Source organism: Micromys minutus, assembly GCF_963924665.1.
Source record: "Micromys minutus genome assembly, chromosome: 18".
Lineage (NCBI taxonomy): Eukaryota > Metazoa > Chordata > Mammalia > Rodentia > Muridae > Micromys > Micromys minutus.
Window position 1 is genome coordinate 23860326 of NC_137953.1, and position 72089 is coordinate 23932414.

General features: G+C 36.5%; 1 protein-coding gene and 3 pseudogenes across 4 annotated transcripts; all 4 read right to left on the bottom strand.

Annotated features, from left to right (window-relative positions):
* Positions 1–3942: 3942 nt before the first annotated feature.
* LOC308432707 (N-lysine methyltransferase KMT5A-like) lies at positions 3943–5020 on the bottom strand (annotated as a pseudogene). Its single transcript has one exon. The product of its transcript is annotated as an N-lysine methyltransferase KMT5A-like (transcript).
* Positions 5021–11770: 6750 nt separating this feature from the next.
* On the bottom strand, positions 11771–12670 carry LOC308432708 (vomeronasal type-1 receptor 100-like; the record flags this gene model as incomplete). Its single annotated transcript, XM_080932481.1, has 1 exon — positions 11771–12670. The coding sequence occupies one exon, from the start codon at positions 12668–12670 to the stop codon at positions 11771–11773; it is 900 nt and encodes a 299-aa protein (XP_080788607.1).
* Positions 12671–41524: 28854 nt separating this feature from the next.
* LOC308432567 (vomeronasal type-1 receptor 90-like) lies at positions 41525–55930 on the bottom strand (annotated as a pseudogene). The gene is made up of 2 exons: positions 55680–55930; positions 41525–42181 (listed from the first exon to the last, which is right to left on the bottom strand). The product of its transcript is annotated as a vomeronasal type-1 receptor 90-like (transcript).
* Positions 55931–66492: 10562 nt separating this feature from the next.
* On the bottom strand, positions 66493–67393 carry LOC308432229 (vomeronasal type-1 receptor 100-like; annotated as a pseudogene). Its single transcript has one exon. The product of its transcript is annotated as a vomeronasal type-1 receptor 100-like (transcript).
* Positions 67394–72089: the final 4696 nt, after the last annotated feature.

Consider the following 72089-nt stretch of genomic DNA (forward strand, 5'->3'; position numbering starts at 1 on the left):
CTTCTTTTCATTGATTAAACTCATTGTTGTAAGGATACCAACAGTCCAGTCCAATAGCAAACATCAAACATAAATCAGTAGCCACAGTTCAGTCCAATACCAAAAACTAAACACCAAACACAAATAAGTAGCAGTGGTGGCATCAATTATACCTTCATCAATTGATAATGGTCAATCTTAATGTCTGTATACAGAAGAATGCAACTAGATTCATACTCATCACACCACATAAAACTCAACTCCAAATGGAAACAAGACCTCAAGATAAGACAAGATACCCTGAACCTGACAGATGGGAAGGGTGGGAATAGTTTTAAAGTCATTTACATCGGAAAAATTCTTTCAGAACAGAACACTGATTTCACAGGACCTATGTGCAACAATTAATAAATGGGACCCTTCAAACTAAAAATCTTCTGTGTGACAAAATACACTGTCATCCAGACTAATTAGATAACTACAGAATGGGAATAGATTTTTTACTAGCTACACATCTGGTAGAGGGACTTCAGGGTTTCTAAGGTGTTGAAAAAGCATGATGAACAAAACTAAAGTTGGGGAGTAAAGGGTTTATTCAGATTACACTTTTACATTGTTGTTTATCACCAACAAAGTCAGGACAGGAACTCCCATGGACCAGGTTACTGTAGGCAGGAGGTGATGCAGAGGAAAGAAAGGGATGATGCTAACTAATCTGCTTCTCCTTGCTCAGCTTACTTTCTTACAGAACTCAGGATCACTATCCCAGGGATGACACTACCCACAATGGTCTGGGCCATCTGTCCTTAATCACTAATCATAAAAATGCCTTACTTACTATGATGGATTTCCTACAGGCATTTCCTCATATGATGCTTCTTCTCTCCGATGACACTAGATTTGTCAAATTGACAGAAACCAGACAATACAGGCCTAACATCCAAAACATCCAAAGAACAAAACCCCTTAATGTCAAGAAAACAAAGCAAAACAAAACACCAGTTTAATAGTGGATATAGATATAAACTGAGAATTCTCAAAAGAAGAAAGTCAAATGGTTGAGAAACATTTTTTAAAACCCATCTACATCCCAAGTCCTTGGGTCCTTGGTGTGCTGCAGATTTAAACTATTTTTGATTTAACCTCCTACCAGCATAATGGTTAAAATTAATAATAACAATGACAGTTCATACAGGCAAGCATGTGGAGTAAGGAGAACACTCATGCCATGCTCTTGGCTGCACAAATTTATACATTCATAATGGAAATCGGAAATTTGAAATCAGGAAATCCGTAAGTTGAGACTCGACTTACCTAAGCACATAGCATAATCTCAACCGGAAATATACCCAGAGGATACTTCTTCCTACTACTGAGACACTGCTTATTCATAACATTCAGAAACTGGAAACAATCTAGATATTAATCAACAGATGAATGAGTAAGAAATGCGGTTCATTTACACAATAGCTTATTACTCAGCCATTAAAAGAAATGACTTTTGCAGGTAAGAAGATAAAACTAGAAAACCTCATTCTGCTTCATGGATTCTGAGATTGTATCACAGACTCAGAATGACAAATGTGATATATGTTTGCTTATATATGAATTTTAGTTATTAAGTTATTTGTAAGCAAGCTATAATCTACATAATCATATTGGTTAGGAATAGCGTAAAGGAATGTGTGGAAGAGTGGATCTCCCTAGGGAAAGAATATAGAATACACAGATATGAATGGATGAGGGGACTGAAATGAGAGTATTAACCTGGAAGGAGGAAGTAGTGTAGTAGCAGAAATTATTTTAATTAAACAACTTTATTTTAAAAAACAAAGACAAATGTACAGATTTTAAAAGCATCTTTGCATAAAACTATATGAATATATTTTTTGTCAGCACTTGATTTTTTTCTCTTTTTTATTAGTCCGTATTTACATTTGAGATGTTATCCCTTTATCCCGCCCTGCTCCCATCCACCTCCCCCTTCAATTGCCTTCAAAAAGGTACATTCCCTTCTAATCACCCTCTATACCTCATTGCCTTGGCATTCCCCTACACTGGGAAAACATGCCCTTCCTGGAACTCCTCTCACATTGATGCCAGACACTGCTGTCTTCAGCTACATATGCAACTGGATCAATAGGTCTCTCAATGTGTGCACAAAGGTTGGTGTTTTAGTCCATGGGAGTTTTGGAGAGTTTGGTTGGTTGATAATGTTGTTCTTTCCATGAGGTTTCAACCCCTTTCAGATTCTTAGGTCCTTTCCTTAGCAACCTCATTGCGGTTCCCGAGCTCAGTCTGACGGTTATTTGCAAGCATGCTCCATTGTATCTTTTTTTTTTTTTTTTTTTTTTTTGTCTTGCCTGGCAATAAATACTTTAATTTTTTTGCTTTATTTTTAAGATGACAAATAAGTTTCAAGTTTATTTCCTTTTTTGTTTGCTATTTAAATACAAAGCTAAGCCACAAACTGGTACAACCAAGACATTTTATCTCACAGTTACACCCTCCTGTCGGATCCTCCTCCAAGTCTGACCACTGACTGGGCTAGCAAAGGGTGCAGGGAAGACTTTCTTAGGTAGCACCATCATAGGCTGGGAGATGGGGGTGTTGGGGACAAGGGTAGGCTCATATACCTGGCTCCTGAACCCCAGCCCCCCCGGACTGAAGGTGAATAGTAAGTCCTCCCCAGTGAGGGAGAAGGAAGCCACCTACTCTTGCTGTCACAGGTCAGAACTGAAGTATCAGCCTGGTTCCCTGGCTGCTAAGCCTTGCTGGCTGCCAGGTACCCTAGTGTCAAACACATCTGGTGCCTGATGCTAACAGGGGTCCTAGGCTGACAGCATCTTCATGGGATACCATGGGTTCTGCCTTGACAGCAGGTAGAGAACTTCCCACGCAGCAGAATGGGGGTTGGGGAGGGGGTGTGGGCTTAGTAATTTCTGGTCCCACTACAAAACCTTACTTTTGATTAGAATAGAGTACCATCTCAAATCTCCTCTACACAAACCAACCAGCCAAGCCAAAAAGAAAAATAAACCCCAGAAGAAAAGAAAAACGCATTCATTTCACTCCCTTTAAAACCTATATACATGTTAAGTTGTTTTCTGTGTTTTCTTTTTCATTTTTTTTCATTTTTAAATTTTTTTGTTTTGTTTTTTTATTATTATTTTTTAAAATAAATTCAGTGTTCACATTTCTATAAAGAATTAATGAAGTTTCAGGAGACCTGCCCTTCTGGGGCAGGAGAGCAGTGCTTTTCCCGGCCTGCCTCTAGTATGACTGCCCAACCTGATGCTTCGAGGTGCCTGGAAAAGCCTTAAGCCTATGGAAGAGGTCTGTTCCTGGCCGGGCTTCCGAGCCCCGGGCTCAGTAAGCTTTGGAGAAAGCAGAGGGGAAGACTAGCTTACTGTGAAACTTTTGCTAAAAAATATTCATACACGTCAATGTGTACACCTGTCAAGACGCTGAGGAGAACAAGAGCTTGGAGACATCCCGTCCAGGCTGTGCGTGGGGGTGGTGGCACCCTCACACCGGCCTGTCCTTGGATGTGGGGTGCGGGGGAGTCCTGGCTTTCATCTTGGGCAGAGCCCGGCTTCCTAGTTCATGTTCAACTCCATTCTCAAAAACCTGTGCTGAGTCTTACACTGCGCGGGAAGCACAAATGTTCAGCTTGTATGCAAAAAGGTACAAAAACAACTAGAATATAAAACTTTTGGTAATATAAGGCCATCTGTTCAAGTCCACCTTGGAAACCTGTAACAGATATTTAAATACTACATGAAAAGGCATCTTTAATATACTTTTTAAAAACGTTTGAAATAATTAGCTAAGAGAGAGTGAGTGTGTGAGTGTGTGTGTGTATGTGTGCGCGCGAGTGTGTGTAAAAAAATTCATTTCCCTTTGAGGGCACTTTGTCCTTTGAAGGAGGCAGGGTGGCAGGGAGGCAGGGAGGCCACATGGTTAGTGCTTCAGCCAAGGGTAGGCTTCGATGGAGGTCTTGCTTCGGTCACCGTAGTCATACAGGAGCTCCTCCCCAGCTGCAATGTCTCAGGAAGCTATGAGGATGAGGTGAGGCCTGCCATCGATGTCATGCGGTTTGGTCTGGCAGTTCCCACACTTACTGTGATTGATCAGTCTCCCCAGTCGGTTTGTTTCTTGAGTGGCATCTACGCAGTAGGTTTTGCTCAGATATTGAAAATAGTACATGTAGCAGCCCGTGGAGGGGTCCTGTGCGTACAGAGCCTCCCGCTTCTTGGCATCGGTGATTTCAATGAGGTCCCCATGGTATTCTACCACAAAGTCTCCCCGGGAAAACTGCTTGGTAGCAATCACACCCCGGCCTTTGCCATCAATTAGATCAATCTTCATGCCCTCTTCCTTCCCACTCTCAGTTAGCTCATCTATTTTCTTCCTTTCTTCAGACTGCAGCTCAGCTTTGCTCTTCCTGGAGCTCCTTCGCACAGGGTAGAAATCTGTGAGTTTTCCCTTGAGACTTTTTCCGAGGGGCCTGCTTGCCCTTGAGGGCCTTTTTCAGGGCTTGCTTAGCAACTGCTACATTGGTAGAATCACATGATGGGGGTGGAGTTTTTGGAGGTTCTGCTGCTTCAGATTTTTGGTTTGGAAAAGGCGCCAGGGGACCTCTCCTGGTATCTTTGCTCTTCTGTTCGTCTGACTTCACAGCGCTTCGGATAAGATTCCCTGCGTTTCTTTTCTCTTCTCGCTTCCTGTAGATTCCAGCTAATGGTTTCCCCGGGCATTTGACATCATGATGTGCAACCGAGTTCTCTTCCTGAAGTGGAGAGCGCATTCCAGAGCATTTGTTCGGACTCATGTAGGCATAGATCTTTAACTGCCCAGCAAACACGTTCTCCTGCAGCCCGGCTAGGCCCATGGCGGCGCGGCCGGCGCCCTCGCCCTCGCCGCGGCCCGGCCACCAGCGCTGCCGCCGCCGCCGCTGCTGCTGCCGCCGCCGCCACCAGCGCCGCCGCGGCGCCCGGGGAAAGGGCCGGCGGCGTCCCATGGCGCCCGCTTCGTCCATGGCCCGCAGCAGGCCGGGCGCCCGCGCGCCGCTGCTCCATTGTATCTTTATGACTCTAACATAGTCCCTGAGGGGGCAACTGGGTTTGGTCTGGCCTTGGGCCAGAAGTGTGTACCCCAGGCTAGTTCTGCTTCTTGAATATCTAGACGAGAGTTCTGTGCAACCTTTCCATGAGTACAATGTGGGCAGAAGAAGTTGACTCACCCTTCGGCTTAAGATGGAAAGTGTTTCTGCAGCTCTTCCAAGCACCCAGGTACCCGTGCGCAGACTATCCACCTGTCCCAATGCAACTGGGCCAGGTCTAGCCTTGTGCTGGAAGTGTTTGATTTTTTTTAAATGTTTGATAGTATGCATTGGAATCTTACTAGCTACAATGTGCATAAAGTACATGTAAAACAAAATGTAACATGGAAATAGTCAACGTTTTCTTGGTGTGTAAAGATTAAACATAATGATTATTAAACACCAAGAATTGCCACAAGACTGCATTCTTAACTCTTAAATTATCAATGATTTAAGGTCTAGGTGTACCACACTCTGAGAAGTTCCCATCTTGGCCCAGAGCCACCAGCAGATCAGGCACACTGCCATCAGGACATGCAGCCTGCTCACAGAGAACTGAGCAGCCTGGGGGGTCTCAGGGGAGTCTCAGCAGTGCTCTCCCCACTGACCTCACAAGCCTTCATCTGCACCCAGAGCTAGAGCCGGCCTATTGCTATCAGAACTCACATCCTTCCCATAGAGAGATGAGCACCCAGGACCAATCTCCCACTGGAGCCCACGGCCCATAACCCACAGACACACAGGAAAGACAAGCTTCATTCAGAGACAACAAAATCAACTAACATAGAAAATAAGATGGCAAGAGGTAAGGACAAGAATCAAAGCAACAGAAAGCAAGACAACTTAACAACATCAGAACCCAGCTCTCCTACCACAACAAGCAGTGTATATTCCTACACACCAGAAAAAAAAAAAAAAACAAAAAAAAAGACTTGGACTTTAAACCAAGTTTCATGCTTATTATAAAGGGCATCAAGAAACACATAAATAACTCCCTTAAAGAAATATATAACACACACATTCACACACGCACACAAAAACAAGTACAAGTTTATAGAGAAACACAGGAAACCACAAGAAATCAGATGAAAGAATTAAATAAAAAACATCCAGGATCTAAGAGTGGAAATGGAAACAATAAAAGAAAAACAAAAAGAGATAACCATGGAGATAGAAAACCTAGGAAAGAGGTTCGTAGTCATAGATGCAAGTATCACCAACAGAGTACAAGAGATAGAAGAGAGAATCCCAGGGGCAGAGAATAACATAGAAAGCACAGAAAGCAACAGTCAGAGAAAATATAAAAATTAAAAAGCTCCTAACCCTAAATATCCAGGAAAGCAAGAACACAATGAGAAGACATACCTACAGATAATAGGTGTAGATGAGAACGAAGACTCCTAACTGAAAGGCCCAGTAAATATCTTCAACAAAATAATAGGAGAAAACTTTCCTAACCTAAAGAAAGAGATAACCAGGAACATACAAGAAGCCTACAGAACTCCAAATAGATTGGACCAAAAGATAAATTCCACCCAGAACATAATAGTCAAAACATCAAATGTTCAAATAAAGAAAGTATACTAAAAGCAGTAAAGAAAAAAGGACAAGTAACATATAAAGGCAGGCCTATCAGAATAACACCAGACTTCTCAAAAGAAACTATGAAATCTAGAAGATCCTGTACAGATGTCATAAAGACCCTAAGAGAACACAAATGCCAGCCCAGGTTACTATATGCAGCAAATCTCTCAGTTACTATAGATAGAGAAATGACATTCTAGGACAAGACCAAATATACACAATATCTGTCCACAAATCAAGCCCTAAAAAGAATAATAGATGGAAAATTCTAACACAAGGAGAGAAACTGCACCCTAGGGAGAAGAATAAAATAATCCTCTTGCAACAAAACCAAAAGAAAAAAGGCACACAAACATAATTCTACCTCTAACAACAAAAATAACAGGACACAGCAATTATTATTCCTTAATATCCCTTAACATCAATGGACTTAGTTTTCCAATAAAAAAACAGTACCCCACTTTTTGTTGCATACAAAAAACTCATCTCAGCAACAAAGAGAGGCACTACCTCAGAGTAAAAGGTTGGAAAAAAACTTTGCAAGCAAATGGTCACAAGAAACAAGCTGGAGTAGCCATCTTAGTATCAAATAAAATAGATTTTCAACCAGAAGTCATCAAAAAAGATAAGGATGGACACTTCTTGCTCATGAAAGGTAAAATATATAAGATAAACTCTCAGTTATGAACATCCAAGCTACAAATACAACGGCACCCACATTCACAAAAAAAAAAAAAAAAAAAAAAAAAAAAAAAAAAAAAAAAAAAAAAAAAAAAAAACTCTACTACAGCTCAAATTATATGTTACAACACACATAATAGTGGGAGACTTCAACACACCACTCTTATCGATGGACAGATCATGGAAGCAGAAACTGAGCGACACAGTGAAACTAACAGACGTTATGAAACAAATGGATTTAATAAACATCTATTGAATATTCCATCCTAAAACAAATATACCTTCTCTGCACCTCTTGTCACCTTCCAAGAACACATCAAAACGATCAGTCACTATGATCAAGTTGGCTTCATTCCAGGGATGCAAGGATTGTTCAATATACAGCAATCCATCAATGCCATTCAGTATATAAACAAACTCAAAGGACAAAAACTACATGATCATCTCTTTAGATGCTGAGAAAGCATTTGACAAAACTCAACACCCCTTTATGTTAAAAGTCTTGGAAAGACCCACATTTAAATAAAGTAAAAGCAATAGACAGCAAATTAGTAGCCAACATCAAACTAAGTTTTGAGAAACCTGAAGCAATTCCATTAAAATCAGGGATAAGACAAGGCTGCCCACTCTCTCCCTACCTATTCAGTATAATACTGAAAGTACTAGCCAGAGTAATAAGACAGAAAAAGGAGGTCAAAGAGATACAAATTGGAAAAGAAGAAGCCAAAATATCACTATTTGCAGTTAATATAATAGTATTCTTAAGTGACCTCAAAAATTCCACCAGAGAACTACAGCCAATAAACAACTTCAACAAAGTGGCTGGATATAAAATTAACTCAAACAAATCAGTAGCCTTCCCCTACTCAAAGATAAAAAGGTTGTGAAAGAAATTGGAGAAATGACACCCTTCACCATAGTCACAAACAATATAAAATACTTTGGTGTGACTATAACCAAGCAAGTGAAAGATCTGTGTGACAAGAACTTCAAGTCTCTGAAGAAAGATATCAAGGAAAGTATCAGAAGATGGGATGGTGCTCCATGCTCATGGATTAGCATGATTAATATAGTAAAAATGGCCATCTAGCCAAAAGCAATCTATAGGTTCAATGCAATCCCTATCAAATTTCCAACTAAATTTTCCATAGATTTGGAAAGAACAATTTGTAAACTCATTTGGAATAACAAATATCTCAGGAAAACAAAAACTATTCTCAACAATAAAAGAACTACTGGGGGAATCACAACCTCTAACCTCAAGTTCTATTATAGAGTATTCATGATTAAAAAAAAAAAAAACTGCATGGTATTGGCACAGGACAGGCAGGAAGATAAAAGGAATAGAATTGAAGACCCAGAAATGAACCCACATACCTATGGTCCCTTGATCTTTGACAAAGGAGCTAAAATCATCCAGGGAAGAAAAGACAGCATTTTCAACAAATATTTCTAGTTCAACTGGCAGTTAGAATGTAGATGAATGAAAATCAATCTATTGTTATCGTCCTGTACAAAGCTCAAGTCCAAGTGGATCAAGAATCTCCACATGAAACTTTATACACTTAAACTTATAGAAGAGAAAGTGGAGAGGATCCTCAAACACATAGACACAATGAAAATTTTCCTGAACACAACACTAATTGCTTATGCTCTAAGATCAATAATTGAGAAATGAAGGGGGGATGGGATCTGGGTGAGGTAAAAAATAAAATCTCAAATGTAAATACAGAGTATCTAATAAAAAATAGACAAATGGGACCTTATAGAATTAAAAAATGACTATAAGGTCAAGGACATTGTCAGTAGCACACAATGGGAAAAAACAGACTGGGAAAATATCTTTACAAACCCTATATCCTATAGAGAGCTAATATCTAATATAACAAAGAACTCAAGAAGTTAGACTCCAGAGAATCTAATAACCCTATTAAAAATGGGGTACAGAGCTAAACAAATAATTCTCAACTGAGGAATATCAAATGCCCGAAAAGCCCCTACAGAAATGTTCAACATCCTTCATCATCAGGGAAATGCACATGTAAACAACCCTGAGATTCCACCTCATACCAGTCAGAATGGCTAAGATTAAAAACCCTAATGACATCATATGTTGGCAAGGATGTGGAGAAAAAGGAACACTCTTCAATTTTCTCTGGAACTGTAACTTGGTAGAACCACTATAGAAAGTCTGCAAGTTACTCAGATATTTCGACATAGTACTACCTGAAGTCCCAGCTATTTCACTCCTGGGAATATTCCCAAAAGATGCTCCAACATATAACAAGGACACATGCCCCATTATGTCCATAACAGCCTTATTCATAATAGCCAGAAACTGGAAGGAACCCAGATATTATTCAACAGAGGAATGGATGGGTAAAATTTAGTACATTTACACAATGGTGTACTACTCAGCTATTAAAAACTATGACGAAGGAGTATCTTCATGGCAGAAAGCAGAGGGGAAGAGGGGCTGGGAGTGCTCGTAAGGAGATAACATTTGAAAGGTAAATATAGAGAATATCCAATAAATAAAAAATTGTGATGTGGATGATTAAGAAGTGAGGAGTAGCTGGTAAGAATAACAGAAGGAGAAATTCTAATCAGACTGTGATTTTTTTCTCAATAAAAGACAAATATAATTTTTAAATGGGGGAGTATAGTGGTGAATAGTTATAATCTAAGAGAGGCAGAGACAGAAGAAACCCTTGGCCTGCCATCTTGCCACAGGTCACAGAGAGAGATGCTCTTTCAAGGTGAATGGCATATTAATATCTACAGCGGAAGTTGTCTACTGTCTTCCATGTGCACGTATACATACATATGTCATTTGTGCAGACACACATACATATATGCCTACAAATACACAATGAATGCACTATACAACATGTATGTGTATCTAAACAATTTTTATTTACCGATAGTATTTTAATTATAAGTATAAATGAAATGGAACACAAGTAAACAGGCACCTAATATTTTTATGTAAGAGTCATTAAATAGCCGTAGTAAAAAGGTGGAAACTTTGAATTCACAGTTGTTTTATGGATTCAGAGAAGTTACAGTTAGTTAATAGAATTAAAGATACAAAAATATTTAAACTACTGTTAATAAGAGAAAGTAGAACAAAATCTTTTTGAGAGAAAGCTTCAAAAGTCACCCCATCACCAAAGGATTTACTATATAAAGAAAAAAAGGAAGAGAATTCTTGTAGCATGATTGCTATTGTGTACAATTAACTGAAAACTTTACAGTACTTTAAAACAGAATTGTCAAAAGAAGGTATATGTGTAATATCACAAATTTAATTAAATCATATGAAGAATCCTGCTTTGCTACATAAATAATACCCAATAAACCATCCACAGAACTTATGAAGCTCACAAAGAAGGAACATCAAAATGTGGATGTGTCAGTCCTTCTTCGAAGGGAGAACAAAACAGGGAGGAAATACAAGGTCAATTAGAGGAGCAGGGATTCAAGAAAAGAACTACAGAGACTACTTCACCTCAAGAACCACCCCATGTTCAGCCACCAAACCCAAGCACTATTGTTGATGCCAAGAAATGTTTACTGGCAGGAAATAGACGTGGATGTCTCCTCAGAGGCTCTCCCGAAGTCATATAGATACAGATGAGGATGCTTGCAGGTGAATATCAGACTGGAGATGGGAACTCTAAAGGAAACGCTAGAGAAAGGACTGAAATAGCTGAAAGATTTGCACCCTCAAGGGAAGAACAGCATCATTAACAGCCAAGGCACTGAGGTGGAGACGGTGATTGGGAGAGTGAGCACCTTCATGGAAACAAGTTGAGGAGGAGGAGGGAATGGGGGTTGGGGGGAAGAGTATAACATTTGAAATGTAAATACAGAGAATATCCAATAAAATTAAAAAAAAATATTTATTTATTCATTCATTTAAATCTCAACCAGTGTCCCTCTCACAGGATTTCACCCCCTTAATCCCTCATCCCCTTCTCCTCTGACATGGTACCCCACCGCATTGTATGACTTCCTGTGCTTTGGGCACATAAAATCTCTGCAGGGTTAGGTGCTTCATCTCAGGCCAGGCGGGGCAGCTCTGTTGGGAAATAGAATCTATGACATGCAGCAGGATTAGGAACAGACCTATCATGTGGGGCAATCCAACATCAAGACTGAGTTGTACATCTGCTAAATATATGCTAGGGCCATTAAAATTTAAAAGGAACTCTATTTTAGAAAAAATAATTGGTTCTATACAGAATGAACCCTTATAAGAACCTGTAAGTCCAATTCCAGGGGATGGCCTTACATTTTAATTCTGTGGGTACCAGGAATGCACACATACATATGCTGGCATAACATACTTAGGTATAAATAAATAATAAGTTAATAGGTTTTTGAAGAAAAGAAAAAAAATCTCATTGAAAAAAAACTCTAGTGGTGCTTTGAGTGGATGTTTTTCAGCATTATTATTATTCTGTTATCAGAACTGATTTGTACCAAAGGAGTAATTGTGGGATAGACATACATCACAAACTTCTGAACCCTGAGAATGACTGGGTTATACATCCACAACAGGACAGCTGTGGATGAGATGATGAAGTCCACCCAGTACATGACCACAAAGCAAACCACCAGCAGCAAGATAGTCTGGGTGGCCCTTTTCTCAGGGGATGCTCTCAAATGGCTGATGCTATGAAGATGCTTGTATTGCCTCTGATGTTTGCACAAGATAATCATCATGTATGTACTTGTGGTCAGCATGATTCCTACAAGAAATACATCTCTTGAGGTTGCCACTGTTAAAATCAAGACACTGGTGATGGAGTTCATGCGGAAGAGTGAGCAGGATTTAGTGACCTGCATTTGGTTATTCTCACTCACATTAGTAAAACCACGGACATAGAAAATCCTGTTACCATTGTAGGACAGATTGAAAGACCAAATACACAAGAAAACATGGATCATGTATTTTCTTAGTTTTTGTTTAAATTTTGCCAACCACGAGTTATTGGGACAGACAGTGGCAGCCTGGTACACACTCAGGAGGCAGGTGATGCAGATAGAGAGACCTCTCATCACCCTGCTGATGTAAAAAGTTGCCTTACATTTGAAGTCATTCTCAACGTTTAGTGACTCAAATAAGTCTGTAAGCAAAAGGTCCCCTCCCGTGAGGAACATCATTATATGAACGAAGGTCAGTTGACAGGAGATCAGGTCCGTAGGTTTAGGTCTGTGACCTATGATTATGAAAATATAGAAAAAAAGAAGAAACATATTCAATAGGACTCCAAGTCCAGCTTGGAAATAAAGGATATTCTTGATTGAGGACATAATTAAAAATTGTATTCATCTTAAGAGCATAGTGGAAATTTATTCCAAATATCTGAAAAAAAAATAATAGAGTATACATCAAGCTTTTGATACACTGGAAAATAACACTATATCCTCATTTTGTTTTTCAAACTAGTTGAAAATTGCCTTATCTCTTTAAAGTTTTATGTTCCAGATTTTATATCATAGCTTACATTTCTATATTCCTTCCATGTATCTCCTGTATACTTACAATATTTTAGACAATAATTACACTCACACACATTTATACAGAATTCATAATTTTTGAGCTTGTAGTAACCCTGACTTTAATACATTTGAAATCCAACCCTGTAGATTTAAATTACCTCATTTTATACTTAACATCTAAAACTGTTGGATGAGCACAGAATATTAATCACATTTGTACACTTAAATAAAACTTATGTTGATTTGGAATAGTCTTAAAAGATATGGAAAAATTGGGGTGAGTCCATAATTTTACTGAGCTCTAATTTACAACTATTTACGTTTTTACTCATAGTTCTAATAAAAGCATGGTGCTAATTCATGATAATCCTAATATTTAAATTAGCAAATAACTTCCTCAAATACAGATACAGAGACAGACTATATATATTTTTTTTTCTTAAAATAAACAAAGCTCCAGAATCATACTTAGTTTAAACCTTGGTCTCTAAAGTGTAAGAACTGTTCATTAATTCTTTTTAAAAATACAAATGGGCAAATTATATACATATAAAATTTATTACTAATTATACAAAATAAATTATTAATATGATACAAGTATTATAGGTAACATAAATATGATAAGAAGATAAAAGAAAGTAACATAAAATGTAAAATTAGCCCCTTCCAACGTTTAAATTGGCATCTTCATTTGGGACTCAGTGCAGCTGAGATTTGTTGGAAAAAAAAGAACAAAACTACCACGGGTAAAAACACAGATATATGCATTGAGAAAAATATTGTTTTATTTGAAAAAAGAATGGCAGCACTGGTGGCTTCCACATTAGTTTAAGGTGCAACATTTAGTTCCAAGTAGTAACACCCAAAATATATCAATAGTGGAGACGTCATCTATTATTAAAGTGACCCAGACCAAAATACTAAACAGATTGCAGCCTGCTGTTTGAAGAGGATGCTACACAAAAGGAAGACACACACACACACACACACACACACAAACACACACACACACACAGAGAGAGAGAGAGAGAGAGAGAGAGAGAGAGAGAGAGACAGAGAGAGACAGAGAGAGACAGAGAGAGACAGAGACAGAGACAGAGAGATACAGAGAGAGCGACACAGAGAGAGACAATGAGAGACAGAGGCAGGTAGAGGCAGAGAGAAAAACGTCTTCTTACTGAGCTGTACATTCTCTGTAAACAGTCACTTTATCTCTTCCTTATTACAATATTCAAAACTATCTTGTTTTATGCACATATAGTGATCTTTGTATTCTCTTCATGAAGATTCAATAATAAAGGGAATAAACTAGTATAACAAATCAAAGTATCATTTTCATTTTAAGCTTTACCACAGTTAGTGCATCCTGACCTGAAAGCTGTGTTCCTGCTCAGAGAGAACTTCAAGTGAGTATGTGACTTTCAGGTGATAAGTGAAACTGATGGTTGATGTACTGTCCACTGTCAGCAACACCAATATGTTTTTAGGAATCTCAGATAGATTAAAAACTTGCCCACTGAAATTAGTTCATAAACTCAGTATAAAACATAGAATGTCAACAGTAATATTTAATATAGTAATTCATAGCCATTACCTGATACTCCTAAATAATTTAAATGAATAATAATTGTTAGAAATTTATTTTCTCAAAGGTTAAACAGAAGCACATGTATGCTAACTAGAATGTCATAATCTCATAGTTATAAATCAGCGCCCTTGAGATAAAGCAGCAGCAGTGTCACTGCAGAGACACAAAGACTGTGCAGAAGCAATGATGCTCAGATCTCCAACACAAGGTGCATGGTGTAAGTTTGATAATGATATGAGAATGTTCACTGGAAATGTGTGTATGTGAGTCTGTATGTGTGTGTGTGTGTGTGTGTGTGTGTGTGTGTGTGTGTGGTTATGTATGCTTGTGTGTGCAAGAGAGAAAGAGAAAGATTATTGAAATATAGGGTTAAAAATAGACCCATATACTGTGTTCTGACATTGCTATCATGAATATGTTTACTTCATTTGAGTAAAAAACTGAGAGGTACATCAATCTATGTTCATGAGGCAAGAAGAGTGAAGAATATGTCTTTTCTGGGGGGGGGGATTATAGGATTAGATCCACTAGTTCTGCTTAGTGTAGACTTTCAAAATATTCAAAACAAACTAAAAAATCTGTAATGCTAGCAAAATGAAAATTCTGTAATGCTTAAAAAAATAAATTATGTTTTTGACAACTGTTTATGTTGTTTTTGAAAATCTGTGAGCAGAAAGTTAACAGCAGTTCCTGGAACTATTTTGTACCATGTTATTGAAAATAATTTCATAACTCTACATTATCAGGTTTTTCACTTTAATCTTGTATTTGTGTCTGTGTCTGTGAGAAGGAGAGACAATCAGACAAAGGAGGAAGAGAGGGGAAGGAGAGCGTGCCGACATGTAGTTCAGACTGTCTATGATAAACTCATGATGCTCCTGCCTTAGCTTTAATAGTAGAGGAGTCAGACATGTGCCATCACAACTGCCTTCATTTTTTTATTTTAATCTCTTTTATACATTAGTAACTTATATTCCAGGAAAATAAAAATAGACTTGTGATATTTATTACAAAACTGTTTTTTGGCATTGTGTGTGTGTGTGTGTGTGTGTGCGTGTGCACGCACCCGCACATGTGCACACAGGATATTTTAGAAAGCAATTGAAATTTGAAACTATTAGAAGAATCCTTAGGGGTTTTGACTTTAAATAATTTTAATATTTTTAATAATTTTTGCCAATATTTTTTCTCATGGCTGATGAAAAACTTACTCAATATTATCCAGTATTAATGTTACAAAATTCAATTTATAAAACCTAAAAGAAAAAAAAATATTTCCTTTTAATAAAATGACTAAAACTCCTACTGAAATTATGCAGTTTACATTTATGTAAAGATAACTTTATAAGGATTTAATAAATGAGGTGATATTTTCAAATATTTTGAAGTACCTATCAGAGATCTATTTTCTTAGAAATCGTTGCACCAGATAACACTAATTTATGTAAAATATTTAAAACTAATATGATGTTAAGAGCATTTTAAGCTTTAATATGTAATTAATTGAAACTTTCCTAAGAATTCCTAAGTATACTTAAACTCACCAGACTAGAAAATTACTGATAAACACTAAATTAGTTAATATTTGTTTTATATCCCTACCTTCAATTTCATGTAGATAAATGCATACAGTGAGTTACCTTGAGAAAAGTTGTAAATAAAAAATGCAAAGTGCAACAGAAATGTACCCTAATAAGTTCTCCAGCTCACCAATGAGTGTCTTTGTTTTGCGTTTTACACTCTAAGATATCCCATGTATTAAATACAGGGATTGAAAACTGACACAGTTGGCCAAATCTAGGTGAAACCATGATCTTAGAATCATTAAAACACATTCCCAAGAGAATCCTCTGTCAAATATGCTTATTAAAAATTGAGACTGGAACTACACATTAAATATATATCAGTATACAGCCATTGTATAATGTAATGGGTTTGATGATATTTGTATTTAATATATAATACCCATTGATTATCTTCACCCCACTAGTCTTTCCTGTCTCTCTTCACCCTTCTGCTGAGCCCAGTTCTCTTCCCAATCCCAATTCTACTGTTACATATATCATAAGAAAGCAAATTCAGTGATATCTATCTTGTTATTAATGATTACACTGATATTTTTATGTCCGCAAGCATCTCTTTTATTTGCATATGGCATAATATAACTCAAAAGTTCAATTCTAAGCAGAGACTTCTCTGATCATTCATTATAGAATCCTGGTTCATTCTAACACCTGCACTCTGCTCTCACTATAAAGAAGAGAAAAAGGAACAGTCACCAACCTGGGCCTTTGAAAGACATCTATGTAGAATGAGATCTGAAGAAGCAGTTATAAGGAAGAAATGTCATCAGCTTATTCCCTCTACACCCTTACTTATGATGTCATTTGGAGAAGGCAGCTCTGAGTTCAAGGTTGTTAGAAATTGGCACCATCATATGGAAAAAGTGAACTTCCCTAATTCAAGAAGAGTGAAGTAGAAACAGCTGAGTTCTGGTATTCCCATGTGTGACCTATTCTCTATAGACATTAACTGTGTGTGGATTTATATAAACCAGTTTTTGTGAAAGCAAAAGTTAACAACAATACTTTCCCATTGAAAAGAAGTAGAAAAACCTTTTACTTTCCTAAAGTATTTATCCTGCTTTCAAAACATTCATGGTTTCTTCCATACATACTTGACAGTGGCTTTATGGACTCACCTAAAAATTATCAGCTCTTTTACTAAAATTATGAAACTTTCAGCTCTACCATACATACTTGTAGAAAGCCATTTTTCTTATAGAACAAAGAACAGGAGGTAATATAAACCTATTATCAGCAGATATCAGGCTGTTGGTTTACAAATGTGGTTCACTTATAGAGTATGTAGAAGTATTGTGTATGTAAGACACAATGAAATCAAATCTTGAAATTATTGGCACAGACCAGAGAGAAAAATCCCAAGTCAATGGCAAACAAAAGAACTTCAAATAATTATGGAAGAATACTGCCACAAACCACAACCATTCACATATAAGAAGCACACACAACACAAAAAGAATAAGAACAGAAACATTTTTATGAGTTTTAAACACCAAGAATACAAAAAAAAAAAAAAAAAACTGGATTGAAAGCTCTAAGAAAAAATGCAAGTAACAAAGAAAACCTGTCAAATAGAAAAGTGAACTTTCCTAATTCCAGGTTAATAGAGGAGGAACAGATGATTCCTCAAGCTAAACTTTCAAAGCCATAAAATCTACAACCATGTCTCTCAAGTGGTAAATGACAGTCAATCTACAATATTATACGTAGCAAAACTACTGCTGTAATTGAAGGACTAATTACAAATGTCTAAAATATAGAGAGACAGACAGCCAGTGTATGTGTGTGCAGGTGCACATGTGTGTGGATGTGTTTATGTGTGTATTTGTTTTTTTCCAATTTTATTAGATATTCTCTATATTTACATTTTAAATGTTATATTCTTCCCCTCACTCCCCTCCCTCCTCCACTTCAACTTGATTCCATGAAGGTGCTCCCTCTCCCAATCACCCTCTTCAAATCCAAATCAGTGCCTTGGCTGATGATGATGTTGTTCTTCCCCTGAGGTTGCAAATCTTTCAGCTATTTTAGTCCTTTCTCTAGCTCTTTCATTGGGGTCTCCATGTTCAGTCTGATATTTAGCTGCAAGTATTCTCATCTGTATCTGTATGACTCTGTATCTGTAGAGCCTCTGAGGAGACATCCATGTCAGGTCCGCGCCAAAAAACTCTTCTTGCCATCAGCAATAGTGCTTGGGTTTGGTGGCTGCACGTGTGGTGGTTCTCAAGTGAGGTAGTCTCTGTAGATCTTTTCTTGAATCTCTACTTCTCTATTTGGCTTTGTATTTCCTCTTCTATTTTGTTCTCCCTTATAAGGACTGAGAAATCCACATTTTGACATTCCTTCCTTTTGAGCTTTATAAGTTCTGTGGATGGTTTCTTGAGTATTCTGAGCTCTTTTTTTGGAGGGGGTGCAGTATCTGCTTACAAGTGAATACATACCATGAGTTTTCTTTTGTGACTGGGTTACCTCACTCAGGATGATAGCTTCAAGTTCCATCCATTTTCCTAGGAAATTCATGAACTCATTTTTAATAGCTGAGTAGTACTCCACTGTGTATATGTACCAAAAATTTCTGAATTTATTCCTCTGTTGAAGGACATCTGGGTTCTTTCCAGCTTCTGGCTATTATAAATAAGGTTTTTATGAACACTGTTGAGCATGTGTTTTTGTTAGGTGCAGGAGCTACTTTTGAGTATATGCAAAAGAGTTGTATAGCTGGGTCCTCAGGTAGCAGCACTATGTCCAGTTTTCTGAGGAGCCAACAGACTGATTTCCAGAGTGGTTGCACAAGTTTACAATCCCACCAACAGGAGAGAACTGTTCCTCTTTTTTTACATCCTTGCCAGCATCTGCTATCATTTGAGTTTTTGGTCTTAGCCATTCTGACTGCTTTGAGGTGGAATCTCAGGGTTATTTGATTAGCATTTTTCTGATGACTGGGTATGTTGAGCATTTATTTAGGCGTTTCCCAGCCATTCCATATTTCTCAATTGAGAAGTCTCTGTGTAACTATGTACCCCATTTTTAAATAAGATTCTTTGATTCTCTACGGTATAACATCTTGAGTTCTTTGTATATATTGGATACTAGCCTTCTATCAGATGTAGGAATGGTACAGAAAAATTTCCAAACTGTTGTTTGCTGTTTGTCCTTTTGACAGTGTCCTTGGTCTTACAGAGGGCCCCATTTGTCAATTCTTGATCTTACAGCATAAGCCATTGGTGTTCTGTTCAGGAAATTGTCCCCTGTGCCTGTGTTCTAAACTCTTCTCCACTTTCTGTTCTATTAGTTTTAGTGTACTTGGTTTTGTGTGGAGGTCTTTGATCCATTTGGACTTGAGATTTTTACAAGGAGATAGAATGGATCAATTTTCATTCTTCTGCATGCTGACTGCCAGTTGAACCAGCACCATTTGTTGAAGATGCTGTCCTTTTTCCATTGAATGTTTTTAGCTTCTTTGTCAAAGATCAAGTGACCATAGGTATCTGGGTTCATTCTGGGTCTTCAATTCTATTCCATTTGTCTACTTCCCTGTCTCTGTACCTATACCAGACAGTTTTTATCACAAATGATCTGTAATAAAGCTTGTAGTCAGGGATGTTGATTCCCCTGAAAGTTTTTTTTTATTGTTGAGAATGGTTGTTGGTATTCCGAGCTTTTTAAATATTACCAAAAAATTTGCAAATTGTTCTTTCTAATGCTATAAAAAAGTGAGTCGGAATTTTGGTGGGGATTGCATTAAATCAGTAGATTACCTTAAGCAAGATGGCCAATTTTACAATGTTGATCCTTCTAGTCATGAGCATTGGAAATATCTCCATCTTTTTAGGTCTACTTCAGTTTCCTTCTTCAGAGACTTGAAGTTTGTGTCTTACCGATCATTCATTGGCTTGGTTAGAGTTACATCAAGTTATTTTATATTCTATGTGGCTATTGTGAAGGGTATTGATGCTCCAATTTCCTTCTCATCCTGTTTGTCCTTTAAGTAGAGGAAAGCTACTGATTTGCTTCAGTTAATTTTATATCCAGCTACATTGCTGAAGACGTTTATCAGCTGTAAAAGTTCCCTGATGGAATTTTTAGGTTCACTTACGTATACTATCATATCATCTGCAAGTAGTAATATTTTGACGTTTTCCTTTCCAATTTATATCACTTTGACCTCTTTTTATTGTCTTATTGCTCTATTACTTCAAGTACTATATGTAATAGGTAGGAAAAGAGTGGACAACCTTGTCTACTCCTTGGTTTTAGTGGGATTGCTTCAAGTTTCTTATCTTTTGCTTTAATGCTGTCTATTGGTTTGCTGTATATTGCTTTTACTATGTTCAAGTATGTGTCTTGAATACCTGACCTTTCCAAGACTTTTAACGTGAAGGGCTGTTGAAATTTTTTCAAATGCTTTCTCAGCATTGAGAGAGATAATCCTGTGATTTTTTTTCATTGAGGTTGTTTTTGTAGTGCACAACATTGATGGATTTCCATATATTGAACCACCCTTTCATCACTGGAATCAATCCCACCTGATCATGGTGAATGATCGTTTTGATGTGTTCTTAGATTTGTTTTTCAATAATTTTTCTACGTGTATTTGCATCATTGTTCATGAGAGTAATTGGTGTAAAGTTCTCTTTCATTGTAGGGTGTTTGTGTGGCTTAGGAATGATCCTAATTGTGGCTTCAAAGAATGAGTTGGTATTCCCTCTGTTTCTATTTTGTGGACTAGTTTGGAGAGTGTTGGTATTAGGCCTTCGATGATGGTCTCATAGAATTTTGTACTAAACCCTTCTGGTCCTGACCTTTTTTAGGTTGGGAGCTTTTTGATGACTGCTTCTATTTCCTTAGTGTTTATGGGGCTGTTTGCATGGTTTATCTGATCCTGGCATAAGTCTTGTACCTGGTATCTGTCTATAAATTAGTTCATTTCCTCGAGATTTTTCAGTTTTGTTGAGTATAGACTTTTGTAGTAGTAGAACCTGATGATTTTTTTCAATTTACACAGTCTCTGTTGTTATCTCTCCCCTTCCACTCCTGATTTTCTCAATTTGGATACTCTCTCTGTGCCCTTTGGTTAGTCTGGCTAAGGGTTTATCAATCCTGCTGATTTTCTCAAAGAACCAGCTCTTGGTTTTGTTGATTCTTTGTACAGTTCATTTTGTCTCTATTTGGTTGGTTTTATCTTTAGTTTGATTATTTCTTGCTGTCTGATCCTCCTCGGTGTATCTGTTTCTTTTTGTTCTAAGGCTTTCAGTTGTTCTGTCAAGCTGCTAGTGTATGCTCTTTGCAGTTTCTTTTTGGAGGCCACCAGTGCTATTAGTTTTCCTCTTAGCATTGCTTTATTTGTATCCCACAAGTTTGGGTATGTTGTGACTTCATTTTCGTTAAATTCTAAAAAGTCTTTGATTTCTTTATTTCTTCCTTGACTAACCTGTCATTGAATACAGCATTGTTTAACTTCCATGTGCATGTCAGCATTTTGTTGTTGTTATTGAGATCAGCCTTAGGCCATGGTGATGTGATAGAATGCATGGAATTATTTCGATCTTCTTGTGTCTGTCTGAGGCCTGTTTGTGACCAACTATGTGGTCTATGTTTTGTATTGGAAAATTGAGTCCATTGATATTAAGGAATATTGTTTGTTGTTATCTGCTATTTTTATTGTTAGAGATATGTTTGTATGCTTTTCTTCTTTGGTGTTTGTTGCTAGAGGATTAGTTTATTTATTTAGATGCTTCCTAGTCATTCCATATTCCTCCACTGAGAAGTCTCTGTGTAGATCTGTGCCCCATTTTAATAGGATTTTTTAATTCTCTGGCATCTAACTTCTTGAGTTCTTTGTATATATTGGATATTAGACCTCTATCAGATGTGGGGTTAATAAAGATCTTTTCCCAATATGTTGGCTGCCATTTTGTTTTCTTGACAGTGTCCTTAGCCTTACAGAACTTTGCAATTTCATTAAATCCCATTTATCAATCCTTGGTCTTAGAGCACAAGCCAGTAGTGTTATGGTTCGGAAATTTTCCCCTGTGCTTATGTGTTCTAAGGTTGTCCCTACTTTCTCTTCTAATAGTTTCAGTGTACCTGGTTTAACGTGGAGATCTTTGATCCACTTGCACTTGAGCTTTGTACAAGGAGATAAGAAAGGGTCTATTTTCATTCTTCTGCATGCTGAGTGCCAGTTGAGCCAACATAATTTGTTGAAAAGGCTGTTCTTTTTCCATTGACTGTTTTCAGCTTCTTGGTCAAAAATCAGGTCACTGTATGAGATTCTGCTTCCATTGATGAGAGTGGAGTGTTAAAGTATCCCACTATTATTGTGTATGGTGCATTGCATGTTTTGAGCTCTAGTAGGGTTTCTTTATGAATATGGGTGCTCTTGTATTTGGAGCATATATGTTAAGGATTGAGAATTCCTCCTGATAAATTTTCCCTGTAATGAGTAAAAAGTGTCCTTCCTTATCTATTTTGATAACTTTTGGTTGAATATTTTATTTGATATTAGAATGGATACTCAAGCTTGTTTCTTGGGGCCATTTGCTTGGAAGGTCTTTTTTTCCAGCCCTTTACTCTGAGATAGTGACTGTCTTCATCTCTGAGATGAGTTTATTGTATGCAGCAAAAGGCTGAATTCTTTTTATGTATCCAGTCTGATAATGTATGTCTCTTTATTGGGGAATTGAATCCATTCATGTTAACAGATATTAAGGAATAGTGGTTGCTGTTTCCTGCTATTTTTTGCTTTTAGAGATACAATTATGTCTGTGTGTCTTTCTTCTTTTGTTTTTTTCGCTTAGTTATTTTCTTGCTTTTTTTAGGAAGTATTTTCCCTCCTTGTGTTTGGTTTTTCATCTATTATTCTTTGTAGGGCTAGATTTGTGGTTAGATATTGTGTAAATTTAGTTTTGTCTTGGAATATCTTGGTCTCTTCATCTATAGTTATTGAGAGTTTTGCTCGGTATAGTAGCCTGGGATGACATTTGTGTTCTCTTAGGGTCTGTATGACATCAGTTTAGGCTCTTCTAGCTTTCATGGTCTCAGTTGAGAAGTCGGGTGTGATTCTGATTGATCTGCCTTTATATGTTACATGACCTATTTCCCTTACTGCTTTTAGTATTCTTTGTTTTGAACACTTGGAGTTTTGATTATTATGTGTCAGAAAGAATTTATTTTATGGTCCAATCTATTTGGAGTTCTGTAGGCTTCTTTTATGCCCATGATGATCTCATTTTGTGAGAGCCTGGTTCTTATGTTGCCAGGTTGTCTTGGTTTCCTTTTTTTTTTAAACTACTGTATTTTACAAAACAAAGATAAATGTACAGATTTTAAACATTTTTTGCTTAAAATTATACATTTTTGTCAGTACTGTTTTTTCAGATATTAAAATAATTTTTACATAAAAATATGTGAATATATTTTTTAGTCAGTACTTGATTTTTTTCAAGGGCTTGACAGTATGCATTGAAAACCTAATAGTTACCATGAGCGTAAAGTACATGCAAAACAAAATGCAACATGGAAATAGTCAAAGTCTTCTTGTTTTGTAAATATATTTTTTTTTGTTTTCTTTATTTCTTGGACTTCATACAGTCTGTGAGTTGTTTCTGGGGGAGTGCAAGCCTCTGGGGTTAGCATTTTAATATCAGTGACTGCATATTATGTCTGTTCTTCTGTGACTGGGTTATCTCACTCAGGATGATATTCTCTAGATGCAGCCATTTTCTTAAGAATTTGGTTAAGTTTCTGGTGGCTGAGTAGTATTCCATTGTGTAAATGTACCACAATTTTTGTATCCATTCATCTTCTGAAGGACATCTGGGTTCTTTCCAGCTTCTGGCTATTATAAATAGAGCCGCTATGAACATTGTGGTGCATATATCTTTGTTGTGTATTAAAGTGTCTCTGGGGTATATGCCCAGAAGTGGAATAGCTAAGTCTTCAGGTAGTACTATATCCAATTTTCTGAGGTATCGCCAGACTGATTTCCAGAGTGGTTGTATGAGTTTGCAACACCACCAACAGTGGAGAAGTGTTCCTCTTTCTCTGCAGCCTCACCAGCATCTGCTATCATCTGATTTTTCGATCTTGGCCAATCTGACTGGTATGAAGTGGAATCTCAGGGCTGTTTTGATTTGAATTTCCCTAATGGATAAGGATTTCGAGCACTTCCTCTGATGTTTCTTGGCCATTCGGTGTTCCTCAACTGAAAAAGTTTTGTTTAGCTCTGTACCCCATTTTTAATAGGGTTATTTGATTCTCTGGTGTCTAGCTTTTTGCGTTCCTTGTATACCTTGGGTATTAGGCCTCTATCTGATGTGGTGTTGGTAAAGATCTTTTCCCATTCTGTTGGCTGCCATTTTGTTTTCTTGACGATGTCCTTAGCCTTACAGAAACTTTGCAATCTCTTTAAGTCCCATTTGTTAATCTTTGACCTTAGAGCTTGAGCCATTGGTGTTTTGTTCAGGAAATTTTCTCCTGTGCCTATGTGTTCTAAGGTTTTCCCTACTTTCTCATCTAATAGTTTCAGTGTATCTGGTTTAATGTGGAGATCTTTGATCCACTTACACTTGAGCTTTGTACAAGGAGATAAGAAAGGGTCTATATTCATTCTTTTGCATGCTGAGTGCCAGTTGGACCAGCACCATTTGTTGAATAGACTGTCCTTTTTCCATTGAATGTTGACTGTTCCTTTGTCAAAAATCAGGTGACCATATACATGAGGGCTCATTTCTGGATTTTCTAATCTATTCCATTGATCCACATGCCAATTTCTGTACCAGTACCATACAGTTTTCAGCACAATTGCCTTGTAATATAGCTTGAGGTCAGGGATAGTGATTCCCGCAGATGTTTTTTTGTTGTTGAGGATGGATTTCGCTATTCTAGGTCTTTTGTTATTCCAGATGAAATTGCACATTGATCTTTCCAGTTCCATGAAGAACTGGGTTGGAATTTAGATGGGGATTGCATTGAATCTGTAGATTGCTTTTGGTAGGATGGCCATTTTTAAGATGTTGATCTTTCCAATCCATGAGCATGGGAGATCTTTCCATTTTCTGAGATCCTCCTCAATTTCTTTCTTTAGAGGTTTGAAGTTCTTGTCGTACAGGTCTTTCACTTGCTTAGTTAGAGTCACACCAAGGCATTTCATAGTTTTTGTGACGATTGTGAAGGGTACCTTTTCCCTAATTTCTTTCTCCACTTGTTTGTCCTTTGAGAATAGGAAGGCTACTGATTTGTTCGAGTTAATTTTGTATCCAGCCACTTTGCTGAACTTGTTTATCAGCTGTAGAAGTTCTCTAGTGGAATTTTTGGGGTCACTCAAGTACACTATTATGTCATCAGCAAAGAGTGATGTTTTTAGCTCTTCCTTTCCGATTTGTATCCCCTTGATCTCCTTTTGTTGTCTAATTGCTCCAGCCAGGATTTCCAGTACTATGTTGAATACGTAGGGGGAGATTGGGCAGCCTTGTCGAATCACTGATTTTAGTGGGATTGCTTCAAGTTTCTCGCCATTAAGTTTGATGTTGGCTGTTGGTTTGCTGTATATTGCTTTTACTATGTTTAGGTATGGACCTTGGATTCTGTTCTTTCCAGGACTTTTAACATGAAGGGGTGTTGGATTTTGTGAAATGCTTTCTCAGCATCTAGTGAGATGACCATGTGATTTTGATCTTTGAGTTTGTTTATATGGTGGATTGCATTGATGGATTTCCTTATATTAAACCATCCCTGCATCTCAGGGATGAAGCCTACTTGGTCATAATGAATGATCGTTTTAATGTGTTCTTGGATTCGGTTTGCAAGGATTTTGTTGAATATTTTGGCATCAATGTTCATAAGTGAGATTGGTCTGAAGTTCTCTTTCCTTGTAGGGTCTTGTGTGGTTTTGGTACGAGGGTTATTGTAGCCTCAAAAAATGAGTTAGGTAGTATTCCATCTTATTCTATCTTTCGGAATAGTTTGGAGAGTATTGGTCTTATATCCCCAATAAATGTCTGATAAAATTCTGCACTGAACTCGTCTGGACCTGGGCTTTTTTGGTTGGGAGACTTTTGATGACTTCTATTTCTTTAGGTGTTATAGGGTTATTAAATGGTTTACTTGGTCCTGGTTTAACTTTGGGATCTTGTATCTGTCTAGGAATTCATTCATTTCCTCCAGATTTTCCAATTTTGTGGAGTATAAGTTTTTGTAGTAGGATCTGATGATTTCTTGAATTTCCTCAGTTTCATTTGTTATGTCCCCACTTTCCTTTCTGATGTTGTTAATTTGTATACTCTCTCTTTGCCCTCTAGTTAGTCTTGCTAGGGGTTTCTAAATCTTGTTGATTTTCTCAACGAACCAACTCTTGGTTTTGTTGATCCTTTCGATGGTTCTTTTTGATTCTATTTGGTCTATTTCTGCCCTAATTTTGATTATTTCTTGCCGTGTACTCTTTTCGGGTATATCTCCTTTATTCTGTTCTAGGGCTTTTAGCTGTGCTGTCAGATTGCTGATGTAAGCTCTTTCCAGTTTCTTTTTGAAAGCACTTAGTGCTATGAGTTTTCCTCTCAGTACTGCTTTCATTGCATCCCATAGGTTTGGGTATGTTGTTTTTTTCATTTTCGTTGAATTCTAGAAGATCCTTAATTTTTTTTTTTTATTTCTTCTTTGACCCTGCTATGGTTTAACAGAGCGTTGTTTAGTTTCCATGTGTATGTGGGCTTTTTGTTGTCTTTATTGTTGTTAAAGACCAGCTGTAGACCATGGTGATCTGAGAGGATGCATGGGAGTATTTCAATCTTCTTATATCGATTGAGGCTTGCTCTGTGTCCAATTATGTGGTCAATTTTCGAGAAGGTGCCATGGGGTGGTGAGAAGGTGTATTCTTTTGCTTTAGGGTAATATGTTCTGTATATATCTATTAATTCTAGTTGGTTCAAAGTCTCTGCTAGTTTTGCAGTGTCCTTGTTCAGTTTCTGTTTCCATGATCTGTCCATTGGTGGGAGTGGGGTATTAAAGTCTACCACTATTATTGTGTATGGTGAAATATATTCTTTGAGCTTTAGTAGGATTTCTTTTATGAATCTGGGTGCTTTTTTATTTGGAGCATATATGTTAAAGATTGAGAGTTTCTTTTGACCGTTTTCCCCGGTAATGAGTAAAAAGTGTCATTCCTTATCTTTTTTGATAACTTTCATTTGGAAATTTACTTTATTCGATATTAGAATATCCACTCCAGCTTTCTTCTTGGAGCTGTTTGCTTGGAAATTTTTTAACTCTGAGATAATGTCTGTCTTTGTCTCTCAGATGAGTTTCCTGTATGCATCAAAAGGCTGGATTTTGTTTATGTATCCAGTCTTAAAGCCTATGTCTCTTTATTGGGGAGTTGAGACCATTTATAGTTGTTTCTGTTTCCTGCCATTATTGCTTTTGTGGGTTGAGTTGTGTCTGTGTCTTTTTCTTCTTTTACTTTTCTTGTTAAGAGTTTTCTTGTTTTTCTAGGCTGTATTTTCCCTCATTGTATTGGGTTTTCCACCTATACTTCGTAGTAGTGCTGGGTTTGTGGTCAGATATTTTGTAAATTTTGATTTGTCTTGAATTATCTTCATCTCTCCATCGATGGTGATTGATAGTTTTGCTGGGTATAGCAGCCTGGTCTGGCACTTGTGTTCTCTTAGGGTGTGCATGATGTCTGTCCAGGCTCTTCTAGCTTTCATAGTCTCTGTTGAGAAATCGAGTGTAATTCTGATTGGCCTGCCTTTATATGTTACCTGACCTTTTTCCCCTTACTGCTTTTAGTATTATTTCTTTGCTTTGGGCACTTGGTGTTTTTACTATTATGTGTCAGGAGGTATTTCTTTTCTGGTCCAACCTATTTGGGGTTCTGAAGGCTTCTTTTATGCTCATGGTCATCTCATTCTTGAGGGTAGGGAAGTTTTCTTCTACGATTTTGTTGAAGATATTTACTGTGCCTTTTAGTTGATACTCTTCTCCCTCTTCTATTCCTATTATCCTTAGGTTCGGTCTTCTCCTTGTGTCCTGGATTTCCTGGACATTTTGGGTTAGGTGCTTTTTGTTTTTTGCGTCTTCTCTGGCTGTTTTGTCTATGTTTACAATGTTGTCTTCTGCCCCTGAGATTCTCTCTTCCATCTCTTGTAATCTATTGGAAATGCTTGCTTCTGTGATTCCTGATTTATTTTTTAGGTGTTCTACCTCTAGGGTTATCTCTTTTTGTGTTTTCTTTATTGTGTCAATTTTCGTTTTAAATTCCCTCTTCCATTCCTTCATTTCTTTGTTTCTGTTTTTTTCTAGTTCTTTGAGTTCTTTGAGTGTTTTTCTTGTTTCCTCTTTAAAAGCTTCTGAATCGTTTTGCTTTTACTCCTGTTCTTGTTTAAGTATCTCTATCAGCATCTTGAGGTATGATTTCAGGTCTGTGTCTTCCTTTTCTGGAGTGATTGGATTTCCGAAGTTTCCTGTTATGGGAGAGCTCGGTTCTGGTGTTGCCAGGTTGTCTTGGTTTCCTTGGGATATACTCTTTCACTTTCCTCTTGCTATTTTGTTGTTAGTAATATGTTATTGCCTTTCTCTTGTATCTGGTCTGTGTCCCTGGATCTCTACTGGTCCAGGTGGCAGATGGGTCGAGCCCAGTTCTATGTCTCAGAGTCGCCGGGTGGGAACAGAAGTTTTAAAGTTCTATTCCTGGTCGCTGGATCAGATGGGTGGGGCAGGGCAAGGCAGGGGGTGCACTTTCAGTTTGCACTCCGCAGAGATCTCTCTGCTCCCTGGCAGCTCAGGTCTCCCACCCACCAGTTGCTCAGCCTCTATGAGCTGCTGTTCCGGGTGGCAGATGGGCCAGGCTCAGCTCTGCGTCCTGAAGTCGCCTCCGGGTGGGAACAGAAGTTCCTAAGATCTGTTCCCTGTCACTGGAACAGATCTAATCCTAACCCTAACCCTAACCCTAACCCTAACCCTAACCCTAACCCTAACCCTAACCCTAACCCTAACCCTAACCCTAACCCTAACCCTAACCCTAACCCCTCCTTGGGTCACAGTTGTGCATTTTCCATGTTCTCTGCCTAGCCCTCTTCATGCCTTGGTTACTCACAGCGCAGTATCACCAGGCATGTGTTTCTGTATTTTTTTTAGTGTGTATTTATGCACTTCTCTAAGATCTCTTTCATCATTATGAAGTATGATTTTAAGTCTAAATCTTGTTTTTCTGTTGAGTTGGGATATCCACTATTTGTAGTGGTGGGAGAACTGTGTTTTGATGCTGCCAGGTTGTCTTGGTTTCTGTTTCATAGATTCTTGTGCTTGCCTCTTGCCATCTTGTTATAGGTGATGCTAGGTGATCTTCTTGTCTCTTACTGGAGCTATTCTCTCTTGTTAGTCTATGGAACCATGGTTGCCAGAGGAATATTATTTGTGGGTGTTCTTTCCTCAGGGTAGGTTGTATATTACGATGGCAGAGCCCAGTCCTCCCAGTACTGCTGCCTGCACCAAAAGAGTTCTGTGAGGCCTACCGCAGGGTAGAACTTGGGCAGAAGAAGTTGACCCACTGTTCCACTTAGGATGAACAGTGCTCCTGCAGCTCTTTGGAGCTCCCAGGTACCTGAGGGCAGGTGGGCCGCCAGGCCTGGGGAAACTGCGGTAGTTCATATGTATGCATTTGTATTCAAGGAACTGAACATAAGGTAATATGGGAGGATTCCTTGAGGTTGAAGGTAGGAATGAGAATAGCAGCGAGACTTTGGCAAAAGTGAAGTTACAGGTGTGAAAACACAACACACCATGGAGAACAGAACACCAAACATGAACAGTAAGTAGAATGGCCAGAACTAAAACACATGTTTTAAAGTTATTCAAAAGCAAAAAAGTATTTATTTAATGGCCTTAATCCTCCAGTAAAAGGATAGAAGAAAGTACTCCAATGGAACCAGGAATGCAGCAGATGCCATTATCCTAACGTGTCAAAATAAACTTTGAACTAAAACTAATCAGAAATTGGATTTTTTATTCTAATCAAGGGAACATTTGACCAATAAGTCATTCCCATTATTAAAAACAGTATTTATCAAATTTAGGACACATAGTGTCTATAAAAGAAAATGTACAATAAATGTATATAAAACACAGATTAACATCAATCCATTAACAGTAGTTGATTTCAATACCCAAGATGAGGTGTGGCCTAGGCTTGTAATATTTTTATATGAGAATTAGGATACTTACCTTTCACCAGGAAGTTGAGTACGTGGGAAGTCTTGGGTGAACTTTCTTCTCTCTCTCTCTCTCTCTCTCTCTCTCTCTCTCTCTCTCTCTCTCTCTCTCTCTCTCTTCCTCTGTCTCTCTCCCTCTGTCTCCCTCCCTCCCTCCCTCTCTCCCTATCTCCATCCTTTCCTCTTTCTCTCTTACCACCACAGACACTATGTCTTTCACTGTTTTTCTGTATTTATTTTTCTATATTATTTCATGGTTTGCAGCAGGAAACAGGGAAGAAGCTGGAGTAAAGATAAAGAGAGCTGCCATGACCTAGGGCCAAGCAAATCTGGCCCAGAAGGCTCCATAATTGGAGCTAAGTCAAGCCCAATGAAATATTGTAAGTGATAATGTCAGTTATGGATAGGAGGTAGACTCTAATAACGTGGAGGGTAGGCAGTTGCATAGCTACTCTGATATAAAATATAAGGGCAGTGTGTGTGTGTGTGTGTGTGTGTGTGTGTGTGTGTGTGTGTGTGTGTGTGTTTCATCTTGGAACATAAATGGTTTAAAGTCAGAAGAAAGCCTGAGCCAGAATTTTTTAGAAAATATTTTTTACTACAGGCCAGTATAGAAAACAGATGGAGAATTCCATGGTGGCTCTTTATTTTATGAAGAATGAGAGGTGACTATGATTAACTCATCGAGGAAGTGCCTACAATTGCAATTGATAACCAGATGGGATTCATCTTCTTGAGCCTATTTATATAGCCCCTGATACATATAAGCAGATAGTGACCTCACATATGATTTCTAAGAATATATGTTCATAATCTCTACCAAGAACAATTTTGTTTTCATTTGGCAATTCCAAGAGTAATTTTATCTCAAACTACATCAATTTTCTCTCATTATATTATAAATTCATTCAAAGAGATATTGATCCTCTTGTTCATCCTGAAGATGTCAGGCTAATTTACTATATAGATGAGAGTATGATGTTTCTAAAGATGAGTAGAAAGTAACAGCTTTGGGGACTTGTTGAAAATCACATGCACATTAGAGATAGAAACACAATTATAAACAAAATTCAAGGACTTTTAAAATGATTTTATTGGTTTATTTTATTCATTTACATTTCAAGTAGTATCTCCATTTACAGTTTTTCCTCTACTAACAACCTGTCACATTCCCTTTCCTCTTGTTTCCTCCTTCATCCCACAGCATTTCCTTATGCTGTGGCACTCAACCTTCACAAGTGAAGGTCATCACCCACTGAGGCCAGATAAGGCCATCATCTGCTACATATGCAGCTGGAGCAATGGGTCTCTTCATGTGTTTTCTTTCCATGGTGGTTTTTTCCTTGTGCACTCTAGGAAGTCTCGTTGGTTGATATTTTTGCTTTTCCTTTGAGGTTGCAAACCACTTCAGCTCTTTCCTTCTTTCCTTTTCTTCATTGGGGTCCTTGTGCTCAGTCAGATTGTTGGCTGCAAGCATCTGCATCTGTACAGATAAGGCTCTGGAAGAGCCTCTCATGAGACAGCTATCTCAGGCTCCTGTCAAAACTGCAAAGCTTCTGTACAGCAAAGGACACTGCAAATATAACAAAAGGCAGTCTGTAGATTTGGAAATGATCTACATATGACAGAAAGCAAATTACCAAAATATTCAAGAAACTTTAGAAATTAGACATCAACAACCCACCAACAATAACCTAACTAAAATAATGGAGTATTGAGCTATATAGAATTCTCAAAAATGATTGACAAGCAGATATGGAAATGTGCAACATCCTTAGTTGTCTGGGAAATGCAAATTAAATAACTCTCAAGCACTATTTTTTGTTTAAATTATTTTTATTTACATTCTAGTTGGTTCCCCTCTCAGTCTTCACTCCTAAAGTTCTTCATTCTATTCCTCTTCCCTCTTGCCTCCAAGAGTCTGCTCTCCCACTAACAGACCTCCCTCTTCTCTGGATTTAAGGATCTGAAGAATTCAGCACATCTTCTATGAGGCCAGATGAAGGAGATCTCTTCTCAGGGCCTGGGACATGCTCCTGGTTAGTGGCTCTGTCTCTTGGAACTCCTTGGGGTTTGGGTTAGTTGAAACTGCTGGTCTTCTTATGGGGTTGCTCTTGCTTTTTAAATTTATTCAATTCTTCCCCTAATTCACCCAAAGGGCTCCCCAACTTCTGTCCAATAATTGAATGTAAGTATCTGCTTCTCTTTCACTCAGCTTTTTCACTCTATGAGAACAGCCACATAGGCTCCCATCTGTAAGCTCATGATAGCACAGTAGTGTCAGACCTTGGTTCTTGCCCACCCCCAAGAGATGTATCTGAATTTGGGCCAGTCATTGGACCTCCTTTCTTTCAGTCTCTTCTCCGTTTTTATACCTGCAGTTCTTATTTATATATTTATTTGTTTGATTGTTTTATTTTATTGGATATTTTATTTATTTATATCAGTTTCTCAGTTTCATCCCTGCAAATAATCTATCCCATCTCCCCTCTTCCCTGCTTCTATGCAGGTGCTCCCACTTCCACCTTGTTAGGATCTATAACAGGACATGCCAATAACTAGCAGGTGATAATTCTGAGATGGCATGCCTCAGATTCTTATATAATGACTGGGTTGCCCTCATTCATCAAGGAAGTAAGTGATTAATTTTTGGAAAGATTCCTGCTATTAATATGCTTTTCATGTTATTATTAAATATATGTAATAATTATTAAGTAATAGAATACCCCTTTGGAGCAGATATCTGGAGATCTATGAAGATGTCTTGTAGTGATGTTGTATAGACAAATAAATGACTTCTTAAGTCTTAATGATGAACCTATTAAAATTCCTAAAATTATATCAATGTTTCTTAAGTTCTTTTATAGTAGTACTGCTATTAGGTCCCTCTGAGATAGTCAAAACTGCAATGAGAATTCTGCAGTCTTCCAGGTGTCACTAGTTAATGGGTCTTAGATAGAAACCAGACTTTCTCTTACTTAGAGCACATTTCAATAGGTTGTAAAACAATTAACCAAAGGTCATAAAAAGGGAACTAAGAATATATTGTAGGCACCAGGACAGAGGGTAAAATATTGACTGATTTTATCTATACAAAACCTCAATAATGATTTAGTTATGGTTTTAAACCTACAGAGCTGTGATCTGTGACAAATATTTAGCCAGAAAATTACTCCTAATGGACATGCTTGTAAACATTCTCTCTTGTAAATTTCTATTTCAATTTATCACTTGATTTTTTGTGTGAACTTGTGATGAATATAGTAACATGTGATCATGTGTTCTGAAAGAGGTGTAAGTATCAAGAAAAAGAGATGGGAGGGAGATTGAAAAAACTTTTTCCTTAGTAGAATTTTTCCCTTACTAAAAATTTTTTTTCTTTCCTCACTTGGAAGAATGTTTGCCTTTCCAGGCTTAGGATGTTTTTGCTATGTCCCTTAAAATAGCTCTCCTAGGAAATGTTCTACAACTTAGTAATAAACATTATAATCATTGTTATAAGTGTCCTTGTTTCTTCCTGGGACTTCAGACTAGCAGGCTGAAAGTTAGAGCCCTGCAGATACTGCAGAAATAGAACAAAGGCCTCATTACTCAATACTCTGCTGTTGGGTTACATATGTCAGTCCCCTAAACTAGCAGCCTATTACCACCAGAAAGAGCAAGAAACTTTGTAGGACATTTTAGAAGTTATCATCAGCATTTCAGCACATTTAGAGAGCTAGAAATTCCTGAGATCCTCAGATTTTAAAGCTATCATGAGAATCCTACTTTGTGCATTCTACCTCTGCCCTCTCTAAGCAGGGAGGCTCCTGGCAGAGGAGTTCAAAGTGAAATATATCATCACCAAATGAAGCTCCCAGTTCTGTGACTTGCTTACATTTAATTAAGATATTTTCAAAAGAAGTTACATGGGAAACTCCACACAACACAGTAAATTGTCAAGGCGATTGTTTGCTCTCCACAAAGCAATGCTAAAACCATATACCCGAGGATATCAGTTACAAAACTCATTGAACATGGAGAAATGGAGGTTGTTAAGTATAGGGGTGCTTCACTTTAACTGTTCAGAGTTCATGATATTCAACAGTACCATGCATAGTACAAGGAGATAAACTTAGACACCAACCTACTTATAAAAAACTCTGAACATATATTAGTGACTGACCAGCAAGATATGATTGTGCAACAGTGATAAAAAGTCTTTGAACTAACCAACAAATATCTGGTTTAATTTAAATCATGCACTACATAGTATGTGGCCATTTCTAAAACTGCTTGAATAGTCAAGAATCTAAGACTAGATAAGCCAGGGCCAAGGACAAAATCAAATACTGGTGTTCTTGTAAATGAATGTAGCTATAAAATGTTCTTAATGACACTATACTGGAATCATAGATCTGAGTCTTGGTAAATCATGATCACAGAAGCTTCCTCACTCAGCAGATTGTAAGAACTACAGAAACCTCCAGCAGGTAAATATGTAGAGAGTGAGAGACCTTGAGAAACTCAGTTCTGTATTGGATGTCTCCGTTAAATTCTTTTGCTCAGGGCTTTGAGAACTCTCTGGGAGTGGTGGTAAGCACAAAACACAGTAGACAGAGGATGCCATGGAAATTAAGCCTTCAAAACCCAGCACAATGATTACATACAAGCCAAGAGACTGTGGCAGCATGCACAGGGACAGGACAGATTGCACCTTAGAGTGTTCTCAGGTGGAAGTTATACCAGACATCTGTTACTCAACAACTATCTTCCTTGGTAACCAGTTGAAATTGTGATGTTCATTTCCTCAAGGGGTTTCTGACATGGGGAAATAAATCAGTCTGTACTGCAGAAGATGATCACACACACACACACACACACACACACACACACACACACACACCACCCCAAACACACACAACTTAAGGTTTTGCACTCCTTTTTTTTTACTTTAGTTCATAGTTTATTGATCTTCATTTTTTATTAAATTGAATAACTTTATTTTAAGAAACAAAGAAAAATGTACAGATTTTAAGCATTTTTGCATAAAAGTATGCAAATACATTATTGTCAGTACTTGATTTTTTTAAATGGTTTGATACTGTGCATTAAAATCTTACTAGTTACAATGAGCATAAAGTATATGTAAAACAAGGTGTAACCAGTAATTAGTCAAAGTTACTTGGTGTGTAAAGATTAGCACAATGGTTTCTCATTTTCTTTTCTTTTTTTTCTTTTCCTTTTTTTCCTTGAACTTCATATAGTCTGTGAGTTGTTTCTAGGGCGTTCAGACCTTTCCGGGGATAGTATCCAATTCTCAGTGACTGAATATTATGTCTGTTCTTTTGTGACTGGGTTATCTCACTCACAATGATATTCTCTAGATGCATCCACATTCTTTTTTTTAAACAACTTTATTTTACAAAACAAAGATAAATGTACAGATTTTAAGCCTTTTTGCATAAAATTATACAATACATTTTTGTCAGTACTTTTTTTTTTTAAAGGTTTGATAGTGTGATAAAGATCTTACCAGTAACAATGAGCATAAAGTACATATAAAACAAGATGCAACCTGGAAATAGTCAAAGCTTTCTGTGTGTAAAGATTTTTTTTTTTTTTTTTTTTTTTTTTTTACAATGAGCAGACAGTACATGTAATACAAGGGTACAACCCGGAATTTGTCAATGTGTTCTTTGTGGGTAAGGATTGAGCATGACTATTTTTTTTTTTTGTTTTGTTTTCTTTATTTCTTGGACTTCACACAGTCTGTGAGTTGTTTCTGGGGCAGTGCGAGCCTCTGGGGTTAGCATCCCACTATCAGTGACTGCCTATTATGTCTGTACTTTTGTGACTGCGTTATCTCACTCAGGATGATATTCTCTAGATGCAGCCATTTTCTTAAAAATTTGGTTAAGTTATTGTTTCTGGTGCCTGAGTAGTATTCCATTGTGCAAATGTACCACAATTTTTGTATCCATTCATCTTCTGAAGGACATCTGGGTTCCTTCCAGCTTCTGGCTATTATAAATAGAGCTGCTATGAACATTGTGGTGCATATATATTTATTGTGTACTAAGGTGTATCTGGGGTATATGCCCAGAAGTGGAATAGCTGGGTCTTCAGGTAGTATTATGTCCAATTTTCTGAGGTATCGCCAGACTGATTTCCAGAGTGGTTGTATTAGTTTGCAACCCCACCAACAGGGGAGAAGTGTTCCTCTTTCTCCGCAACCTTGCCAGCATCTGTTGTCATCTGAGTTTTGGATCTTGGCCAATCTGACTGGTATGAGGTAGAATCTCAGGGTTGTTTTGACTTGCATTTCCCTGATGGCTAAGGATGTCCAGCACTTCCTCAGATATTTCTCAGCCATTCAATGTTCCTCAACTGAGAACATTTTGTTTAGCTCTGTACCCCATTTTTAATAGGGTTATTTGATTCTATGGTGTCTAGCTTTTTGCATTCCTTGTATACCTTGGGTATTAGGCCTCTATCTGATGTGGTGTTGGTAAAGATCTTTTCCCATTGTGTTGGTTGCCGTTTTGTTTTCTTGACAATGTCCTTAGTCTTACAGAAAATTTGCAATCTCATTAAGTCCCATTTGTTAATCTTTGACCTTAGAGCTTGAGCCACTGATGTTTTGTTCAGGAAATTTTCTCCTGTGCCTATGTGTTCTAAGGTTTTCCCTAGTTTCTCATATAATAGTTTCAGTGTATCTGGTTTAATGTGGAGATCTTTGATCCACTTACACTTGATCTTTGTACAAGGAGATAAGAAAGGGTCTATTTTCATTCTTTTGCATGCTGAGTGCCAGTTGGACCAGCACCATTTGTTGAATAGGCTGTCCTTTTGCCATTGAATGTTTACAGCTCCCTTGTCAAAAATCAGGTGACCATATACATGAGGGCTCATTTCTGGATCTTCTATTCTATTCCATTGATCCACATGCCTATTTCTGTCCCAGTACCAAGCAGTTTTCAGCACAATTGCCTTGTAATATAGCTTGAGGTCAGAGATAGTGATTCCCTCAGATGTTCTTTTGTTGTTGAGGATGGATTTCGCTATTCTAGGTCTTTTGTTATTCCATATGAAATTGCACATTGATCTTTCCAATTCCATGATGAACTGGGTTGGAATTTTGATGGGGATTGCATTCAATCTGTAGATTTCTTTTGGTAGGATGACCATTTTTAAAATGTTGATCTTTCCAATCCATGAGCATGGGAGATCTTTCCATTTTCTGAGATCCTCCTCAATTTCCTTCTCTAGAGATTTGAAGTTCTTGTCATACAGGTCTTTCACTTGCTTATTTAGAGTCACACCAAAGTATTTCATAGTTTTTGTGATGATTGTGAAGGGTACCTTTTCACTAATTTCATCCTCCACATGTTTGTCCTTTGAGTATAGGAAGGCTACTGATTTTTTTGAGATAATTTTGTATCCAGCCACTTTTCTGAAATTGTTTATCAGCTGTAGGAGTTCTCTGGTGGAATTTTTGGGGTCACTTAAGTACACTATCATGTCATCGGCAAAGAGTGATGTTTTTATCTTTTCCTTTCTGATTTGTATCCCCCTGATCTCCTTTTGCTGTCTAATTGCTCCAGCCAGGATTTCCAGTACTATGTTGAATAGGTAGGGGGAGAGTGGGCAGCCTTGTCGAGTCCCTGATTTTAGTGGGTTGCTTCAAGTTTCTCGCCATTAAGTTTGATGTTGGCTGTTGGTTTGCTGTATATTGCTTTTATTATGTTTAATTATGGACCTTGGATTCCTGTTTTTTCCAGTACTTTTAACATGAAGGGGTGTTTATTTTGTCAAATGCTTTCTCAGCACCTAGTGAGATGACCATATGATTTTGATCTTTGATTTTGTTTATATGGTGGATTATGTTGATGGATTTCCTTATATTAAACCATCTTTGCATCCCCCGGATGAAGCCTATTTGGTCATGATGAATGATCTTTTTTATGGATTTGGTTTTCCAGGATTTTGTTGTGTATTTTTGTGTCAAAAGGCTGGATTTTGTTTATGTATCCAGTCTGATAGCCTATGTCTCTTTATTGGGGAGTTGAGTCCATTTATGTTAATAGATATCAAGGAATAGTTGTTTCTGTTTTCTGCTATTATTACTTTTGTGGGTTGAGTTGTGTCTGTGTCTTTTTCTTCTTTTGGCTTTCTTGTTTAGGAGTTTTCTTGTTTTTACTAGGCTATATTTTCTCTCATTGTATTGGGCTTTCCACCTATAATTCGTTGTAGTGCTGGGTTTGTGGTCAGATATTGTGTAAATTTTGATTTGTCTTGAAATATCTTCATCTCTCCATCGATGGTGATTGATAGTTTTACTGGGTATAGCAGCCTGGTCTGGCACTTGTGTTCTCTTAGCGTGTGCATGATGTCTGTCCAGGCTCTTCTAGCTTTTATAGTCTCTGTTGAGAAATAGAGTGTAATTCTGATTGGCCTGCCTTTATATGTTACCTGACCTTTTTCCCCTTACTGCTTTTAGTATTCTTTCTTTGCTTTGGGCACTTGGTGTTTTTACTATTATGTGTCAGGAGGTATTTCTTTTCTGGTCCAACCTATTTGGGGTTCTGAAGGCTTCTTTTATGCTCGTGGTCATCTCATTATTGAGGGTAGGGAAGTTTTCTTATATGATTTTGTTGAAGATATTTACTGTGCCTCTTAGTTGATACTCTTCTCCCTCTTTTATTCCTATTATCCTTAGGTTCGGTCTTCTCATTGTGTCCTGGATTTCCTGGACAATTTGGCTTAGGAGCTTTTTGTTTTTTGCATCTTCTCTGACTGTTTTGTCTATGTTTGCAATGTTCTCTTCTGCCCCCGAGATTCTCTCTTCCATCTCTTTTAATCTATTGGAAATGCTTGCTTCTGTGATTCCTGATTTATTTTTTAGGTGTTCTACCTCTAGGGTTATCTCTTTTAGTGTTTTTTTTTTTTTTTTTTATCGTGTCAATTTCCATTTTAAATTCCCTCTTCCATTCCTTCATCTCTTTGGTTCTGTTTTCCTCTAGTTCTTTGAGTGTTTTTCTTGTTTCCTCTTTAAAAGCTTCTGAGTCTTTTTGCTTTTCCTCCCGTTCTTGTTTAAGTATGTCTATCAGCATCTTGAGGTATGATTTCAGGTCTGCGTCTTTTTTTTCTGGAGTGTTTGGCATTCCAATGTTTGCTGTTATGGGAGAGCTCGGTTCTGGTGTTGCCAGGTTGTCTTGGTTTCCTTGGGATATATTCTTTTGCTTTTCTCTTGCCATTTTGTTGTTAGTGATATGTTCTTGCCTTTCCCTTGTATCTGGTCTGTCACTGGATCTCCACTGGTCCAGGTGGCAGATGGGCCGAGCCCTGTTCTATGCCTCAGAGTTTCCTGGTGGGAACAGAAGTTCCAAATTTGTTTTCCTGGTACCTGGATCAGGCAGGGCAGGCCAGGGGGTGCACTTTCTGTGCACACTCTGCAGAGATCTCTCTGCTCCCTGGCTGCCTATATTGCCTACTCACCAGTTTTCAACCTTTAGGAGCTGCCCAGGTTTTGCACTCCTATAAGGATATTGTGTTGAACTTGATAGCTTCTATGTCTTTTCATTGCCTCCTACTGAATGTGTTTCTTTTTCTTTCTTTGACTTTTCCTAATGCGTTTTCCCCTATTTTGTTTTAAATTTGTTTTATATTATTGAGTTATTGACATTTAATTTATTATTATTGATTATATGCCCTTTTTTGTTTCCTAAGGAGAAACAAAAAGTGCGTGAATTTAGAAGGGAGAGTAGGCGAGTGAGAACTGAGAGGACTAGAAAAAGAGGAAAATCTAATCAGAATATATTTGTGAAAAATAACTTTCCAGTAATTAGAAGAACATATTTGTTAAATGGTGGGTAATGGTATAAACCTAGTGATCCCATAACAGAAGAGGAAGAGATAGAAGAATTCAAATCTGGCACAATCCTACTGGTAAGAGCTTATTTTGTAGGCTCCAGATACAGAACGGACATACTTTAACAGAGCATGATGAAAATGGCTTCTAAAGAACAACCAAGGTTTTATCTTGCCCACCACATCTACATGAACACACCATGTTTGTAGGTGCACATTTACACAAGCATAAACGTGTTCACCAAATCCAAACTGTACATGTGTATCGATACACAAATGTTTTTATTTGCCAATAATATTTCAATAAATACAAATTAAGGAAGGTGCATGTAAACATACAGAAAAAAGTTTTATAGGAGACTAATTGAGTAACAGTGGTTAAAATTGGAAAATATAAATTTTCATTAACTTCATTATCTAGAAAAATTTGAGTTAGTAAATAGAATTAATGCTCCGATTTTGACAAATCTTTATAGATGAACCCAGTCACAAAAGAACAGACATAATATGCAGTCACTGATAGTGGGATGCTAACGCCAGAGGCTTGCACTCCCCCAGAAACAACCCACAGACTGTATGAAGTCCAAGAAATAAAGAAAACAAAACAAAACAAGAAAACTTTAACTATTTTCATGTTACATTTTGTTTTACATGTACTTTAGCTCATTGTAACTATTAAGTTTTCAAGGCATACAATCAAACCTTGAAAAAAATCAAGTACTGACTAAAAAATATATTCATATAGTTTTATGTAAAAATTATGTTAAAATCTGAAAAAAAGTACTGACAAAAATTGTATAATTTTAAGCAAAAAATGTTTAAAATCTGTACATTTATCTTTGCTTTGTAAAATAAAGTTAAAAAAAAAGATTAAAACAGTTCCAAGAAAAGGCTGACAATGTAAGTGTCAGTGAGGAGTTTTTTTGAATATTCTCAGCATCAAGGACACTTATAAGATAAAGCAAAAATAATAAAGAAGATAATTCTTGTGTTCCATAAAATGAACACAGTTGCATATGTAGCAGAGGTTAGCATTGTCTGGCCTCAGTAGGAGAAGAGGTCTTTGGTCCAGTGAAGGTGCTTTTTCCTAGTTTAGGGGAATGCCAAGGCACTGAGGTAGAAAGGGTAGTTGGGAGAGGGAGCACCATCCTGGAGAGAAGGGGAGAGGAAGTAGCAGAACAGGAATAACAATTGAAATGTAAATACAAAGAATATGTAATAAAAACATAAAGAAAAAAATTTAAAAAGTTTATAGTATTTGGCATCTGTAATATCAAATGAATATATGTATATGATACCACAATTTTTATTTGAATCATATGAAGAATGTCACTTTGAACAACTGAAGTTTATGAAGTATCTGTAATTTAGGAAATGTATAACTCTTGTACGTAAAAATAAGTGAATCATTGTTAAAGGAAGAAAAATAATCATTTTAAAGAGCATCTAGTGACTTGGAGTGCAGGTTTTTCAGCATGCTGATTATTCTCTTATCAGAACTGATCTGTATTAAAGGAGTAACTGTGGGATAGGCATGCAGCACAAACTTCTGAACAGTCAGGGTGACTGGGTCATACATCCATAAAAAGATCGAGGTCAATGAGATGATGACGTCTACCCAGTACAAGACCACAAAGAACACTACCAGCAACAAGATGGTCTTGGTGGCCCTTTTTTCAGGGGATGCTCTCAGATGGCTGATGCTATGAAGATGCTTGCATTGCCTCTGATGTCTGCACAAGATAATCATCATGTATGTACTTGTGGTCAGCATGACTCCTATGAGAATTATATCCCTGGACATTGTTACTGTTGTATTTAGTCCCCTGAAGATGTAGTTCATGGGTAAGAGTGAGCAGGATTTAGTTACCTTCATCTGGTTGGTCACACTCACATTTGTAAAAGCAGCAACATAGAAGACCCACCTACAACAGAATGACAAATTGAAAAACCAAACAAAGAAACAAGCATAGATGATGTGTGTTTTTACTTTCTGTTTAAATTTTGCTAACAAAGAGTTACTGGGACTGATAGTGACAGCCTGGAACACACTCAGGAGGCAGGTGATGCAGACAGAGAGGCTTCTCATCACTCTGTGTATGTAAAAAATTGTCTTACATTTGTTGTCATTCCCAAATTTTAGTGACTCTAATATATATGCAAGCAAATTATCCCCTGCAGTGAGAATCATCATTATGTGAATGAAGGTCAATTGACAGGAGATCAGGTCCATGGGCTTAGGTCTGTGACCTAGAATTATGGAAGTATAGAAAAAAATAAGAAACATATTGGCTAGGACTCCAAGTCCAGCTTGTATATAAAGGATATTCTCTAAGATGGACATAACTGGAGAGCATATTCATCTTAACAGCATAGCAGAAGTCGATTTCAAATATCTGAAAACAAAAAGATTGTATATGTGAAACTTGAGATTCACTGGACAGTTTGTTTCTATTATTATTCAATTTTCTCTACTAATTTTTCATTAATCTGTTTCTTCAACTTTTGATATTCCAGACTGTTCATCATATATTACATTCTCTAAGATGGACATAACTGGAGAGCATATTCATCTTAACAGCATTTCTATATTCTACTCATGATTCTGTTGGATATAAAAATTGTAGATAATAAATGCCTACATAATCATATATCTATGAAATGAACACTTTGTCTCATGGACCTGAGTAGAATGTCTTAGAAATACAATACTACATATTTCAATTTTCTCATTGAATAGTGAACTCCTAAAACAGTAGTGATGACTACAGAATATTAATCATGTTCATGTAACTGGACAAAATGTATGTTGATCTGGGGGAAAAATCACTAAAGCAGCTCTAAACATCAGACAATTCTGTCTCACATTCCATATGAATTCCCTTTTCACTGAAACACTGAATCATCTACTGGAATTTATACAGATCACCTGTTTGAACAATAAGCTTACATGGATTATTAAATAAGTAATGTGAAATTCACAGATGCTTTTGAAATACATAGAAAATATTTACTTTATTAGAGATCTTTGCCATGTAGTAAAAAGTATCTCAAATTCTTAGAAAAACTTATTAAATCATGTTGATAATACCTAAAAATTTCCTATGCCTTGAGTTGAAATTTTCATAAGAGTTCCCAAGTGAATGCAAACAACAAACTTGAGAATTACTGATAAACATTAAATTAGTTAATATTTCTTATATATTCCTATGTTAAGTTTCATTGTAGTAAATATATATACTCAGTTAACCAGAATAAGTTGCAAAATAAGGAAATATAAAACACAATTTAAAGGCAGCTTAATACTATAAATTTATTTCTGAATACAAATAAATGTGTGTTATTTGTTTTTACCTTTTAAGGTATTTCAGTGTTTTGTTACAGGAATTAAAAATTAACACACTTGGCAGGTGGAATTCACAGAGTACACAATCAGGAGTATCCTCCTTAAGATGTGCTCTCTAAGTTATTGAATCTGGAGTGACTTTTTACATGCACATACATCGAAAATGATGGGTTTTATGACATGTTCATTCAGTATACAATACCCATTGAATGAACTTTACCCTTTAGCCATTCCTGTCTCTCCTCCGTTCTGTTAGATGCCTGTCCTCTTTCCAATACTCTTATTCTAGTGTCACATATATAATCAGAGATTACATTGAGTTCTTTTACAAATGGTTACAACTTACACCTCCATGCCTACATTCATCTGTTAAGTGCTTATTATACATTATGACTCAAATGGAATATTCTAAGCAGAGACTTCTCAAATCCTTCAGTACAGAAGTTCTCACTTCCTTCTATCACCTACTTACAGCTCTCACTATAATGAAGAGCAAAAGAACCACTCACCATTCTCGGCCTTTGACAAACATTATTGTAGAACAAGTCTCTAAGAAGTGGTTATAAGGAAGAAATGTCATTAGCTAATCTCCCTGTAGTCCCATAATAATCCTGTCCTCGGGATAAGATAATTTTGACTTTGAGATTCTTACAAAGTGGGACAATCAATTGGAAAAATGAACTTCCCTAATTACAGGAAATCTGTAAAGTAGGAGCAGCTGAGTTCTAGGTTTCCCATGTATAATCAATACTTTTAAGGCAATATATGTCTGTGTGGATTACCTGATTCCAGCCTTTGTGAACAAAACAAAAGTAACCACAATAATATATTACTTTAAAGAAGTAGAAAACATTTAAGGTTCCCTAAGGTATCTTTCATAAGTTGCAAAACTTCCACAGTCCCCTCCATAATTTCTTTAAAGTGACTTCAGTGTCTCACTGAGAAATTAGCAGCACTTGTGACAAAGTTAAGTAATAGCCACCTCCTCAAAAATTAATTCAGAAAAGCAACTTTTTTTGCTTAGCACATGGAAGTAAGATTCTGCAAATGTATTATCAGGATAAAATATTCTGTGTGGCTGGTATGTAGCTCAGTGACATAGTACATGCCTAAAATGGTTTGCATGTGGTAGACTATGGCACAAGTCAAAACTTCAAATTCTAGGCATAGGTAAAGAAAAATAATACCAAGTAAATGCCAAAGATAGCTGCAATAAAACCACAAAAGAGACAAGTCTAAATGCGCAGGCATATCGCCAAAAAAGCACAAGAAAAACAGAAAAGTCAAAAGCAGAATAAAATTTTCTATGCATTTTATAGTTAAATCACTAAGAATACAGAATGGGAAAGGATATTGAAACTGTAAGAGAAAACTGCAAATCCCAAATAAAGAAAATCCATTGTGAGGAAAGATGAAGTTCCCCAATTACAACAAAATGTTTGGAGTAGGAACTGCTGACCACTCCAGGTAAACTCTTAGAGGCAGATGAGCCTGCAGCAATATATCCCAAGTGATAATTGACAGCCAAACTAATGCAATCAATAATATAGGTAACAAAACTAATGCTCTGCTGAAGGAACAACAATATTTCAGAATATAGACAGCCAACAGAAATTTTATACCCAACAAACTAAAGTTAATAAGGGCTTCAATATTTTTGGCTTAATGTAGAAAAAGCATAAAAGAGAGACAGTTGAAAAATTCATGAAGCCATAATCATTATAACACACAGTATCACTGTTGACACATAACCAAATATTAATAACATGATGACTATAATAAGACACATATCAATAACACTTTAATATAAATCATCTCAATTCTCTACCCCAAAGTCAGAGACCAACTTATTGAATCAAGAATCAGAACAAAGGGCAAAAAGTGAATGATTCAGTCTTTCTGAGGAAAAAAAAATAATAAGAGTATTGGACCCTCTCAAAGTGTGGTACTCCTTAACCTTGAATAATTAATAATCCAAGAGCTAAGAATATAGCCTTGTGGCAATTTTTGGTATTCAAAAAATAATTATTTTAATCTATACACACCAAGAAAACTCTGTTTCCATATTTTTTCTGTTGTGCATGTACTTTATGCTTATGGTAACTATTAGATTTCAATCCATACTATCAAGCTTTTAAAAGAATGAAGTACTGCAAAAATATATTGTTATGTCAAAATGCCTTTAAAAATTTGTACACGTATCTCTCTTTAAAAAAAATAAGGTTGAAAGAGAAAGAGAAAAAAAAGAATAAATTCACATTTATCTGTTGCCTTTCTGAAACCCATCTTAGGTTCTACATTAAAGTAAATGGATGATAAAAATTCCTGCAGTGGAATCAGGAAAAAATCAGATGTGACCATCCAAACAACTGAAAAATTAGGCCTTGAACTAAAACTAATCAGCAGAAAATTTAAAAAAAGGACATTTCATTCTATTCAAATGATTAATTGACCAAGAACACATTGCCATTCTAAACAAATATGTATCAGGAGACCCAATTTTTTAAATTGAACAACTTTACTTAAAAAAGAAAATATAAGTGTACAGATTTTAAAAGCATTTTTGCATAAAAGTATATGAATACATTTTTGTCAGTACTTGATTTTTTAAAGGTTTGATAGTATGCCTTAAAATCTTACTAGTTACAATGAGCATAAAGTACATATAAAACAAGATGTAACCTGGAAATAGTCAAAGTTTTTTTGGTGTGTAAAGATTAAGCATAATGGCTTTTCTTTTCTTTTTTTGGCCTTTGTTTTTCTTGAACTTCATATAGTCTGTAAGTTGTTTCTGGGGTGTTCAGAACTTTCTGGGGTTAGTATCCAATTATCAGTGACTGCAAATTATGTCTATCCTTTTGTGACTGGGTTACCTCACTCAGGATGATATTCTCTAGATGCATACATTTTCTTAAGAATTTCATAAGGTCTAGTATACCCTGCAAAGTTATCAATCAGCATAGATAAGGAAATCAAAAATTTCTTGACAAAATCAAATTTAAACATTATTTTTCAACTAATTCAATCCTATAAAGAATATTACAAAAAAATCTCCAATACCAGGTGAACATCTATCCTCAAAAAGCACAAGTAATTAATCATATCATAACAAATCCCAAAGAAGTTAATTGCATACACATAATATAACCTCTAATAAGAAAAATAAAAGAAACAAGAATTATTGGTATTTAATATCTCTCAATATCAATGGCCTCAATTTCCAATAAAAAAACACAGGTCAACAAACTGGACAGATTGACATAATCCAGAATTTTTCTGCATAAATGAAACACATGTCAGTGGTAAAGACACAAAACACCTCTGAGTACAGGACTGGAAAAAACATTTGTGAGTCAAATTGTCATAAGTAGCAGTGTGGGAAGCCATTCAAATATCCAAAAAATAGACTTTTAACTGAAAGTTCTCAAAAGACATGATGAAGAACACTTTATAGTCACAAAGAAAAAAATCCACCAAGATAAAGTTCCAATTCTGAACATCTGTGTCCCAAATACAAGGCTACCCATACTTGTAAAAGAAACTTTACTGAAACTCAAAACACACATTGAATCTCACATTATAATATTGGGGACTCCAACACCACACATTCACTGATGGACAGGTCCCTGAAATAGAAACTAAAAAGAGACACAGTGAAACTAACAGAGGTTATGAGCCAAATGTATTTAAGAGATATTTAAGAACATTTCAACTTAAAAGAGAATATTATACCTTTTTTTTATCTCCATTGAAATGTTGTCCAAAATTGAATATTTAATCAGACAGAAACAAGCCTCAACAGATACAAGAAGGTTGAAATAATACTATGCATTTTATGAGATGAACACAGACTGAGGTTGGGCTTCAAAACCAACAATACCAACGGAAAGCCCACAACTCTTTACTCAATTTTTTGGTCAGGGTAAAAAATTAAGAAAAAAAATGAGGACTTTCTAGAATTCAATAAAAATGAAGATACAGAATAAGCAAAGGTATGGGAAACAAGTAAAGTAGTATCAAGAGGAAAATTCATAGTACTGAGTGCCTTCATAAAGAAATGAGAAAGATTCAACAGCTCATGTGAAAGCTCTAGAATAAAAAGAAGTAAACACACTTAAAGGATTAGACAGTAGGAAATAGTCAAAATGAGGGCTGAAATCAAGCAATTAGAAAGAAAGAGAACTATACAAACAAAAAATCAACAAAACAAAGAGCAGCTTACTTGGGAAAATCAACAAGATAGATGAACTCTTAAGCAAACCAACTAAAGGGTAAAGATACCTTATCCAAATTAATAAAATGAAAAATAAAAACAGAGACATAACAACAGAAACTAAGGAACAAGACATAGCTGCTCACTTTCTAGCTACCTTTGGAATGTTTTCTTTGATTTTTTTTCTAGTTCAAGCAATTAGACAATAAAAGTAGATTCAGGGGGATACAAATTGGTACAGATGATGTCAAAATATCAATATTTCCAGATGATATGATAGTACACATTAACGAACCCCAAACTCCAAAAGAAAACTTTTATAGATAATAAATGACTTTAGTAAAGTGGCTGGATATAAAGTTAACTCAAAAAAAAAAAAACAGTTTACTATCTTCATACAAAATGACTATCCTACCAAAAGCAACCTACAGATTTATGGCACTTCCCACCACAATTCCAACAAAACTTTTCACAGCTATGGAAGAGCAACTTTCAATGTCATATGAAAAAAAAAAAAAAAACAAAAAATGCAGGACATCCAAAAATAATACTCAACAATAAACAATCTTCTTGGAGGAAATCAATGTCTCTGGTCTCATGATGCATTACAAAAAAAAATTGTAATAAATACCACGGGTATTGGTATACAGACAGATAGGCAGATAACTCTAAACCCAGCTATACCATTCCTTGTCATATACCCTAAAGATACTAAAGTTTACCAGAAAGCCATATGCTCTACTATGTTCATAGTAATGAATTAACCATTGTCTTTATATCCTGTTGTGTTCCATTTTTCTATGTGTCATGTTTGGTGCTAGTGCTGTGGTGATTTGTTTGTTTGTTTGTGTTTACTTTGAGTCTGTAATATAGTTTGAAATAAGGTATTGTGATACAATCTGCATCACTTAATGGGTGTAAAATAAGACATTGACAAAACAGTCAAAGAAAATATAAAATGCCAAAAGCTCCTAATGCAAAACAATCATTTAGAAACAAAGAGAACTATACTAACCATCAACAAAACAAGTAGCTGGTACATAAGAAAAATCAATGAGATAGATAAACCCTTAACCAATCTTATCCAAGGAAACAGAGACAGTATCTAAATTAAGAAAATTATATAACAACCAAAAGTAAAGAAATTAAAAATATCATTACATCCTACTACAAAAGCCTATACTCAACAAAACTGTATCTTTTAGATGAAATAAATACTTTTTCTAGACAGATACCAGGTACCAAAGTTAAAACAGATCCCAATATTCTTAAGGAAATAGAATCAGTCCTTAAAGGTTTCAAAACAAACAAACAAAAACAAACAAACCAAACAAATAAACAAAAATCTCAGGGCCAGATGGTTATAGTGTGGAAATCTTTCAGACCTTCAAAGAAGACCTAATAGTAATACTCTTAAAACTATTTCACAAAATATAATCAGAAGGGACTGTGGAGAGCCGGTGTGGCGGCAGTCCCAAGAGGGCCCTTGGGACTCCAGCCTAGTCTTGTGACTAGCACCTGACTTCCTCCTGCCCCCAAGATTAGCCACTCCCACCGTGTGAGCTGCGCAGGTGAACCCATGACATAAGATCAGGCCAAATGACACGGACCTATGAACTGCAGCCACGCAACATGGACTGAGGAGGTGGAGTTGAGAGAGGATAAAAAGGGACTGCACTTAGGAGAAAGAGAAAGAGAAAGAGAAAGAGAAACAGAAACAGAAACAGAAACAGAAAGAGAGACAGAAAGAGACAGAAAGATTTTCACTGGCATACTGTAAGGTTCCTGAATAAAGTGCTTTGAGAAAAACGCTGTGTTGTCGCTCCTTTTCTGCTGATCGGAGACGGTAGCAACAAGGGATAGTATCCAACAAGGGACAGTATCTAATTTCTTTTCTTTACTTTTTTTGAAGCCACAATTACACTTTACACCTAATCCACACAAAGACTCAACAAAAGAGAACTTCAGACAAATATCGCTTATGAATATCGATAGAAAAATACTCAATAAAATTCTTGCAAACTGAATTCAAGAACACATCAAAACAATCATTTACCATAGTCAAGTAAGCTTCATCACAGAGCTACAGAAATGTTTTAATATTTGTAAATGCATCAATATAATTCACCACATAAATAAACTCAATGAAAAATCTAATGAACATTTCATTATATGCCAGATAAAGGCTCTGACTAATTAAATACCCCTTTCATTTTAAATGTCATGTTTAGATATCAAAAATTAGAGATCTCAGAGTCAAAACTTTTGACACATAATTGTTGCTGTATGAAGGCACAGCAGGGACAATATGAAGAAGAGCATGAGAGAAAAGAGGTCCACGGACAGCCAGAAATTGAGATCCAGTTCAAGGGGGCCCTAACACTGTTACTGATGCTGTGGTGTCTTATAGACAGGAGCACAGAATTGCTGCCCACTTGGAGGACCAACAGTTAGATATGACGACTAGTATCCATCCAGTGGACACAAGGGTTCATCAGGGGTTGAATTGGGAGAAATGCTGGAAGGAGTTGTGGAGGAGGGTAGACCCATGGGAAAACTAGCAGTCTCAAAAGACATGGACACCCGAGATCTCTCAGACACTGAGCCATCAACCAGGCAGCATTCAGCAGCTGATGTGAAGCTTCTGACACATATACAGGAGAGAACTGCCTAATCTGTTCTCAGTTAGAGATGAGCATAACCCTCTAGAGGCTTGAGGCCCCATTGAGAATGGAGGCATCTTAGGATGTGGGTAGAGTGTGGGAACATCCTCTTGGAGATGGGGAGGAGGAAGTATGGGATAGGGAGCAGTCAGGAGGTAAACCAAGAGGAGGATGAAGTATAGACTTCAAAAATGGATTAAAGAATAAAAAATAATAAATAAAAATGGGGGTTCAGAACTAAAAAGAGAATTCTCAACATATGAATTACTCATGTGGCTGAAGCATGTTTAAAGAAATGTATAAAGTCCTTAAACATCAGGAACATAGTTTGAGGTTCAATCTTACACCTAACAGAATGGCTAAGATAAAAAAGTAAAGAGTTAGCTCATGCTGGTTAGGATGAGGAAAAAGAGGGAAAACTATTCCACTGCTGATGGAAATGCAAACTTGAAGAACCACATTGAAAATACCTGAACATCCAGCTATACCATCCTTGGGCATATACCCAAAAGATATTCCAATATCTCATCAAGGTCTTTGCTCAATTATTCACAACAGCTTTATTCATAATAGCCAGAATATGGGAATAACTTAGATGTCCCTCAACTGAAAAATGGATTAAGAAAATGTATATTTACACAGTGGAATAGTATTCAGACATTTAAAACAAAGACATCACAAATTTTGCAGGCAAATGGATGGAAGTTGAGAAGACCATTCTGACTAAAGTAACCAAGACACAAAAGAACATGCATGCTATGTACTCACTAATAAGTGCATATTATCCATAAAACACAGGTAGCATAATATACTCCACAGACCCAAAGAATCTTAACAAGAAGGAAGTCCCAAGTGAGGAAGTTTGAATCTAATGTAGAAGGAGGAGTATAATAGTCATAAGAGGCCAATGGAGGGAAGACAATCAGAAGTAGAATTGAAGAATTCAGGAGGGATGTCAAAGGACATTATATATGACAGCCATGAAAATGAATTAAAATCTGAAAATGTTGGGAGTGGGGATAAGGGTGAAATCTCTAGGACAAGACATTGCCTGGGACAAGAGAGATACCCAGGATTTAGTTGGGAATATGGAAGATGAAGAGGCTACCTCCTGTATCAGAAAGGAAGCCTATTGGAACCATCAATACACCAACCCACCCACAAAATATTTCATCCCAAATTTATTCTGTCTACATGTAATGCTGGCATCTAGGAGGGGGCAGAGATTGATGAAATGCTCAAACAGTAACTAGTCCCTCTAGAGACACATCCAATGGGTAAGTACCAATTCATGACACAATTAATAACACTCTTTTATACTTACAGATAGGAGCATCATGTCCACTGAGAAGTTCCACCCAGTAGCTGACTCAGATACAGACAGACACCCACCGTGAAATAGTGGGTGGAGATTGGGAATCCTTATGGAAGAATAGCAAGAAGGATTGTGTATCTTGAGAGGGACAGAAACTTCATAGGAAGACCTACAGAGTCAATTAACCTTGACACATGGGGCTCCCAATGTCTGAACCACCAACCAATAAATATAAACATGCTGAACCTAGGGCCCCCCTTTCATATGTAGCAGATATGAAGCTTCATGTGGGTACTACATAAATTTGAATAGGGGCTATTTCAAAAGCTGTTGCCTTTGTGTAGTGGCTTCACAACCTTTTGTTTTGGCTTCAGTCTCCATCTTAAAGAACCTGACTTAAGGGTTAACTAGAATGCACTGACAAACTGGCACCTAGCACCAGTTTCCAGTTTACTCCCCAACAAATGTGCACTTCCAGGATTCAGGTCTTCCCCTGTCATTTCACTTTTGAACAATCATCGATTAAAAGGAAAACAGAACTTAAGTTTGTGATCTGGCTTCCAGTACCAGCCACGTATGTGAAAGGCCTTAATGACTCACACAATCAAATATGTGCCAAGCTAGAAATCTCCTTACATGTTTGATTGCTTCTTCTATAAATGCTTGCTTGAAACTAATCTTGGGGCTCTCCACCTTCCTGTCTTGCTGTGTCAGGTTTGACAGGGAGCTCAAGATAAAGCTTGAATAAAGAGACTATGATGTGATTTCACCTGAATCAAGTCCTTGGTGGATTTTGGGTTTAAGGAACACTTCATTACAGAATACTATCTGATTTACATTGGTCCCCAAAACTCAAGCTGTGATTATTTACAGATTGCCAGGATATGGATTTTAAAAGTTTGTAAAATATTTGTCTTAGGAGCTTGTAGGTTCTATGAAAGAAACAGTTCCCACTTATCTAGAACCAATTAAGTGATGACATATAAGAGTCTGAGAGCAGTTAGTCTCATTGCAGTTTCTAATAGCAGAAGAGACTTAATAGCAGTCCCACCATAAAACAGTTTAATAAATACTGATGAGAACGGTGGGAATAGTTTTAAACTCCTTTCCACAGGAAAAATCCTTTCAGAACAAAATATTGATTACTTAGAACCAAAGAACAAACAATAAAGGGACCCTGCAATCTAAGTATCTTCTGTGTAGCCCTGAATAACTGAGAAGCAATATTCCTTGATAGTCACTTCCATATAAAACTTTAATTTTCTCCAAGAGAGTCTTTATGTAGAAACTATCCACTGTTAAGAGTGAGCTCCATGCTATGCAGTACATGGAAAACACAAAACAACCTCAACTGAGTCCTCCTGATCCTTTGCATGTATATTAGGACTTCAGACTATTATTAGATCCTTATGTGAAACTGTGTGTTTCCCTTTCTGTTTGTAGTGCTTTGGCTTTGACACATTTTCCTCTGTGTCTTTTGTTTTATTGTTTTTTATTTATCTTTATTTATCTCATTTCTTGTTTTATTGTTATTACTTATATGCCTCATTTTTCAGTAAATAGAGAAAAATGGTGTCTATTTGGATGAGGTAGAGGGTTAAGAGGAACTGGAAGAAATAAGAGAAGCAGAAATTCTAACCAGACTATATACTCTGTTTGAAATTTTTTTCTCAATAAAAGAAAAGCATAATTTTTAAATGGGGGGTACGGTGGTGAACACTTCTAATCTGTGAATTGGAAAGGCAGAGACAAGTGAATACTGTGACTACCATCTTGATACAAGTCACAGGGAGATAGAGATGCTCTATTAAATATAGCAGATGAATAGCAACAGTGCAACAAACAGAAACAGCAGCTGACAGGCTGCAGTGTCTCCTGTTCTTCCATGTGATCATGTATATACATAGTTATTGTGCACACAGTTCATACATGCATCCATACAGATACCCAATTAACTCATTCACAACATGTATGACTATATAAACAATTTTTATTTACCAATAATATTTTAATAAGTGTAAATACATTGAGGCAGGAATAAACAGGCACATGCTATATGCAGAAAAATCTCATTAATTAACTATAGCGAAAAAGTGTGAACTTGAAATTCAGAGTATTTTTATGAACCCAGAGAAGTTATCATTATAAAATAGCATTAAAGCTACAACTATTATTAATGATACAGAGTATATTAAAATCTTTTTGAAAGAAAGTTTAAAACTTCAATTTCAGGAACGAGCTCCTTTTGAGTAAATATTAATTTACTTAGTAGTAAGGGAATATTCATTTTATTAAATAAAAGGGAGGATGAGCATTCATGTAGAAATATCAACTTATTGTGTAAAATTACTTGAAAACTCAGCAACAGAAATGCCAAAAGAACATATATGTGTAATACTAAAAAATATGAACAATCCTGCTTTGCTACTTTAAGCATTATAGATTAATTTTTACAAAATTTTATTTATGTATTAATTTATTGATTCAGTCAAACAAATCTCAGTCAGTGTCCCTCTCACAGAATTCCATTCCTCATCTCTCATTTCTTAGAGTTGGTGCCCCACCCTTTGTATTACCCACCTAGGCATATAACATTTCTGCAGGGTTAGGTACATCCTCTCCAACTGAGGCCAGACAATGTGGCTCTGTCAGAGAATGTAATTCAAGACAGGTAGCAACTTCAGGAAGATGCACCACTTGTTGGAAAAATCAACATTAAGACTGAGCTGTATATCTGCTACATATGTGTTGGGAGCCGTTGGTGCCTCACCAATAGATGGCGCCAGCTTCCTGCCTATGACTCAGCAAACAGAGCTGTTGCCCAGCCCAAGAGACATAGTGCACATGTGCCACAGACATCACAGCCCACTCTTGGGGCATGCTAATGAGCTAATGGAGGACACACCAATCAGGTAGCAACACGAGTCTCCGAGGCATATATAAGCTGTGCATTTTTCTTCGACGTGGGTCCCCTGCTCAGAGTGTGGGTTCCCTGCTCAGAGTGTGGGTCCCCTGCTCAGCGTGTGGGTCCCCTGCTCAGAGTGTGAGTCCCCTGCTCAGAGTGTGGGTCCCCTGCTCAGAGTGTGAGTCCCCTGCTCAGAGAACTGTACAAGAAAGGTTGTTTGCAGAAGAATCCTGTTGTTGCACAGCTTTCCTGCCGGTGGGAAGTGGGGCCTGCAACACTAAATTAAAATAAACTATTGTAGCCAAAAATATTTAGTGCTGCAAAGAATGATGTTTTATAACCATCTGTATGTTCAACTCCAGGTGAGGTCATGGATATCATCTCACATCTTTAAGGACCAAGAATGCACACATACATAATTGCTGATCCAACATTCACAGGTATAAATAAAAAAAAATTAATAACTTTTTAAAGAAAAGAATAAATCATTTCTAAGAAACTTTGACAGTGCATTGAGGAATGTTCTTCAGCATAATTTTTATTCTGTTATCGGAACTGATTTGGACCAAAGGAGTAATTGTGAGATAAACATACATCACAAACATCTGAACCCTCAGAATGACTGGGTCATAAAACCACAACCGGACTGCAGTGTATGAGATTATGAAGTCCACCCAGTACATGACCACAAAACTAACACCCAGCAGCAAGATGGTCTGTGTGGCCCTTTTCTCAGGGGAGGCTCTCAGGTGGCTGATGTTATGAAGATGCTTGCATTGCCTGTGATGTCTGAACAAGATAATCACCATGTATGTACTTGTAGTCAGCATGATTCCTATAAGAAATACATCTCTGGACATTGTTATTGTAACCAGCAATATCCTTATGATGGAGGTCCTTTGGACAAGTGAGCAGGATTTAGTGACCTGCATCTGGTTGGTCTCACTCACATTAATAAAACCTTGAACATAATAGATCCAATTAATACTGTAGGACAAACTGAAAGACCAGATACATAAGAAAACATTTATCATATATTTTTTAATTTTTTGTTTAAATTTTGCCAACAAAGAGGTACTGGGACTGACAGTGACAGCCTGGAACACACCCAGGAGGCAAGTGATGCAGATAGTGAGGCCTCTCATCACCCTGCTGATGTAAAAAGTTGCTTTACACTTGAAGTCATTATTAATGTTCAGTGTCTCAAATAAGTCTGTAAGCAAAATATCCCCTCCTGTGAGGATCATAATTATGTGAATGAAGGTCAGTTGACAGGAGATCAGGTCTGTTGGCTTAGGTCTGTGACATAGGATTATGCAAATATAGAATAAAAGAAGAAACATATTTGCGAGGATTCCAAGTCCAGCTTGGAAACAAAGACATTCTTCAATGTGGACATAAGTGAAAATTGTATTCATTTGAAGAACATAGTGGATGTTTATTTCAAATATCTGAAAAAATAATAGAGTATATATGAAGCATGTGATACACTGGAAATAAAATTATAACCTCATTTATTTTTCATATTAATTATGATTGGCTTGTCTCTTTAACTTTTTGTTTGAGATTTTACATTTCTATATGCCTTTTATGTATCTCTGGTCTACATACATTATTATAGACACTAAATGCATCCATCTGTATTCATGTAGATTTCCTAATTTGTGAGCTTGTATTGCACCCAAGTTTCATGACTCAGTAATACAATCCTGTTGCTTCAAATTTGCTCACTTTATACTGAACACCTGAAACAGTAGTGATGAGCACAGAAATCACATTTGTAGAACTGAATAAAACTTATGTCGATATGGGAAATAATTACAACATATTGAAAAACGAGGGGAATCTAAAAACTTGCTATGCTCCATTTTGTGCAAATATCTATCTTTGTTTTACCTCATAAATCTAATGAAAGCATTGTGACATTTCATGACAATCCCACTATTTTAATTAGAAAAATATCTTCCCCAATTCACTTATTTATGTATTGCTCTTCCAAAGAAATCCATAATATGATTTAATGATAGACACAGTGGAGACCAGTAGTGCACTTTCCACAAGTAATAAGCATTAATCAACATTATTAATATTCATAGATGGCACCCAGTTTAGTTCACATCTCATCAGATTTTCTGAGACTGAACTTCAGGTTTAAAAACTGGACTTGATTTTTTTGAGAAAGTCTGTGCCTAATTATTTTTTCTACTTCACTAGCATAGTCCATAGGTATAAATAACCTCATGCTTACCATAGAAAGATCAACAATATCAACCAACCAGGACCCTTAGGCCTCCCAGGAATTAAAGCACCAATCAAGAGTACACATGGACTGGCCCATGCTCTAGAGGCATATGTAGCAGAGGACAGCCTAATGGGGCATCAATGAAAGGAGAGGCTCCTGGTTCTGTCAAAATTGATACCCCAATGTAGGAAAATGCCAGGCTGGGAAAGAAAAAGGAAGTGGCTAGGTGGGTGGGGGAGCACCTTCATAGAAAGAAGGGAGGGCATGGGGGAAGAGGATTCCAGAGGGAAAACTGGAAATGGGGATCATATTTGAAATGTAAATAAAGAAAACATCCAATAGAAATAAAAACAGGCATGCATAGATATAGAGAAATAATGCAAAAGATAGTGCCTGAGACTACCCTACAACATATTCAAGGATATGAGAACATAAATCACACATTTGGTACTTACATAATTTTTGTTCCTAAAAGGCTTAATCTTATAAAGGAACGAATTTATTTAATTTGCAGAGCCAAACATCAGATTCTCTCAGTAATAGATTTTTACAGTTGTTGCACCATCTGTTTTAAAAGCTCCAGGATACAGGTTGTAAATACAGCTAGATATTTGTCAAGAGGATGTTTTGCTTTTTAAAGACATGGATTTCAATCTCAGCAATAACATAGTCATTCATGTACCATCTGGGACTCTAGTTAAAATGGATACTTTGCCCTCTCTGAACAGGCACACAAATTGTAAGCAGGTAATATATGTAGGCAAAATCATATACATATACCTATGCATATGCATACTCATATAAACACACACACACACACATATAATTTAAATACATAATGCTCCAGAATCATACTTAATTCAAGTCTGATCTCTAAACTGTAAGAAGGGTTCCCTAATTCTAATTCTACAAATGTACACATCATATACATAGAAAATTTATTATTAATTATAAAGAATTATTTATTACTATAAGTATTGTAAGTAATTTAAATATGATAAGAAAGTTAATAAAAACAACATAAAATGTAAGATTATTCCCTTATAACTCATCAATTGTCATGTTTATTTGTGACTCAGTGCAGCTAAGAATTGTTGGAAAAATAACATAGCTATCTGCTTCATTCTACCACCTGCTCTCACTATGAAGAAGAGAAAAAGGAACAGTCACCAACCTGGACCTTTGAAAGACATTTATGTAGAATGAGATCAGAAGATGCAGTTATATGGAAGAAATGTCATCAGGTCATTCCCTCTACACCCTTACTTATGATGTCATTTGGAGAAGGCAGCTCTGAGTTCAAGGTTGTTAGAAATTGGCACCATCAAATGAAAAAAGTGAACTTCCCCAATTCCAGGAGAAGAGTGAAGCAGAAACAGCTGAGCTCTGGGTTTCCCATGTGTGACCTATTCTCAATAGACATTAACTACTGTGTGTGCATTAATAGAAACAAGTATTTGTGAAACACAAAAGTAACAACAGTAAAGTACCATTGAAAAGATGTAGAAAAACCTTCTTCAATCTAAATTAAAACTTACAGTGTCTATAATAGAAAATGCACAACAAATGTGTAAAAGAAACAGATTAACATCAATCCATTAATAGTAGGTGATTTCCATACCCAAGATGAGATGTGTTCTAGGCTTGTATTCTTTTTATATGAGAATTAGGATACTTGCCTTTCTCCAGGAACTTGAGCTATTTGAAAGTCCTGGGGGAGCTCTATCTCTCTTCCTATGTCTCCCTCTCTCTTTCTATCTCCCTCTCTCCCTCTCTCTCCCTTTCCCTCCCTACCCCTCTCTCTTTCTCTCCCCTTTCTCTTTTTCACTCTATTCCACCCCACTATGTCTTTCACACTTTTCTGTCTTTCTTTTTCTATATCCATGTTTATAGCAGGAGACAGGGAAGAAGCTGCAGCAGAGAAAAGGAAGCCCCAATGAGCTAGAGCCAAGCAAATTGGCCCAGATGGCTATATAACTGGAGCTTAGACAAGCCCAGATGAAACATTGTATGTGATAATTTCTGTTATAGCTAGAATGTAAATTCTACTAACCTGGAAGTTAGGTAGCTGTGCAGATAATATTATTTTTAAAGCATATTAAAATATAAAGTCTCTCTCCCTCCCTCTCTCCCTCTCTCCCTCCCTCCCTCTCTCCCTCTCTCCCTCCCTCCCTCTCTCCCTCCCTCCCTCCCTCCCTCTCTATGTCCCTCCCTCCCTCCCTCTCTCTCTTCCTCTCTCTCTCTCTCTCCCTCCCTCCCTCCCTCCCTCCCTCCCAGCCTCCCTCCCTTTCTCTCTCTCTTCCTCTCTCTCTCTCTCTCTCTCTCTCTCTCTCTCTCTCTCTCTCTCTCTCTCCCTCTCTCTCTCTCTGTGTGTGTGTGTGTTTCATACAACAATATAAATGGTGTGATGTCAGAAGATACCCTAAGCAGGATATTTTAGAAAATATTTTTTTCTAATCAAGTCTTTTTTTTCCCGACAACATTTTTATTTACAAAAAAACAGATACATATACAAATTGTTAAAAGCATTTTAGCATAAAATATATGAATATATATTTTGTTAGTACTTAATTTTTTGAAAAGGATAGATAGAATGCATTGAAATCTTACTATTTACAATCATCATAAAGTGTATGTAGAACAAAACATAACATGAAAATTGTAATCCTTTAAAGATTAAACATAATGATTTTTAACTACCAAAAACTGCCACAAAAATATTTTTTTTACTACAGGCCATTATAGAAAACAGATGGAGAATTCCATGGTGGTTCTTTCGTTCATGAAGAATGAGAGGTGACTATAATTAACTCATTGAAGAAGTGCCTACAATTGCACTTGATAGCCAGATGGGATTTATTTTCTTGACCAGATTTGTATAGCCCCTGATACATATAAGCAGATAGTGACCTCACATATGATTTCTAAAGATATATGTTCATAAAACCTACCAAAAGCAATTTTGATTTTATTTGGAAATTCCAGGATTAAATTTATCTCAAAGTACATTAATTTTCATCCCTACTGTATGAGTTAGTTCAAAGAGATCTTTTTTTTAATATAACATGAGCTTACTTTGATATGCTTAAAAGTCAGTTATTTCATTACATATTTATAGAGAAAGAGATTATACTTACTCAATTTTTGTATATAGTGTATAGACAATGTTACATGAAAAGCAATATGCAAATAGAAAATGAATTCAACACTTCCTGAAAGGATTTGATGCTCACATACCAACTAGGTTCACAAAGTAATAATAAACACACTTTTGGTACCTACTAATGTCAAAATATTTTTCTAGCCCCATGTCTAGTTTTTTAATAATTCTATAAAACATAAATTACCATCCTCATTTTGCAGAGAAAAATAAATTATTTGCAGCCATTAAAGTAGTTCTCATAACTAGTAAAGAATAGATTCAGAATTTGTTTATCTGTGTTTTATCTCAATGACAGTATTTTTCATTTTATACTCTGGGCAATACTTAAAACTACATATATTAAAAATAATGAAAGTGAACAAAAAAGCATCAAAAATTACTGTTGATATTCATGTAATGTATCAATGTCCCGAGTTCAATTATGCAACTCTTCACAGCACTCTGTGACTTATAAATGACTTACTACTTCTCTTTATTGGATGGAAGTTACTGAGGCAAACACCAGTTAATACTTTCACTTTTATGCTCAGGTCCACTAACTGTTAACTAGGACTGACTTACCCCTATTTCTGAGGTAGACATCACAGTGCATGTGTTGGCTGCAGGATGAGAGGGTTGTGACTTCTCAACTGTGCCATGCCTCCTAAACCACTGTACGTTTAATGTTTTTTTTTTTTTTTTCACAATCAAAGAGATCTTGAACCTCTTGTTCATCCTGAAGATGTCAGGCTAATTTACCATACAGATGAGAGTATGATGGTCCTAAAGGTAAGTAGAAAGTAACAGCTTTGGGGATTTTTTTGCATTACATGCACATTAGAAGATGGAGACATAATTCCAACCAAAATTCAAGGAGTTTTAAAAATTTTATTTGTCATTTTATTCATTTACATTTCAAAAATTATCCCCCTTCACAGTTTTCCTTCCACAAACCACCTGTCACATTTCCTTTCCCCCCCTTTTTTTTCTACAATGGTGCTCCCTACCCACCCACTCCTCCTTTACCACCTTAGCATTACCTTAAGCTCAGGCACTGAGTCTTCACTGGGCCAAAGGCATCGCTTCCCATTGAGGCCAGATAAGGCCATCCTCTGCTACATATGTTGCTGGATGTTGGAGCCATGGGTCTTCTCCATGTGTATTCTTTGCTTTGTGTTTTATTCCATGTGTGCTCTAGGAACTCTGGTTGGTTGATATTGTCATTCTTCCTATGAGGTTGCAAACCCCTTCAGCTCTTTCCTTCCTTTCTCTATCTTGTCCATTGGGGTCCCTTTGCTATGTCAGATGGTTGGCTGTGAGCATATGCATCTGTACTGATAAGGTTCTGGAAAAGCCTCTCATGAGACAGCTATCTCAGGCTCCTCTCAAAACTGCAATGCTTCTGTACAACAAAGGACACTGCAAATATAACAAAAAGGCATTCTGCACATTGGGAAATGATCTCCATATGACAAAGAGCTAATTTCCAAAATTTACAAGAAACTCAAGATGTTAGAAACCAACAACACAAATAATCCAAGTACAATGTGTGATATTGAGCTACTGAGAATCCTCAACAATAGAATCTTGAATGGCTGACAAGCTCTTTACAAAATGTGCAGAGAATATCATTCTGAGTGAGATAACCCAGTCACAAAAGAACAGACATAATATTCAGTCACTGATAATGGGATACTAATCCCAAAAAGCTCTGAACACCCCAAAACAACTCACAGACTGTGTGAAGTTCAAGAAAAAAAGAATATATTTTAATTACAATAGAACTGTGTCACATCCCCCTTTCCTTCCTACAGCCCCTCCCCATTACTCTCCTATCCCCTCAAATTAATAACCTCTTTTCCTATATTATTGTTACATATATACATATGTGTATGTGTACCCACAAATACTTAATTACAACATTAAAAATGTATTCATACACTTTTATGCAAAAATGCTTAAAAATTTGTACATTTATCTTTGTTTTTTAAGTTATGTTTTTCAATAAGAAAAAAAACATAATATGCAAAATTCTTGGTTATCTGGGAAATGAAAATTAAATAACTCCTTGGAACCATTTTTGTTTCAATTATTTTTATTTACCTTCCAGTTGTTGTCCCCCTCAGTCTCCCCTCCAGAACTTTCTCATTCCACTCCTCTCCCCCTTTGTCTCCAAGAGTTTGCTCTTCCCCTAACAGACCACTCTCTAACCTAGAGCCTTAATGCTCTCAAGGATTGAGGAGGTCTTAGTTCAGATAAAGTAGACATCTTCCCAGGGCCTGGTTAGTGGCTCAGTCTCTGGAAGGTCATTGGGGTTTGGGTTAGTTGAAATGCTTGGTTTTTTATGGCATCACACTCACCTTTTCAGCTTCTTCGACTCTTCTCCTAATTCAACCAAAGTGGTCCCTGACTTCAGTCCAGAGGTTGGATGTAAGTATCTGCTCATCTCTCACTCAGCTGCTGGCAGGGTCTCTCTGAAAACAGCCTCACCATGCTCCTGTCTCTAAGCACATCTTAGCATTGTAGTGGCCGACCTTGGTTCCTGCCCACTCCTAGAAGATGTATCTAAATTTGGGCCATTCATTGGAGCTACTTTTCTTCAGTCTCTCCTCTGTTCTTATACCTGCAATACTTATTTATTTATTTCATTGGATATTTTGTTTAACTACATTTCAAATGTTAGCACTTTTCCAGTTTTCCCTCTGCAAATGCTCTATGTCATGTAGCTCATTCCCTGCTTCCGTGAGGATGCTCCCTCAAACACTCACCCACTCCTACTTTGCCATGAGCCATACCTGGACAAGCTAATAACTAGAAGATGATCATCCTGAAATCGCAGGCCTCGGATTATTATATAATCTATAACTGCTTTGCATTTACTCAGCAACGGTGTAAGGGATTCATTTGAGAAAAGATTCCAGGTATTAATGTGCTTATCTTGTTATTATTAAACATATATAACAATTATTAAGTAATAGCATACTGCTTTGGAGTAGATTTTTGCAGATCTACAAAGATGTCCTGTCATGTAGCGATGCTGGTTAGACAAGTAAATGGCTTCTTAAGTCTTAATGATGATCTTACAAAATTCCTAAATTACAATTGATTATTAAGCTCTTTTATAGTGAGAATGCCAGTAGGCCACTTCAGATAGCCAAAACAGCAATGAGAAGTTTACCAGTCTCCAAAGTGTCACCAGTCAATTACTTTTAGATAGTAACCAGACTTTTTTCCTACTCAGAGCACATTAAAATAGGTTGCAAAACAATTAACCAAAGGTCATAAAAATGGACCTAAGGATTTAATATATGTGCTAGGACAGAGGATAAAATAATGACTGAGTTTATCTCTACACATGTCACTAATAACTTAGTTACAGTTTCAAACCTTCAGAGAACCTGTGGAGCTGAGACAGGTGATAGATGTTTAGCCAGATAGTTACTCTAATGGTTATGCATGTAAACATTCTCTGTTGTAATCTTCTATTTCAGTCTATGATTCAATTTTTGTGTGAATTTGTGATGAACTTTGTAATATATGATCATGTCTTCGTTAACATGTATAGTACTGAGGAGAAAGAGATAAAGGGAAGATAGAAGAAACTTTTTCCCTTACTAGAATTTTTCCCTTTCCCACATACAAGAATATTTCTCTTTCCTGGCTCTAGATCTTTCTGCTTTGTCCCTTAACTATCTTTCATAACAAACTTTCTACAACTTAGTAATGAACATTATAATCATCTTTCTAAGTGTTCTTATTTCTTCCTGGGACTTCAGACTCGCAGGCTGAAAGTTAGAGCCCAGCAGATACTGCTGAGATAGAACAAAGGCCACCATTACTCAATCTTCTCATGTTGGCCTACATGTGTCAATCCCCTAAACTAGCAGCCTTTACCATCAGAAAGACAAAGAACATTTGTCGGACTTTTTAGAAGTTATCATCAGCATTTAGAAAGCTATAAATTCTTGAGATCCTCAGACTTTAAATTATCACCAGAATCATACTTTGTGCACTCTATTTCTAACCTCTTCATGCAGGGAGGCTCTTCGCAGAGGAGTTCAAAGTGAAATCTATCATCACCAAATGAATTTACCAGTTCTGTGACTTGCTTACATTTAATTGAGATGTTTTCAAAAGAGGTTACATAGGAAACTCCACACAACACACTACATTGTCAGGGCCATTGTTTGCTCCCAACAAAGCAGTGGTAAAACCATATTCCTGAGGATATCAGTACACAACTCATTGAACATGAAGAAATGTAGGTTGTAAGTATAGGGGTGCTTTACCTTAACTGTTCAGAGTCCATGATATTCAACAGGACCATGCACAGTACAAGGAGATAAAGTTAGACACGAACCCAGTAAAAAAAAAAACTCTCAAAATATAATAATGACTGACCATCAAGATATGGTTGTGCAATTGTGATATAAAGCCTTTGAATTAAGCACTACATGATCCGTAGCCATTTCCAACACTGCTTGCATAGTCAAGAATCTAAGACTAGATAAGCCAGGGCAAAAGAGGAAATCAAATACTGGTGTTCTTGTAAAAGACTGTAGCTATAAAATGTTCTTAATGGCACTATACTGGATTCATAGAGCTGAATCTTGCTAAATCACAACCACAGAAGCTTCCTCACTCAGCAGATGGTAGGAAACAAAGAGACCTCCAGCAGGTAAATATGTAGAGAGTGAGAGACCTTGAGAAACTCAGTTCTTTATTTGATGTCCTCATTAAATTATTTTGCTAAGGGCTTTAAGAACTCTAGGAGTGCTGGTAAGCACAAAACACAGAGTAGTCAGAGGATGCTATGGAAATTAAGCCTTCAAAACCCAGCCCAATATATATATATATAAACCAAGAGGCTGTGGCAGCACGCACAGAGACTGTCCAGGTTTTACCTTAGAGTGTGCTCGGGTGGAAGTTGATACAGACATCTGTTACTCAAAAACTATCTTTCTTGGATAGCCAGTTGCAATTGGAAAATTCATTTACTCCAAGGGTTTCTCACATGTGGAAATAAATCACTCTGCCCTGCAGAAGATGACCAACAGAAAATTCCTCTCAATATCATCTTTAAAGGTTGTTTGCCTGTGTATGCATGCACGCACACGCACACACACACACACACACACACAGAGAGAGAGACACACACACATGACTTAAGATATTGTACTCTTATAAGGAAATTGTGTTGAACTTGAATGCTTCTAGGTCTTCACATCATCTCCTACTGAAAGTGTTTCTTCTTCCTTTCACTTTTTCTTAATGTGTTTTTCCCTATTTTGGTTTAAGTTTGTTTTAAATTATTGAGTTACTGACATTTAGTTTATTATTATCGATTATATGCCTTTCTCTTTCTTAGGGACAAACAAAAAGTACATGGATTTAGAAGGAAAAGTAGATGAGTGAGAACCGAGAGGACTAGAAGAAGGGGAAAATATAATCAGAATATATTTATGAAAAAATTTCCCAATAAATAGAAAAATATAATTGTTAAATGGTTGGTAATGGTTGAACCTTAGTGATCCCATAACAGAGGGTAAGTGATAAAAGAATCCATATCTGGCACAATCCTACTGGTAAGATCTTATTTGGTAGGCTCCAGGTACAGAAGAGACATATTCTATCAGAGCATGAGAAAAATGGCTTCTAAAGAACATTAGCAATGGTTGTCTTCTGGCCACAAAGTTTACATGAATACACCATGTTTGTATGTGCACATTTACTCAAGCATATGCATGTTCACCAAATTCAAACTGTACATATGTATCTGTACATAAATATTTTTATTTACCAATAATATTTCAATAAATAAAGATTAAGAAAGGTACAAGTAAACACACAGAAGAAACTTTTATAAGAGACTAATTGAGTAACTGTGCTTTATAATGGGAAATATAAATTTGCATTAACTTCATTATCTAGAAGAAGTTGAGATAGTAAATAGAATTAAAGCTCTGATTTTGACAAATCTTTATAGATGAGAAAAGATTGAAATAGTTTCAAGAAAAGACTAACAATGTCACTATCAGTGAGAAGCTTCTTTTGAATATTCTTAGCATCAAAAACACTTAGGATTAAGCAAAAATAATGAAGAAGATAATTCATGTGAGCCATAAAATGAACTGAGTTGCATATGTAGTAGAGGATGGCATTGTCTGGCATCACTGGGAGATGAGGCCTTTGGTCCAGTGAAAGCACATTTTCCCAGTTTAGGGGAATGCCAAGTCACTAAGGTAGCGAGGGTGTTTGGGAGAGGGAGCACTTTCATGGAGACAAGAGGAGGGGGAGTAGAGATGGATGTAGGGGAAAAGGGATAACATTTAAAATTTAAATACAGAAAATATTCTATGAAAAAGAAAAAATTAAAAGAAATCTATAGTGCTTGGCATATGTAATGTCAAATGAATATATGTATATGATATGACAAACATTATTTGAGTCATATGATGAATGTTACTTTGAACAAGTAAAGTTTACAAATATCTGTAATTTAGGAATGGTATAACTCTTGTACATAAAAAAGGGAATCATTGTTAAAGGAAGGAAGATAAATTTTTTTTTAGAAAATCTAGTGGTACTTGCAGTGCAAATTTTTCAGCATGCCGATTATTCTCTTATCAGAACTGATTTGTATCAAAGGAGCAATTGTGGGATAGGCATACATCAGAAACTTCTGAACAGTCAGGATGACTGGGTCATACATCCATAACAAGATTGAGGTGAGTGCCATGATGAAGTCCACCCAGTACATGACCACAAAAAACACTACTAGCAACAGAATCGTCTGGGTGGCCCTTTTCTCTGGGGATTGCTCTCAGATGGCTGATGCTATGAAGATGCTTGCATTGCCTCTGATGTCTGCACAAGATAATCATCATGTATGCACTTGTGGTCAGCATGACTCCTATGAGAATTATATCCCTGGACATTGTTACTGTTGTATTTAGTCCCCTGAAGATGTTGTTCATGGGTAAGAGTGAGCAGGATTTAGTGACCTTCATCTGGTTGGTCACACTCACATTTGTAAAGCCAGCAACATAGAAGATCCACCTACAACAGAATGATAAATTGAAAAACCAAAGAAAGAAAAAAGCATAGATGATGTGTGTTTTTACTTTCTGCTTAAATTTTGCCAGCAAAGAGGTACTGGGACTGATAGTGACAGCCTGTAACACACTCAGGAGGCAAGTAATGCAGATGGAGAGACCTCTCATCACTCTGTGTATGTAAAAAATTGTCTTACATTTGATGTCATTCCCAAATTTTAGTGACTCTAATACATATTCAATCATATTATCCCCTCCAGTGAGAATCATCATTGTGTGAACAAAGGTCAATTGACAGGAGATCAGGTCCATGGGCTTAGGTCTGTGACCTAGGATTATGGAAGTATAGAAAAAAATGAGAAACATATTGGCTAGGACTCCAAGTCCAGCTTGTATATAAAAGACATTTTCTAATGAGGACATAACTGGAGACTATATTCATCTTAACAGCGTAGCAGATGTCAATTTCCTATATCTGAAATAAAAAAGATTGTACATGTGAAACTTACAATTCGTTAGACTGTATGCTTAAATCACTATTTGATTGTGTCTATGAATTCTTCATTAAACTATTTCTTCAATATTTGATATTCCAGACAGCACATTATATCTTACATTTCTATTTTTTATCCATGATTCTGCTGACTTAAAAATTATGGATAATAAACACATACATGGTTATATTAGAATGGAACAAACACTTTGTCTCATGCACCTTACTAGAATGACTTTGAAATCTAACTCTACATATTTCAATTGTATCACTGAGTAGTTAACTCCTAAAACGTAGTAATGACTACAGAATATTAATCATGTCCATATAACTGAACAAAATGTGTTTTGATCTGGGGGAAAAATCACTAAAGCAACTCTATACATCAGACAATTCTATTTCACATTCCATAATGTTACCATGCTCCTTTTCAACTATCCATGTTTTCACTCATAATTCATATGCAATCACAATAATAATCCATGATTATCTCAGTATTTTAATTACTCAAATGTCTATTTCAATTAATTGATTTTCATATTTTTCCCATGAAATTTTTCATCTTCATCGTTTAGAATTAATGACACATATACATTGGATTCCATTAGTAGACATTCCACACCCTAATCATAATACTTGTAATAGTTAATAATAGTAATTAGTAATAGTTAACAATTTAACTATTAGTGTTATAAATGGTCCTACATGGATTCCAGCTCACTTCCCATCACATTCAAACTCTTTGTGAACTCCACTTAAATATTAAAAACTACTATTTTCCCGTCTTTTTTTTGTGGGGAAGAATCTAAATCACTAAGAACACGATGCCTTATGGCTCATTCTAGCTATGAATCTTGTTATTTTACCTAGCTAACCACCTCTCCATTATTGTCTGCCCCACATCTACCTAAGAGCTCACCCATTTTCCTTGATGATAAATTTTTATAAATGGCATTTCTTTCCACCTTGTCCCTACTTCTGTACATTCCTGCCCCTTCCCTACTAAGCAGTGATGTCTCTCCCAAGTCCTCGATGAGGATCTTGTGTGCTGCTGTCCTGCTGACTATGGCTCCCACACTCAGCGCTGTCCAGTGTTGCTTTCCTGGTTTCCATAGTTTCGAAAGTTTGCATAATTATATCTGATGAGGTGAATCTAGGAGCCTCCATGAAGAAAGAACATGTGACATTAAGAGAAACAATATTTCCCATAAATTATGACAAACATGTAATGCTGAAGTTGGCCACACTGATATTCTGTTGGTGAAATCCTGTTTGACATCCCATACATTTGAAAATAAGGTCCCAAGTATTATATATCACCAGGACTCAAAAAATTTTACAGTTTCAGTCAACAGTCTGACCTTTGAAGTTTATGTAAGTTACTTGGTCTGGTTACCAGGATTATTTTATTATTGAATTGATTTAATCCAGGACTGTAAAATCAGCTTTGTGAAAAAAAAGACACAAAATATAATTGTACTGCACAGGATCTTGTAAGAAAGAGTGCCTAATTATATCTTTCAGTTCACTTTTATATTCCTCATATAGAGATACATGTATGCATGCGTGTATAGAAATAATATGTTAGTTGAAGAGACTGTCCTATAATGTCCCCATAAAGATGACATGATAAATCACACAATTTATATTTACATGATTTTTTGACCTAAAATATTTAATGTAGTAAAGGAATAAATTAATCTCAACTGCCAGAGCCAACCCTCTCATTCTCATCTCAACATACAATTACAGTAGCTGCACACTGATATTCAGTGTGCAGAAAATCTGTGGGACTGAGATTACTGAGATAGATTAATGTTTAAAAGAACTTTTAACTCTTGAAAAGGACTTTTGTAAGATTCCCAGCAATGACATTATGGCCCACGACCAACTGAGTCTCTAGTTTGGGCAATCAACTGCCTGTGTCATGGAATTTTGATGGTATACATAAATGCCAGCAAGCAATAATTCATGTATATAAAATATATGATTCATATATAATTATAAAACAATTTGAGAATAATTCTTAACTCAAGCCCTACTCACTAAACTGAAAGATATATAAATTTCTAAATTGTAAATGCACAAAATATATATGTATAATATTTATGTATTACTTTTACATATAATATATTAATATAGCACATCTAATATGATTAATATAAAAATGTGATAATATAAAGTAACAACTAGCAATAAGAAAGAGGAATACTCCTCCACTATTGGTAGGGTTGTAAACTGGTACAAATAATCTGAAATCAGTCTGGCGATCCTTCTGAAATTTAAACATAGTACTACCTAAAGACCCAGTTATTTCATTTTGGGGCATATACGCCAGAGATGGTCCAACATACAATAAGGCACATGCACTGCAATGCTTATAACAGCCCTATTCATAACAGCCAGAATCTGGAAAGAACCCAGATGTCCTTCAGTAGATGAATGGATACAAAAATTGTGGTATATTTACACAATGGAGTACTACTCAGCTCTCAGAAACAACGACTTTATAAAATTCCTAAGAAAATGGATGCATCTAGAGAATATCATCCCGAGTGAGGTGACCCAATCACAAAAGAATAGAGATCATATGCAGTCACTGATAATTGGTTACTAACTCCATAAAGTTCTCAAAACCCCAGAAACAACTCACAGGCTATGTGAACTTCAAGAAAAACAAACACCAAAAAACAAAAAGAGAGAAAAAAGAAGCCTCAGTCTTTCTTAGCAAAAAAATAAATAAATAAATAAATGTATAGCACCCTCACAAAGTGTGGTTCACCTGGACCTTAAATCACTAATAATTCAACAGCTAAGATAATAGCCTTGGGGCGATTTTTGTTATTCATAGGTCATTATGCTTAATCTATACTTAACAAGAAATCTGTTTCCATGTTACGCTCTCTCCCACATGTACTTCATGCTTATGGTAACTAGTAGGATTTCAATGCATGCTATCAGACCTCTAAAAGAATTAAGTACTGACAAAAGTATTCAGATAATGATATGCTAAAATGCCTTTAAAAATCTGTATATGTATCCCTCTTTTTAAAAAAATAAAGTGGTAAAGATATAAAAGAATTTTTATTTTTCTAATGATATGTTCTTAAAGTTCTATACACATCTGTTGCTGTCTCAGTGCTTATCACGTACAGAAAATGACACATCTTATTTTCTCAAGTGGCATCTTTTTCTCTGGTTCACTGAAGCTAAAACTGGACTAGAAAAGACCATAGCTACCATGACTACAGAGCTGTCATTATGTGCATCCAAAGAAAATGTGCTTGATTTATTTGAAAACAATTTGCAGTGCTGGGGCCAATCAGATTAGTTTAAGTTGTAATATATAGTTGTAGGTACTAATACCCAAAGTGTGTCAATACAATTTAAAAGAATAGAGAAGCCATCAGGATTTAATATTTCGAAAACAAATATCCAAGCAGTGTGCAGGCAACTATCTCATGTGATGTGCAATAAGAGACCAAGAGCTGCTTTCTATTTAACTCTACATTATTTCTTTTCATTTTTATTGGTTATTATTGGAGGTTCTCCCTCTCCCAACCACCTATTCACAGCTCAGTCCCTTGGCATTCATCTACAATGGGAAAATGAGCCTTCACTGGACCAAAGGCCTCTTCTCCCACTGATGCCAGACAATGCTATTCTGTGCTACATGTGTAACTAGAGTGTGGTTCTCTACATTTTAAAACAAATATCATTTTATCTCCTCATTATCACCGGTTTCAATTTTCAAACATTTTGATTCATGAATTTATGTTGATTTTACCTTCTGTGCAGTGGAGATTTAATAATCTAATAGACATGTAAACTGAATAGATGACAAGTATCTATTTTATTTGAGGCTTTACCACATTTAGTGAGTGAGGACATAAAAGCAGTATTACAGCTCAGCAAGAAGATAGAGTGAGCATGTGACTTTCAGTTGAGAAGACATATGGTGTTGCTAGATACACTGTTTACTGTCAGCAACAAGAAGACTTCATGAATCTTGGGAGATGAGAACTTTGGCCACAAATCTAGTTTCACTAAATCTTTAGGGAATAGATAGTGACAGCAGAAATACACAGTGATTATTACTAAGGCATCAATTAATCATCATTATTACCTGATTGATACTTGTAAATAACTTAAATGTGTGAACTGTTCTTTGGGAATTGGGTTTAGCACAGGGGTTACAGAAAGCACACAGAAGCAGTCCTACCCAAAGTTTCATCACTAGTTGCATGGCAGAATTTGAAAATATATGAAATTATTCAGAGAGAGAGAGAGAGAGAGAGAGAGAGAGAGAGAGAGAGAGAGAGAGAGAGAGAGAGAGAGAGATTGAATTATTCGACTATTTAGACTAAGAATTGTGCAACAACACAGTGGTAGCCACGGCTGCCAACATGAATACTTTTACATAAAGTGATTAAAAAACTGAGAGTTATATACAATAAGCTTGTGAAATTTAAGAAAATGGAGAATGTGTTCTTGGTATTGATTAACTTGATCAAATGCAGGGGCCCTGCATAGTGTACCAGTGCAGATATTTCATGTGAATTAACAAAAAGAAACTATAGAATCTGTAACAATTACAAAAACAAACTAAATGATTATCATTTGGAA